This window comes from Tachysurus fulvidraco, chromosome 2, assembly GCF_022655615.1.
Source record: "Tachysurus fulvidraco isolate hzauxx_2018 chromosome 2, HZAU_PFXX_2.0, whole genome shotgun sequence".
In the NCBI taxonomy this organism is placed as follows: Eukaryota; Metazoa; Chordata; class Actinopteri; order Siluriformes; family Bagridae; genus Tachysurus; species Tachysurus fulvidraco.
Genome location: NC_062519.1, coordinates 30,313,941 through 30,386,029, shown reverse-complemented (window position 1 = coordinate 30,386,029; position 72,089 = coordinate 30,313,941). Strand labels below are relative to the sequence as shown.

Sequence of the window (72,089 nt, the reverse complement as noted above, 5' to 3'; positions counted from 1 at the left end):
AACAATTAATTTCTAAATATAATCATCATATTTAGAATAGTAAAGCTCTTTGTTGTTGTTTCTTCTTGTTCATCTTCTTCTTCTTCTCCTCCCTTCTCCTCCTCATCCTCCTTCTCCTCCTTCTCCTTCCCCTTTTATGGTGGATCAAGTGGTTAAGGCTCTGGTAGTTGACTGGAGGATCGAGGTTCAAGCTCCAGTGTTGCCCAAGCTGCCACTGTTGGGCCCCTTAACCCTCTCTGCTCCAGGAGCACTGTAACATAGCTGACCCTGTACTCTGTCCCCCACCTCCAAAGTTGGGAAAGTTGTGCTGTAGGCTTCTATATTCTTCTTCTTAAAATAGGAAATGAATATCAGTCAGGCTTCACTCACTGCTGGTGGGCTTTCAATACAGTAAAAGTCAAGAAGCTTTTTTTATTGAAAAGAGAAGAGGAAAGGAGAATTTTACTTCCTCAATTTTAAAAAAAACTTTAGCATTGCTACATGTTCATTCTTTTAGCTTGATATTTACTTCATTCATGTTCTTTTCCTTGAGAAATGGACACTATATGAAAAGGACATCATATGATTTAACAAATCCTTCCCTGCAGCTCAAACCAATTTGGTCATTTTCCCCTGACCTCTCTCTGTTGAGTGTGTAAAATCCCAGGAGATCAGCAGTTTATGAAATACTCAAAGGCCTGTCTGGCACCAATAACCATGCTGTGATGAAAGGCTTTTTCTTCATTCTGATGTTTGATGTGAATACTAACTGAAGCTCCTGGCCTGTATCTGCATGATTATAGATAACTGCATGAATGTGCAATTCTACAGGTGTAAAGTATTAGTAGAAAATGTTATGAATGGATTTCCAACAAAGACTGTATATTAATTACTGTGCTCAATAAATAAAGAACAAAACATATATCCTGTGTGTGTGTGTGTGTGTGTGTGTGTGTGTGTGTGTGTGTGTGTGTGTGTGTGTGTGTGTGTGTGTGTGTGTGTGTGTGTGTGTGTGTGTGTGTGTGTGTGTTTTGACTGTACAGCAGCTCATCCAATCCTGCTGTGGGAAATGGAGGGAAGGGCATTAAGAGAGGATTAGGTTTGGCTCAGGTTTAATTCCCGCTGCTGGAAAAGCATCCAGTGTGAATCCACTGAGAAGAGATTGCCCACGAGGCAGCCACACAAGACACGTATGAAAATATGTGTGTAAGTGTGTGTACTGCATTAGTGCTTCTTTCACAAAAAGCCATGAAATGTAAAACATTAGATAACTATCAACTTTATTCCTAAGCTCTCAAACTTTAGCTAGCATGTTAATAGAGAAACGAGCTGAACGCTATTAGCTCAAGTGTCATGATAAATCAACGTTTATAGAAGCAGATAGATTAGAAAGATGGAAATTTAGTCAGATCTGCTGAATTTATTAGGAATTCAGAATAAACTCTTTGAAGCTGCCTGATGTTAAAGAATTAAAGAACCTTATGACCAAATGTGTGACTATAGAGGAACGTAGTGATGTTAGTAAATGTAGTGAGGAGAAAGTATCGGCTTAAAGCATGAGCTTTAACATGTGCACATACTTTCTTACAGACTTAAATACAAAGATGCTTTACTTGAGTTTGAGGTTAGGAGAGGAGTTGGCTTTCATACAGTACATTTTCCTGGTTCATAACGTACATTCCTATTGAACTGTATATGTTTTTAACAGAGGGCAGATTCTGATGTACAGTAGAGATTACATTCACAAATATGTACTGTTGGTTGAAGAAGGCGGAGCTCGTGTAAACATAGCCTCAGTCAACACATTACTAGCTCTTGATCATGTAGTGTTAGAAGTAGCAGAGAAGTGATCATTGATAGTGAGGGTCTGATCTAAAATCCACATGTAAACCTGAGCGTCACTGTAGAGGATAAAGAAAAAACACAGAAGATGTAATAATGTTTTCTTTCTATCCTCATCAAACACAAATGACAAAATAGGGTTCTGTATTGCATATAAGTATTTCAAATACATGTTTCTGCCCATTTGAATCTGCTGCCCATCTCTGTATACACACACTCAGATCAGTGTCAGGAATCTGATGTTATATCTGATCTCTGCATTAGAAAGCTCAGAGAGCAGGTCTGCTGGGAGCGACTTATAAGTATGTGCATCTCCTACCCACATGAATCAAGCCAGCCACGCCTGTCCTGTACTAGAACGCTAGAACGGAGCATGACTGCCCTCTCGCGAGAAGTCTGCACAGACTGGGTGTTTATGAGGAGGTCTCTGAGTGCAGAGGGCCAGCAGATGGAAGATAACAGCATTTAGTGACTTTCCATTTAGGGGATTAAAATGCTTCAGTGCCAGCAAGCCTTTCACATTGTGAGCTCGGAGGCTGGGGACAGCAGCTACAGAGCCGCCCGTAAAACCCGCCCTTGAGCAATTAGCCTCTCGCTGACAGACCCTCCACCTCCTGTCCATCCTTCTTCCCTTGCTCTCACTCTTTCTCTTCCATGTTCTTCCATGTGATGAAGAAAAGCCCATTGTGATGTTATGTCTCAATTTAGGCAAACAATCACGGCGTAGCGTGTAGCACAGCGTGAAGAAGAGAGCTGTAAACACCTCAAAGCCAAATGCTTTTCCTATGGGTTGTGCTCGATCTGTCGGAGATGCAGGAGTTTCCCCTGAAAATGAAAAGCTCTTTAGCGTGCTTAATAGTGTGTGTATAGTAATCAGAGTTGTCCAATAAAAATCTGCATGAAAACTGATTCCAGTATTTCTCAGTGGATAGATGCTTCTCTGCCCCAAAACTAATATCACTGGAGTTTCTTCTTCGCTAAATATTCGTGAGGCAATAATGTATTTGGTTAAAGAATTATTTGTTTACTTATTAGCCATGTTACAACTCCATCAAGTTCCAGAGCCACTCGAGAGTTTTGAATCCTCCTCCACCATCGGCACTTGCGATACATGGGGATGGATTAAAAGCATTAGAAGAAATGTCTGAGATTTCGTGCGGAGGTTGGGAAGGAAGGGGGAGGGCTGGTTGGGGAGCATGACGACACTCGGCCAACCCTTAAAAACCTCCATTAATCACATTGTTACAAAGGTCTCAGCTGTTCGTTCCAAGATCACGGTTTCAGTCTTTTATCTTCTTTATCGCATTACAAATTAAGAAGTATGTTGGAGCAGCTCGGCTGTAATTATCTTCATTTATAAAGTGACTGAGTTAGCTGTGATCACAGCCGAACAGAGCCACGGAGAAGTCACAAGCAGAAACTTCTCGAAGCTGAGCTTTTCGAAAAATCAACTTTGATGAGAACACGGAGGGGAAAGAGCTCGGGTGCTTTCAGTTAGCAACACAAACAACACTATAGGCGCGGATTGCGAGGGTGATAACTGGTAGAAGTGTTTGGAGGAAGGATTGAGCTCATGGAATCGTGGAGCAGCTGAAAAACTCCTCCAGAACACAACAAGCATAGCTCTCAGTTTTGTCGACAGATACTGTGAGCCTTTGCGAGCCTACTCAATAAGTTTGGATGAAAAGGAAACTTGTATTAACACTTTCTAAACGGGTGAGAAAACGTTCAGTTTTGGAAATGTGCACAGCAAAACCTGTAAACAACAGAACAGAGGAACAAAATAAAAACATTTTGTTGCAGTCTGAGGCAAAAAGCACCGAAAAATCATCTCCATTTCACAAGCAAGCTAATCAAATTATAACTGCCGCACCCCCGTCACGCTGAAGAAACACGTTTGCTTGTTTTAATTTCTTTTTCATGTAATGTTGACCCTGAGGGTTGCAAATATTTCCCCCTGCTCTCCCTCTCTCTCTCGTTCACTCAACACGCTGATTAAATTCAATTTTATTCAAATGAAATTCCCCTCACCATGCCGGCACGGGAGTGTTAAGACACACACATACACATACACACACAGAGTCTCAGATAATTAAGGAGAGGAAGTGTTTCCTCTCATCTCTGCTTTTTTAATTACGAGTCTTTGGAGTGAGCATGAGAGGGAGCGACACTTAAAGACTGAGGCTTACTCTTAGTGTAAAATAAAGGCGTAGTGCTGATGATACACAAACATAATAACAGTGGATACAGATCAAGGTCACTGCAAGGTCAAATTTCTGAAATATAAATGGCTGTTATACAAATATGTTTATGTTAAGGAAACTGAAATTCGTTAACATCAGTATCTATGATTCGGCCATCCGTACATCTGTCCGTCTGTACATCAGTCTGGTTATCTGCCCGAGGTTCTCAATAGTGTGATACATCATTACAAGAAAGGAGGTCAATTGTCTGATATAGTTTCACTATAGCTTCATTCATGTTTAAAATATATTTTAATGCTTTTCCTGCTATACAAATAAGTAACAAGAAAGTTTAGACTTCATCCCTGTTCACAATAAGTTGACTTGTTTTATTCATTAGAGAACATATCGTCTTTAAAGTTATCATCTTCCTGTTATCACTTATGACATAGCAGCTAAATTATACAGTTACTCATGCATTGTTTTTTGTTTTGTTTTTTATTTCATTTAAAGAGCTAGTTGTGAAGCAGTACAGTGGTCATGAAGAACAAGCAGATAATTAGTGAGTGTCTACACATGTGCATATTAATATGAAGCCTTTTTATAAAGCTGGATTTCTCGCTCCCTTACTCCCCTCTTTAACCTCTCTGACTGATACCCAATTTAATACTCTTAGGAATGAATGAATGAATGAATGAATGAATGAATGAATGAATGAAAATGTTGACAAAATTATTCATTTTCACTTCTAATGAATGCAAAATAAATTGGAAAAAAAAATCACTTTTTATCAAAATATCAATAAACAATCATCTTAGGCAGAAAATGGATTTAACTGCACTGTTAAAAATAAAACCTGCACACTTGGAACATAGGTCGCTGGAATGGCAAGGTGCACTTTAGCCACAGGGGGGGCAATGAGTACAATCAAGGATTTTTTCCCCACCACTTGAGATGATGGCCATTGAAGGGAAAAGGACTTTCTTTTCTGTACATGTCACTTTGTGCCTCAATCCCACTGATGGACTGCGTTCAGCGAAAGTGTCCCAGTGGAGGTTCTCTGGTGCTGTCTGCTTGAGAGAGCATGTTCCTGCTTGGCTTTGTGCACTGTGTGTCAGGGCTGCTGTGTGGTCTGTCCTTGCCACCTGCTCTCCTTTCTTCTGTTTCCTCTGTCTCTGTAAATAGAAAACAGAAAAAATAAGAACCATCCTGAGGCATAGGGTTTCTACCTTCTTTTCACCTAAGCAACACAGGTATGACGTACGGTTGTGACATACATGGAGTGATTAAAAACCTACACATATTCTCTCTATTTCTCTCCAACACACATACACACCTAAATTAACTTTGAAAGCTTAAAATATCTTTTTTTTCACTGTGGTTGCAATGTAAATGCTGAATAATTTCGGAGACGTTTTGTAAGCCTTCGTTTGTATTTTTACATTTTTCTGGTTAGTTGCCTTATGTGACTTATGTAACACACAAGTCAACATATGTGTCTTGTGTGTTACTTGACAGCCCAGGCTCATAGCTGTACAGCTAACTCACACTCACTGAAAACTTTATTAGGAAGACTATACTAACACTGGCTAGGGCCTCCTTTTAGATTGGCATGGATTCTACCGGATGTTGGAAACATTCCTTTAAAATTCTGCTCCATGTTGACATGATTGCATCACGCAATTCCTGCAGATTTTTCAGGTGCACTTTCATGCTGTGAATCTCTAATTCTATCACATCCCAAAGGTGTTCAATTGAATTCAGATCCGGTGACTGGGAAGGCCACTGAAGCATTCACTGTTATGTTTATTAAAAAAAGTTTGAGACAAGGTTTGCTTCATGGCATGGTGCAGGCATGAAGCAAATCATGCTGGAAGTAGCCAGTAGAATGTTGGTAAATTATGGCCATAAATGGATGCACATGATCAGCAACAATACTCAAATAGACTGTGTGTTATTGAAATTTCTTCCCCACATCATTTCCCAGCCTGGACTGGAGACACAAGGCAGGATCGTGCCATGGATTCATGCAATTGCTGTCAAATTCTAAGCCCATCATACAGTATGTGTGCCTCAACAGAAATCAGGATTCATCAGAACCCACTAGGTATTTGTCACTTTTTTCACTTCTTCAGCTGTCCAGTTTTGGTGAATATGTGCCTAACCCTAACCTCAGCTTTCTGATCTTGGAGGACAGAAGTAGAACACAACATTCATTCTGCTATTGTAGCTCAGTCACCTGAAGGTTCAATGTGCTGTGCATTCTGAGCTTCTTTTCTGTTCACCACAAATGTAAACAGTGGTTATCCGAGTCACTGGAGCCTTTCTGTCATTCCAAATCCAGTCTGGTCATTTTCCATTGACCTCTTTCTTCAACCCGGCATTGATTAATTTTTTGTTTTGTTTTTTTGTTTGTTTTTTCTGCACCATTTTGTTTAAACTCTAGAGATCAGCAGTTATTGAAATACCAAAAATACTAGAGTTTTTACAAGTCTTTCAGTCTTTTATCTTCTTTTATCTTCTTTATCGCATTACAAATTAAGAAGTATGTTGGAGCAGCTCGGCTGTAATTATCTTCATTTATAAAGTGACTGAGTTAGCTGTGATCACAGTCAAAATCACTGAGATTACATTTTTTTCCCCCATTGTGATGGTTGATGTGTGAACATTACCTGAAGGCCTGTATCTGTGTCGTATTTATGCACTGGCTGAATAGATATTTGCATAAATGAATAGGTATACAAGTGTTTCTTATTAAATGTTCAGTCAGTTTATGCGCAACACCCTAGTGTATACAACGAATACCAATGCTTTGTACAAAACACACAAAGAATATCAATCTTTTTTCAACTTTCGTATGATTGTTTTTGGAGATCAAATTCTTCTGCACAACATAATTTACCCATGCCCACAACACCAATATGCTGAATAAAATCAAAATTTACTTTACTTTTTAGATTTTTTAAAAACATATTCAGAGTTAGCAAGCAAAGTTGATCTCAGTCTTCAAATGGGGACTTGACAGACATTCTAGATTTTATCCTTCTTTGCTGCTGTCCATTCTTTTGGGAAAACTTGGCTGTGTGCTCATTCAGCCATAAGAGCATTAATGAGGTCAGGCACTCATGTCAGGCGAGAAAGCCTTGGGTACAGTCAGTGTTTCATTTCATCCCAATGTGGGGGTGATGTCAGGGCTCTGACTTCTACTCCAACCATTTTTGTTAGCTGGTAAATATGCTGCGTGACAAACAAATTCACATCCTTTTAGTGATGTAGTAAAAATATTTACTTAAATGACACAAATTCCAAAGTTAATAAAATACTTTTTATGTAAGTGTATCTACATCCCCTTTACTGCATCTTGGGGTTGAACCATTAATTTGTGCTAGCTTCTATGTCATACCTTAATGTGGAATCAGTGTTTTCTAGCAAATCACTGTTACAGTGGCTGCATTAAGAAAATGGGATTCATGTAGTTCCCTTTAATTCCCTTTTAAGCCTTTCTTTAATGTCCTTTTTTACCTGAGAACATTAGACAGCTAGAAAAGTACACATCGTATATAAATAATGCTAACACTGCTCGTCACAGGGATTCGTTTGAGGGACCGACTCTCTGGTCTTATACACAGAAGGCTCTGCTGACTTGCACAGAAAATCCAGATACATTATTCAATTACAGAATAAACCAATTCTCTCACACTGTATATTCAATTTTATTCACGTCTGAAATGAAATTTTTTTCTTACTCAGTCAGATATGACTAAGTTGTGATTCTGATCGGCCTGAATTGACACAGAATTAATAACGTGTATATTTGAGAATGGTTTGAGAAACTATTATCAGCAACCACATCATAAAGGTTTTTTTAGTTTTTGTTTTTTTTTATCTCAGCTGTTTATTACATCCATAAGCCTGCTGAATATTTTATTTTGGTTTAGTTAAATGTATACTGCATTCACTTCATGATAGTCCAAAATTTCAGTGTTTCCTTGCAGCAGTATTTATTAACATGACTGAAATTATACTTATTTTTCTGGTAAACTACATAATTTTTGGACAGCCTAGCCCTAGCAAAAAGAAACTGAAAGTCTCTTAAAAGGAAAGTCTGATTATACTACAGCAATTTACCAACAATAAACATTTTTATTTATCAATAAATGTCCTATTATTTAACCATTTATAATTACAATTAACAAATTCATTCCAGTTACCACTTTTATTATAGCAACTATAAACAGCCTTTTTCTCTGTACTGTATTGAAGATGCAGCATAAAATGAACAAAAAAAAAAACGTTAGAGACAAATTTATAGGAACCGTTTCTTTGTTAACGTTTTATTATGTGTTTATTTATATTTAATTGTGTTATTTCTATAAAGCTGCTTTGAGACAATGTCCATTGTTAAAAGTCCAATATAAATAAGATTAAATTGATTGTATTGAGAAAGAGCTTTGCACAGGTGACACAATGATGTTAATATTCATGTCAAATCCCAAAACTGACTTTTCTCACACCAAGGATTATTTCTAACTGCTGATTGGGGAAAAAATTATAACAAGATATAATAAGGAGTGTATGATTATGTATGAAGAACGCAATGGGGGCCGGTTTTGAATGAGGCTAAAGGCTAATTGGCTATTAAATGAGATTTTAAGCAGCTGAATTAGTGGAGGTCAAAGAACACAGAAGCAAGAGGGCAGAGCAATGGGAGAGACTTTTAGTAAATGAGAGACAGAGGTTATGTAGTTACACAGGGGTTATGTAGGCTGCAGCTAAACTGTGTAAAGTTTGTTGAGCTTCAATCTCCAGTTCTCAGATTTGGAGTCAGTGCACCATATGGATCTTGTTGTATAGCCAAGATACCACTGTAATATTTGTGATTCTGTCAAGAAATTACATCATGACATCATAACGTCATGCAAAAAGGCTGTAAAATCTGCCTATCCTGTAAATCATGGCTCAGCAGAGGCAGAAAACACATTTATCACCAGATTAGTGTGTGTTTGCATGTGTTAGCCTCTGGGGAGAATGACAAATATGTCTCGGTAAAGGATTCAGTAGTCACTGTGAGACTAATAGCCCTGTTAAGAGCCATTTGTTTGGCCTTCTTGGAGAAAGAAGCACTTCATTAATAAGGTACATTAAGGTTGTCGCTACCACTGATTAAACTTTGAAGACAGCATCTCTTTCTTTTTAAGTCAGATGGAAAGAGATAGACATAAGATGCATCATCTTTGGTTTCCTGTATAAATAGACTAAATTGTACTAACATAAAAATATGAATAAGTGATTAGACCTGTCTGAACCAGAAAGACATTGAATATTGCATTAAAAAACACTTGAGGAGGTTGTGAGGATTTAGGCTGGACATTTGTGTGCTACATTGGAAGCCATTTTCTCAGACCATAAAAGTCAGCAAAAGTCTAAATAATGCTTTATTTTTCCTTGGAGGTTTTTGCACTAGTGACTCAATTTGTGAATGGTCCAACACTGACACCCTAAAGATTTAAACTTCCCCAAAACCTCTCATTCTTGCATCGGTGTATCTCAGAAGGATAGAGTAGATTTGTACCCAAGAACTGTCTTGTGCTCACTCCAGGACTTTTATTGCCAATATGCTCATACCAAACATCCTGTAAACACCCTTCTACACCTGTATGGTGTAATCATTTATAATCTCACTATCTGGCAGCACACAGAAAACGACAGGTTCCCTTTTCAATCATTTCTCCCTTATGTAGTCTGAGGAGGTTTTTCCTAACTTCGCCTCTGGACTGCTAATCAAGGACCCGAATCAGTCCTAACAGGGAAAAGGTTGGATTGATTTCTGGATACAGCTCAATTTTTAAGAAGTAGCTTTTTATGTTGGTATTAAATTGGTTCCCAAGTAGTTGTAGTGAAGCAGTGAGGAACTCAGGTTTTTGGGGGATGTTTAAGTAAAGCCTCCTGGGTGAAGCTCCATTAAGAAATTTTCTGGTTTAGAAAATGGCAAGAATGTGCAACGCTGGAAAATTTCATATAGAAAATAATTTAGATTTCCTATTTGGGCACTGTATATTTCCATGTACTAATATATGACAGCTTTATTTGGTTTATCCAGTGTAGAAGCTCAGATAAAAACAGAATAATATGATGTTTATGCTTTGTGACAATTTCTACTGCTGAAGAAAATATATACCTCTGTTAGGTTATCTAGAAGAATATTGATGCTATATTCTGTAACACTCCTTATCTGGTTTTGGAATCAGTACTGAATATTGTTTTTTTTCCATCTATCCATTCATTCTCTACATCACTTATTTTATTGGGTCACAGGGAACATGGAGTCTATCCCAATATATTCAGTGCACAAGGAAGGGTACACCCTGTACAGGATGTCAGTATATCACAGGGCACAATCGCACATATACCCACACACTCTAGACAATTTAGAGATGCCAATCAGCCAACAACGAATTTCTTCAAACTGGTTGAGGACACTGTAGTACCCTGAGGAGACCCCTGACATTTAATTTACGTTAACAGCATTTGGTAGACCTTATTCAGTGCGACATACAAAAGTGCACTAGGTCACAGACTAAGGATACCATCAATCTAAAACTCTGTTCATGTTTTTTTTAATATACACATAAACAAACAGGGAAAGTGTGCACTCATTTAAGTGTTTCAGGATGAGGAAGGTCTTCACCCATCCTTTGATTTAGGTGTTCGGAAATCTAATGGAAGTTCATTCCATCACCTTGGTGCCAGAACAGTAACAAGTCTTGCTGTATAACTACCTCTTACCCTGAGAAATTACAGGACCAGTCGAGCAGTTCTAGTCGATCCACACAAAGGCAGAGGCAGGAATCAAACCTTGGAGGCGTGAGGCAATTACCAATCCACCATGCACTACTGAATATTGTTTTTTTAATCAGATTTTCAATAACTCCGCTGTTTATGTTGTAAATTGAAGCGGCTCCATTTTTTCTTTATCTTTGATTGTTTTTCTGATTACTGATATAACAAAACTTCAAAATAATAAATGAAATTTGATCAAAATTGAATTAAAAAGAGCTCAATGATACACCCTTGTTCAATTTCTTTGACTCAAACTCTGTACCATGTAAAAAAAAAATTCCATTTTAAGTCCAAACATAAGCATGCGAAAGAAGTTCTCACCCTTTCTGCATCTTAATATCTGTAATAGCAGAGCTGGCAGCAGTCCAGTGCTTCGGACAAGCAACAAGCATGTAGCAGGAATAATAATGATGGTCCAATTGCAGCGTATTCAAAGAGAGTCACAAATGTTCTTTGTAACAGAGATAAGTCAGCATCAAACAGCGACAAGATCATTAAGGTCATAAGATCCGGGCACTCGAAACAACACGTTCCAGCCAGAGACTTCAAAACAACTTTCTGCAGTGCAGAGGCCCGACAACCTAAAGATTACCATAAAGGAATTCAAATCACGTTTCTCTCCTCCAGCAACACAGAAAGAGATGGAAGGAAAGCATGCAGGGCAAAATCACAGCTCACGCTTTTCTTCTCTCCTCCTGCCACACTGCCACTAATGCAGGTCTGTTGAATTCAAATTCAAATTTTTTTTTTTTTTTTAGGGGGGGTTGAGAGATCAGTACTCTTTCACAGTATTGCCAAAGCGACCACAGCACTCTCTGTTCTGTGTAAGTGCAGTCAATCATAGTATTTTCGACACTTGCATCATACATACATTTCCTCTGTTGTTGCACTGTGTTTCTGGAAGCTTCTCTGAGTGCCGTGTAATTCTGTTGATGAAAGGTACATGTGAAGAAATCTGGCACTCATAAAACCTGAAATTAAAATTAATGAATTTGCTTTTTGGAAACTTCAAAAAGAAACAGAAAAAGAAATAGAAAGCTAATCAGGAAAACAAATAACTAACCCAATCAGAGGAAACTGTTATCTACCCTCTTAGGCATGCATAAGTTCAGAGATGCCCAGGAATTGTTAGTGTCAACATGATTGACAGGGGAGGGAGTGTTGACAGGGGAGGGAGTGTATGTCATCCTTCCCACCTAGAGACCATGGCCCAGTTTGCAAGCACACCAATATTATCCTTGGGGGAGGGGGGGGGGGGAAGAAAGAAAGAAAGAAGTCTTAAGATGAAAGGTTATAGTGCAGCGTGTAACATCAACATTGCATCAAATCAAATTTCTGATCTATAACCACAGGACTGTGAGTGTCACGATTGAAGCCCATGTGAACCCAGAAGTCATATGAATTGTTGTAGAAGCTGTAGGATGAATGCATAAATGTAGCGCCAAAACTTAAGTTGAACTGAACACATTTTTTCATGTCATGTCCAATGGCAACTGAAATCTTTCAGCTGGATGATGCAACTCTTCTGAGTAAGGCTGCTTGTCAATGCCAGCACTAATCAGGTAGGACGCTAACGTTTAGTGCTGATTAGGGTGGGTTAATGCCATTACATTTATCAAAACGTCTGACTCTCACTGCGTCGTGCATATAAACACAAAAACACACTCAGAAACTGTAAACACCACAGCAGGGGAGTAAATCATCCACCTTCTTAAATGGCACAACTCTGGTCTGCTTTGAATCCCAATCAGTTAGCTAATGAATCTTGTAGCCTGTAGTAGCTAGCATGTTAGGAAAAAACTCTCAGGATGGCTAATAGTTCTAGCTTTCTAAAGAGAAGAACATGAAACTCTGTTTTTTTACATATATTGTCTGTAATGGAAAAAACAGAGAGAAAGAAAGAAGTAGAAAATCCTTCCAATGAATGAACATATCTGTATCTTGAGCAATACTGTGAACACAAGCGTTAGCTGTCAAAATGCAAATCGCTAACAAAATACAGCATCTATTTCTATTTATTCAACTTACATTTTTCTCATTTATACAACTGAGCAGTTGAGGGTTAAGGGCCTTACTCCAGGTCCCAACAATGGTAATTCAGCATTTATGGGATTTGACCCTTAGAACCTTGGGATCAGTAGTTTCATAGCACAACAATTCCTGAAAGAAGACCTTGTACAGTCTCAACAGTAACCAGAAAATACCTGATTATTAACCTGATAATCACGACACTGATTGGGGGAAATTCACCTGGAAATGAGAAAGTATTAACAACACCTGAATGTGTTTGTTATTCTTTTATTTTAAGCAGCAACACACACACACATACACACACACAACATTAAACCCACTGACAGCTGAAGTGACAGATTATTAACACTGTTTAAAATGGCACCAACTAAAGGGTGGATTGATTAGACAGCAAGTGAACAGACAGTTCTCTTAAGTTCAAAAAGTTAATGTGTTAGAAGCAGGTAAAATGGGTAAGCATAATGCGACAAGGTCCAAAGTGTGATGACTGGACAAGGTCATCATCATGTCTTACACAAACACACATTAAACACAAGTCCTTCTCCGGTCCTGCTTTGAATAAAACCATCCAAAGCCGTGTTTTATTACTGACCTTCACTCCTGTAGCCATGTTCTACAGCATGTAATAACAAGGCATATATTAGAGTACAGGTGATGAGTATGAGACTAAGCCAAGGGGAGGGAAGACAGGCACATGCACATAAACACACACACACACACACACACACAGCTGGCTGCTCTCTGCTGTGAACAACACACCGAATTCAGCTGAGCTAATGAAGAATTGCACAGAAGCACAGCAGTTAATGAACACAGGTGTCAGCTCACATTGTTTCACCCCACACACATACACACACACACACACACACTGCTGAGTAGCACACCTCATCTCTCACTCATACTCATACACACATACCCAAAGAGCAGGCAGATAAGCATAATGAACCATCGTATGCATCAGGAGAATGTGATCGACATGCTGTGGTAGTGACTACATATTTGCATTTATTAAAGGAAACACTGCGGCTGTAGCAAGCTGAATGTTATACAGAGGCACTAAAGGGTTTTTTAAGAGATGTGTTTTCATTAACCTCGTATCAAACTTTCCGTATTCTGAGTGTAAATTGTTAATGAAGGATGCAGTTGGGAAGAAAGTAAAACTATACACAGGTGTATACCTCCATCTTACATCCTTTAGATCCAGAAATCAAGATTTTCTCCACAAACAAATGCAGTTCATGGCTGCCTCGCCTCGCCTGAAGTCTGGCGTTACAATGCAGCTCATTTTTAACAAAATCACACAGATCCAAGTCACAGACTTGAAGAGTTATCAAGCAGGTGAAAACCCCACAGTTGGCTGGGTGTGAATATGATTAAAAAAAAAAGGTTGATAAAGACAAGAGTCAGAGATTCACTTCACATTTTAATAGAATTTATCTCATAATTTCTGTAATTTATGAACATCTACAAACAGCAGAACAGCAGAACTTGTGATCTGGGGTCGACTTGCCCTTTTGAGAGGTTACAGAGTTATTGCAAACTGAAGTGATACCGAGAGAACAAAGTTTTCCACAAAAAACGCCTGTGATCTCGGTGAAGCAGTCGACGGCATCGAGTGAGCAAACAGCGCGTTTGATTACAGACGACAGGAGATGAGAGAAGACATGGAGCGACTGTCTCACATCAGAGACCAAGCAAGTCCTACTTGCAGGTTTAAATATGGAGGAATGCAACATGGAGTCTTAGAAAATCCCCACTCTGAGAGCTGAGAGAGACTCGAGAGCGTAGACGCAGCAGACACGACCACTTCTTTGTAGGTTCGGGGAACTAGAAAGTATTTTTTATGACGGTCCACTTCAACATTTTATGAGCCAAATGTAAGAATTTCCAATTTTACTAAATTTGACCCACCTTCTGTGTCTACACCATAAATATACAAATTAGAGACCTAGATTGCCCATGACATCACTCTATCTATATTGGCCGTCATGTAGGAGCTCCAGGTCTGTGCTTTTTTTCTCCAAAACACTACATTTAAGTGCTGTGTTGATTGAAACGTAACTCTTCATTTTGCATATAATGTCTAAAGTTAACAGATCCTCCATGGATGTGAGGAAGTGCAGCTCAGAATGGAATACAGCCATATTTTACCATTTTGATGAATGAAAAATGAGTTATTATATTTAGAAAAAGTAAAAAAAATACATGATACCTAAAAAAGGTGGTGTAAAAAAAAAAAAAGTAAACGAGTCTATGGTGTATTTCTAGAACCATATATTCCCTCAGTAGTGCTTACTCCACTTTGTTGCCTATCTAGGGCTTTATTAATGTAATCCATGGTGCACACAAAGATATAATTCTATACATGTATGGATATAATAGACGTGTATGGTCCAGATAAGGGCTTTTTTTTAATGGCTTTATGGTTCAAAACTGGATGCTTTCTGTTTGTTTCCCACAATAATCTCTCAAATCCACCACAGATGTTGAGATATATTTCAGTGGTGGTCTGTTGCTATGGGGAAGACACAATGACATCACTGCTATCGAGTCCAGTAGCAATCTCCTGCTAGAAGTGATTAGGAAGCGCGAGTGAAAGCGAGCGAGCGAGTGAGTCCGGCATGGCACAACACGCTTCTAGATCTGACACCAGCACCTTGACGGTCATCTCATAAGACAGATTTTCTGGTGCCTAAACCTACTTTTTGTTATATAAACGCCCAAGAAACGGTGAAAAAGGAGGATGAGCAAGCAAAGAAAAGAGAATCTCTCAAACAGCTCAGAGTTTGCTGGGGAAATTCTGACATAACACTGCCTTATTCAGAAACTCTTTGGCTTGCCAGGCTGTCTGTCACCATGTCTGTCGTGTGTGTGTGTGTGTGTGTGTGTGTGTGCATGAGAGAGAAACTCAAACGCACCATCCAAGTGAGAGACAGACAGAAAGAGGTATAAAAAAGATATAGAACATAGTAGGACCTTCCTAATGTATATGACACTATAGGAGTCTATAATGTATCACTTCATAATGAGTCAAGTTTATGGTATGTACACCACGTGTGTGTGTGTGTGTATACAAGAATGTGATACAAGGCCTCTCAGACTTTTTGTAGCACCTTGAGAAAGCCTGATCACAACTTTAATGCTAAACGTATGCAGGGTTTTTTGATCTACACAAGTTTACACAAAAAGGTCACACCTGTGCTGCTATTCTTTTCACCAACCTGGTAAGTACCATCAAAACTAGAGATGCCCTGATGATACAGAGGATCAGAGTCACACTAATATTCTGTCCACCTGAACGGTGTATACGTGAAGATACAATGTTGAACGCCAAAGTTCATCTTAGTATGCACACCAGCTTTTAATTCATGATCATTGGGTTCTATATTAAAGACTCGGCACACAAAAAAAAAGAAAGAAAGCAAATCGAACGTACTTAAAGGTGTTCGGTGTTACCAAGCTGATGTAACTCACAAGTAATGAAGTCTATCTCAAGTTCACCTTATTCCCTCCCAGGAGATCATGAATAGGAATCCCAGCGATGCCGTGTCTGGGAGTCGAAAAGAGCAACATTGGCTGTTCTCTTGATCACAGTGACAATAGCGCACTAGATCATGTATGGAAAAGAGGGTTGTGCTTCTTCAGAATGGGTTATTATGCTGCCCTGTGCTGCAGCATGAGCCGGTATTCTGTTCTTTGTGTCCTAGAAAAAGCATGTGTTTAGCTTTCATGTGATATGTAGCACGAGTCAGAAAACAGTACTTTAAAATGGAAATTGGTTTTACGATAAAGGGTCATGTCTGAAGCTAGTGTGGAAAGATTCAGACATTTTTGGGAAACATAGACGTCTATTTGTCAGACACCAAACGTTTTTGCTAAATGGGTTAAATTTTGTACATTTTTGTTCATCTAGTACACCTGATATCTCGAAGACGGTAACATCATGTGGGGCGTTCTCACCGAGCAAAGGGCTTTTGGGACATCTGAATGAGATGGACATATGAGATTGTTGACTACTAGAAACAACAGCAAAGAGACAGTGATCATAATAAAAGTGAACAGAGTGAACAGGAAATCCCATACAGAATCAAGTCTACAGCTTTTTTTTTTTTTTTTAAACGAAGTCTGCTACAAAACCCAAACACCCGGCACTGAAAATACACCATGACGTATCGAGTATAAGCGTTAACAAGAATTCATAAAGACATCACCTCTACACCGACTCTCAGGCAAAAGAGCGGAGCTAACGGCACCGTATTTGCTTTATACAAATAATAAATCTATGTGTCAAAGACGTTTAAATACTTGAGTTAAACCCCGATTTGTCATCCACCCAAAAAACCCCACCCACGCTACCCCGTCCCACAGACACCTTCAACCTCCCGTCCCTCCAAACATGGAGAAAAAAAATCCTGTACAAGAACAGACTGTCCATTTTTACTGTCCGATGCCGGAGCATGTGTATATGCGCGTGTGTGTGTGTGTGGGTGTTGTGGCTCAACTTAGAAAAATACATCAAACTGCATTGCTTGGATTCAGTATAAAGTGTGTTGCACATTAATCAGTCCAAAAAACATGTCCATTTTTCTCTCCATGAGCGAGAGAATGTACACAAGGAATCAAAGGATTTAATGCATGAGGGACGGTGGTTCAGGACACCCAGAAAGCGCATACACACTCACTTCCTATTGCCCTGACCATATGCAGTGGTCAGGGGTGTGAAAAAAATAATAATAATAATAATAAAATAATTATAATATTAAAAAAAAAAAAAAAAAAAAAGAACAGCAATAGAATAAACAGAAACATGCAGTAGGTTCTCCTCCGAGTGTGTTAGCACTAATACATGGGCCGCTGTGCCTGACTGTTGTCCTCTGGAGGGAAGTCCGAGTTAAGCAGAGACTCCATGTAGGCGATGTAACTTGAGCTGTGTGTGTAGTTCTCGTTAGCGGAGGACACGAGCCCAGGGGTGGAACTGGGTACTGACTGTGTGGAGGGGCGGGGGGTTGCGCTGGTGCTGGGGGTAACACTGTATCCTGAGTAAGGGGTGACACCAGGGCACGCCTGGACCAGAAGAGGGGGATCCAGGGACTCCATAGCTGCTGTGGCGGTAGAAATGGGCAAACGTGGACGCTTTGCAGCCTGAGGCTCATCGCCCAATTTGTCCTGAGAGTCAGCAGTGCTCGCGGTCACCTGTAGTACATGAGAGGGGGGGAACATCCGCAAAAGATTGAGAGAACTTTAGAAATGTATACTGCTCTCTGCAGGCTGCAATGCAATTACAGAACCTCCAAAGAGAAATAATGAAAAGTAAAAATGCAATAAACAGTTAAGAAATAGAATAAAAACACAACAGTACAATTTGGATATAGTACTTCGATGAAAGTCTAATTTCTCTCACAGAAGCCATGAAATATTTCCACACAGCAGTCATTTTTCTCATTTGGCTGGAAAACAATGTGGAAATTTTTGTTGTGTTTTTTGGCAGTTTCTTTCTCGTATCACTCAGTTGAAATATATTTGCCTTGATAATAATAATGAGTCTGGGGAAGGCTTACTTTTGGAAGAATGTTGCTTATGTTTATTAGTTTTATGATTACACTGATCTTAACTTGGCAGTCTGTTAGGAAGCTCATGTTTTCAGCTTGCTGTTTATTTAGATACCGCTCTTGATCTGTGTTCATTCCAGTAGGAGACCTCAGAGCACAAGTGCCAACTAACTTCCAGTGCATTGATATAACATTGTTTTAAGTTAAAGCATATAAGCTTTCAGGTATTTTTTTTTTTGTTGTTGTTGGTTTTGCAACTTTTTGCCCTGAAGCTTTGTTATTTCAGGTTTTTGGTCTTATCTTGCAGCTAAAAGAAACCATTCATACTCCCTCACTTCATGAATAGCAGCACTAGAATTCATTGGAGATTAATGAAAGCTTACCAGACGAGATTGCACTCTCTTAGGAAGCTCCTGATGGAGGGAGTGAATCTCACTCTGCTTCAACAACAGCTGGGTCTCATCCTGAAACTCCACCTGAGAGAGCGAGCGAGAGAGGGAGAAATAAGATTTCCATTCCTGGGTGCAGAGAGTTGGAGCTTGTGTATAAATGTGAGACACTGAGCATGTTGTTGTATGATGAAGTGTGTGATTGACTAATGTTCCCGCAGAATGTGAAGAATGGCAAAAAAGTGTCTCCCCATCTTTACCAATAATCCTCTTCATTGAGCTACTTTATAACGCTGTCAGACACAAACACACCATGCCGCTATGCTGTAAATCATCACATTCAAACACACCGTAAACACATGTATGAACTCCAGCACACCGCTGCACTCAGGGAAACAACCGGAGCTGCAGGCTCCACAAGAAACAGGAATTAAAAATACACCAGAAGGATGGTGTGTGTGGGCACGAAGAGAAAGGGGGGGAGAGAGAGAGGGAGAGAGAGAGGCTTACCTGATAAAATTTGTGCACGTGTTCTTTGACGAAGGAGGCATTAAGTACGCGTCCGTTTAACGTGTTTATAACCATCAGCTCACCAAGTTCAGGAGGGCCGTTACGCAAACAGTCATGACTCTGAGTAAAAAAAAAATGAAGAGGTGGCAAATAAGAGAGAAGAGAAAGAGAGCATAGAGGAAGATAAAAGATTTATGGAAGAATAGAGGGAGAGACAGAAGAGAGAAGAGGAGATAGAATGGAGAAGAAAAGGGAGAAGAGAAGGACAAGACAAAAAGAAAGAAGAAGAGATAGAAGGGAGACAAGAAGATGAAAGAGAGGAGAGAAGGAGAGAAAGCGGAGCAGAGGAGGAGAGAGAGCAAGGGGAGACCGAGAGAGGAAGAGAGAGTAGGGAGAAGAGAAGGAGAAACAAAGACAGAAGAGGAGAAGAAGAGAAAAAAGCTGACGGTGACTTTATGCTACTGAAGGCTGCAAATCTTCTTTAACAGGACAGCTGGATATAAAGCTTCTAGTGAAAATAAAAAGTGCGTTGTGTTTAGAAAAAGCAGCTCGTGTACACACCAGCACGTTCTCGGGGTAGATGTTGTCGCAGTAGGAGCCGTCGTCGAAGTTGACCTCGTAGTAGGTCTGTGAGCCGATGCCGATGATGGTGCAGCGATAAAACCAGCCGTCGCTGTTCCTGCCTATGGCCTGCTGCCCCAGAGCGAGGTCACGTGAGGTCACCTTCACCTGCTGCACGAACACAATACAAACACTGAGTCATGATTCCATAAGCCATATGAACATAACGCACTGACGACATCACCAAAGCATGATGTGTGCGTGAACAGAAGCCTTTAATTAACCATGATACTAAAAGATACAAAATACTTTTACAGGAAGTTTGTAAGAGTTTCCTTCTTACCTTCATGTTGCTCTGTTTGTGCTTGTGACAAGTAACGGACACGACGTACGGCCAGTCAGCGGGCTTCATCACCACGCCGGCCAGGTGCGCACAGGTGACGTGGAAGGAGGTGGAGCAGTTCTCATACGAACACTGAATACACGCCCCACAGATCTGCTTCGTGGTCTTGTGACAGAAGACACACTTCTGTAAATGGACAAAGAGAACGTTTTTTTAAACGTTAATGACACTCTTATACAGATATAGACACATTTCAGTACTAAATCTAATGCATCAGAACTGTGCTAGAAATGGAAAATGATGGCTTGGGTATTTTACTTTACTGCGTCAGACGGCTATACTGTACATGATCTGACCTTCTGACATCAGACTGCAAGCTTTGCACCGGTCCACTAATGGACAATTAATATACATGTTTCCATCTGCACTGAATGTATATGCTTCACTTTTTATGCAGTTAATATTTCTTCTTGCTTACAATTCGTGCACCAAGGCAAATTCCTTGTACATGTAATACCCACAGTACTTATGAGGTTATGAAGTTGATTCTACCAAAAAAAAAAAAAGTTTACTTTTAAAAATATGAAAAAAGCAATTTAAAAAAAAAAAAAAAAAATTGGACTTTTTCTAAATATCACTCATTAGAAAAAAATATGTAAGCACACCATTAGGATAAAACCTTAGAGCTGAAATAATAATAATAATAGTAATTTTTTTTTACACTCCACTAAATTTAAGATTTTGTGTAGGAAGTTTATAAGGAAACAGGAATTTTTTTTTAATTTAGTTACTGTGGTGAAAAACCCTTCGTAACTCGATCAAAGCTACTACACTGTATTCTATTTATTAGGTTTTGTTAGCGGTTTGATCTCCTGGCACAAGTGATCAGGTTTAATCCAAAACTCATGCAGAAATATATCATTCAGCATAAACGCACTGAGCATCAGCACAGTACAGACATTTGTTATGACACTACAGTTTTTTTATTAGTTCACAAAATTTAATGTTGCATATGTGTTAAACCTCAACTAGAAAAAAACAAAAGGAAAAACAAGTTTTAATATGTTCAGTATTGTAGTGTGTGTAGTTGTTTCACATCTCAATAAGATTTTTTATCCTGCTTAAGTAAAGCTTACTTATTTAGCAATTACTTAAAGATACATTTTGTGATTCAAAATGTTTCAACCAACTTTTTATTTTATAATAGCAAGCATTTTTTTTCCCAGGAAATGAGCAGTAGTCTGTTTAAAAGAAAACCTGGAGGCAAAATTCATTTCCATTTTATGGCTTTTTTTATGTGCATAAAATGACTGCAACATCAACACAGCTTCTGTTTGTTTGTGTGTGTGTGTGTGTGTGTGTGTGTGTGTGTGTGTGTGTGTGTGTGTGTGTGTGTGTGTGTGTGTGTGTGTTTCTCAAAGACATTTTTAGTGTTGAGAGTAATAAAAGACCTAAATAAGATATCATGTGTATCAGAAATGTCTAAAGTTTAGACCTCTGTGAGGAGGTGAACGCCGTCATGCCCGTCCACACACAGGTGTGGTTTCTTTAACAAAGTAATGTTACCCTGATATAATCCTCCTTTTTCCTGTTTCACTCACTTCCCCCTGCTGACCTGCACTTATCAATAATCATAAAACTGCTTTATGAATTTATCAATACTCCATTTCAGCTCTCAAACGAGCGGCACACTTTTTCAGCCCAGCGCTGAAGCAGAAACGACGAGGAAGCGATCGACATGGTGATTTATAGACATTGACGTTTCATATCCGTGACATCGAAGAGGTCTTCATCTTAGCTAATGAACAGCTTTATTATATTCACTGACTACAAGCAAATAAACTGAGAGCAAGCTTTAATCTTATGAAACAAGCTCTTCTATGGCAAACAGAAGGACTGGTCCGTTTGTCCTCTAAAGCACATTGTGTCTGCAGATTGTGTCTGCAGTCTACCTCAGAATCCAGAATTAAATATTTACAATCCTAGAGGAATTCATTCGTCGTTTATTTAACTGATGACTAATTTATTAACGCATGACATATATGCCACTAAGCACAACACTGGTGTCTAGACCTGGCGGCGCTTTCCCAAAAGCATCATATTACAGAAAATCAATTACAATTGTTTTAAACCTCAATTTATGTTGATTGTGCTAGTGGGTTTTTTTTTTAGTCTAAATGTTCCCTGATTTAATTACTGTCTACATAAAGGGCATATGCAAGCAAGAAAATTCTCTAAATGATTTATAGAATTATTTTCACTGTTCTTCTATCACGGTCATATTTTTGTTTGTTTATTTATGGAAAAATATCTCACGATAATTTAACTTTTTAGGATAAATATCTTCTTTATGCAGTAATCATCATAAATCATCATCATCATCATCATCATGGTGATCTCTGAGGCAAGTCGAATCCAGTACAATTCTAGATATTTTGTGATAAAGTTGTTTGACATTTGTATTAGGAGTAATTTATCATTAGTAGTAACATTAGTGCAAGGGATGTTCTCCAAATACCACAGTCTCAACATATTGTGTCATGTGGCGGTGGTGTGATGTGGTCTGACATGAAGCCTTGTTACTATCACCATCTCACAGTTTAATAAAAGTTCTATTCCCACAACAGCACAACCCAACACTAATGTAGACCCTAATGTTTTTTTTATGCTTATTAAAGTACAACACACTCCATTTATACACACCACTTACAGTCTGATGTAATGATGCTTTTGTTAGCTGTTTATTTAGCATTTACAAAAGTGTTTGTTTGTTTTTTGTTTTGTTTTTTAGTTTAGTTATAAATGTAGTTTAATCACTCTGGTGTGCTCTTGGCACATAAGACAACCATCTCCAACATTATCCATGTTATATTATTCAAATTTCAAGGTAATACAGCAGTTTTTTGTTGCTTGCCAATGTGTTGAGCTGAACCTGATTTAGAAAGACTGCTGTATAACCATCACAATTTGGAACTTGTCCAACATACACACACACTTACAAGACTTTTCCTGGTGTCAGGTATGGCAGACACGTCGACTGGGCCTCTCTCCACAGCGTTAACGAAGCGAGCCTCGGCCACTGCAATGGCACAGATGACGTGCACCCACCTGTACACAACACATGGGCTTCAGTCTACAGTCAAATATACAACATGTAGACAATCCATCAGGATGGATGTATTACTGTTGTAGCAATAAGCATATCCTATTCAGTGCGAAACTAAAGAAGCAAAATATCTTCATTTCTTTCACCAAACTATTACTTTAATTCATCATATAGATGCAGCAGCTGAACACTGTGGAACCTCTGGTGTAGATTTTATTATAGAGCAGCTTTAATTCAGCATGAAGAGGAGGCAGAGAACTGCACCTGTTGTCCGTGGTCATCTTCAGAGCTCCTCCTCGTAGATTACACAAACAGCAGGCCTGCAAAACCACACACACACTCACTGTCTACAATAGGACACTAAACTAAGCAATGATGTGTCTTTACATTCAGACAATAATACCCCAAATGTTATAAACACTAATGTGACAGGTGTGAGCTCTGTGCGTGTGTGTGTGTGTGCACGTGTCTTACTGCAGTCCAGGCCACTGCAGAACAGCGAGAACACATCCAGCTTTCTTGTGGAGTGTCGGGCGTAACGCCATAGCAACCTATGAAGAGAGAAAGAGAGAGAGAGGAGAGCGAGAGGAGAGAGAGAATTACGCATCACACTTCAGTGCTTTAAACTTTATATCTTATACTTCCAGGGTGTATTTGAGATTTTTATTTCATGACATTTCTCTGTCTCTGCTGTGTGTTAATCAGTTTTAAATAAATCCTCCTGATGTAACCGTGTATCTTATGTAACTGTGTGTGCATGTAACCATGACAGCAACCTTTAACTACAATTTATAGCCAGCCTATATTTACACACTGCTAAAGCAATTAAACTAATAACTTTAATTATGCACAAAGTTAAAAGTTAGAGAATGCAGTGTGTGGAAAAGGTTTAATTAAAGCAACAAAACACCAGATTGAAAGAACCATGACAACATTGCCATGACAACAGCTACAGGGGAGCCTACTGATATGGGTTATGTAATATAAAAATAAAAAAAAAACACAAATAAATAAACATAAAAAATAAATAAATCAATCATGCTCTATCCACCAATTAGTGCACTGTTTGGGACATACAGTAATTAGAAGATGCCCAGTTTCCCCAAAGCAACGTGGAGAATATGTAGTGCACTTGTAAAACTCTACCGTGTTGTATTCTAGCTTGTACAGAATACCCAGAATGCCATTAAAGGGAATATTCAGGAACAGCCTTAGCTTTTGAAACTCTTGTAAGCTTTTTCAGCAGGATTTATTGTTGACTGTTGTCTCTTATTTATTTGATGTCAAGATACAAAATTTTATTTTCACTTTAACAGACAGTGTTTTTTTTGTGTGGGTGTGGCTTAATTTCTACAGATAATTCTAAAATCAGCCACTAAACAAGAGAGGCAGTGAGTTTTTTCTGACAGGGGCTCAACAAACACTAAACAGAAATGTCTGGAAATAAAACACAATACAAATAATCCTTGGGGGAAACGTGTCTATTTTGACACTGTTCATGCCCTTGCTGAAATATCAGAGACCGTGAATGCTGTTTAGTGGAGAGGCTGTACAAGACATACAGCTTATGCTAGAAGACAAACAAAACACAGGATATAGCTGCACTTTCCTCAACTTTATGCAAATTTAGAAAAACCTGCTCACATATTACCTATAATTCTTTAGCCATGCTTGACACTATATGACTGTAGAAGAATAATGATTTATACTCTTTCTTCATGATGTCTCAGGAGGTTTTTCTTGCCAATGTCACCATAGAAATTTAAGGGCTATATAAATAAAATGTACTTGAACTGAAATTCATTTCTATGTAGTTTTGTTTGATTCTGTTCTATACAACCTCTCATTCAAAGTTTGCAGAGAATTTACAATGGAAATTCATTCCTTACTGGTATGTGTGCAGGGTAAGAAACTTGTGTCAGTGGGATTTTCAGTGACATGTTTACAAGAGCAGTGTTAATTTATTACCTCATAAAATTACCATAAATGCTAGAACAGGCAAGTTTCCTATAATTATAGAAATGTGTTATAACTTAAACATCAATTTTCTGATCATGTCTGTCTCAGTGAAGGTACTTCAGTTAAAAAAACAAATTACAATTAGCTATAAGTCATAACGCAGAGGCTAAAAACTGCTGATTTGTTTAGATGCAGTGTTGTACTGTAGAGTGTAGGTTTGTGTAGTAAATATAGTAAATGCTGAACATATATAATACGGAGTTTAAATATTTACAGCCCAAATTGAAGATTTTCATGGTACTAACATGAAGAAAAACAACTGTGTGTGTTTTTTTTTTTTTTTTTTTTTTGGGGGGGGGGGGGGGGGGGGGGGGGGCCTTGTTCAGTTTTCTCAGCAAATTCATGCTGACTGCACCAAAACAGCATTCAGTTAGGACTGTAGAAAGCAATCATACAGCAGCATCACCTCACTGAGCAACCCTCTCTCTCACACATACACACTCTCTAATTGGCTACGCGGCTTACGTTCAGCCCGAGTAGAGGAGAGGAGAGAGGCACTAACTAAACAAACAGCTTTTCCACTTTTTTCACACCACCCACCCCAAAACTTTGCAGAAGCAGAATGTTTTTCAAAGTAAACACCAACTCCCGAGGTTCAGGCCGTGCAGAAGGAAATTGGCTGGAATCATTTGATTGACAGTGTGGTGTTGAGATGAAGAAGAGTACCAGGCAGAAAAGGGAAAAAGATGATTAAGCTGTGGAAGTGGTGGAGGAAGAGCAGGCTCTAGTGGAAGCTCATATCAGGGTTTAGAGTAGAGGCAAATATTAGGTGAGCTGGTAAAAAAAAAAATATTTTTTTTTTAAACATTATCATTATTAAAATCATATATTGCCAAAAAATAAATAAATAAATAAATAAATAAACAAAAATTGAGCAAGGAATCAGTATCCTCACTTCTGCTTCCCATCCCAGTCTGTAGCCTTACTGAATTTCTCTCATTTTTAATGGAAATGTACAAGACCACAATTGTGCTAGAGGAAGTGTTTCACTACAGATGGTTAACACTGCTGTAGAGCTGGACTGAGACTTTCTATGTATTAGAAGTGTGTGTGTGTGTGTGTGCACGCATGTGTGTATACTCACTGGCATGGACCTGCAGATTGCAGCAGGAGCAGGAGAGCAGTGTGCTTGTCTCGGCACTGGAGGGAAGCGGCTCTGTGTTTGCCATGCCAGCACTGAAACACATCTCAGGCACAAGGGGCCGAGTCTGTTCACCACAGCGAGACTCAGAAACATCGGAGCCGAGGGAGCTTTCCTTATGGGGCTACACACACAAAAACAGACGGCCAGGCACAGGCACACAGACAGACAGACAGACAGACAGACAGACAGACAATTACAAATCATGCAAGTAAACTTGGCCCACAATAAATACAATTTTTTATTTATTAATAAATGACATCATACTTTTAATCCTTTTACAGTTATATTCAATGGATTGTGAAACAGTTGGATAATTTCTGGCTAGACACAATATGATCTATAGATTCAATTGTTTATTATTGAATTTTGTTATTTAGATCTTTATAAAAATAAATAAAATCCCTTATGCTTGCCCACTTTCTCCTTTCGTTATAAACTGCCAGCTCAGATTAAAAATCAATAATGTCCTGCTGTTTTGTTGCAGGACTGCAGCTGAGAAGCCAGGGTGTACATGTAACTGGACATGTTACCTGTGTGTATGGACAGAACATGGTACAGACAGCGCAGTGTGGCTCCAGAGTCGCCATGCCAGCATTAAAATGCTTCTCTGCCACAAAGTCAGGTGAAAGGGTTTGCCACAAGTGGCACTGATCTGGCTTCTTCACTTCCTGTTCCACTGAGCTGCCTACTGACAGCCCTGAGTACATCTCTGTAGAGAAACACACACACATTAGAACAAACAGAGCTTCTTTCTGTGCTGCTCCAGGTTTTCTCAATGCAACATTTTCAACGTTTTGCAGGTAAAAGTGGCAGCGTTACACTGGTGAATCCTCTGAGGAGGTTGGGGACTAATGCAGCCTAAACACCAACTACATGTCCAGGGCACTCCACTTATTATAATCCTCAAGAGTTCCTCTCGCTCCTTTTCTCAATGTCTTTCTGTCTGTCTGACAGACACAAAGCTGGATATTGCCCTACTGCAGGCTCTAAGTGACTTTGAAAGCAGGAAATTGTGAGTCGTGATCCTCAGATCGATATGTGTCAGTCTAAGCAAATTGAGAGAAAAGCAGGATAAATAAAGAACGTGAGAAAAAAAAAAAAAAAAAAAAAGACATAAGCTGCGTTGCATCTGAAATGAAAATCTGGCTCTAATCATTTTAGTTCCTTATCATGCCACTGTTCTGACCTTATGCAATGCCCTTGAACCTCTCTGCACCTTACCATGACGGACCCCACACGCTAATCCAAGCTCCTATCAAGCTGGGATATGCAAGGAATCTCACTATACTGTTATTGTATGCTGGTTTGCAAAATGGCCTAATCAGATCATTAATGCCCTGTTGACTTTATTAACACAATTTTTTACAAAGTTAAAAAGCATTCATAATTATATTAAAGAGTAACCTACCCTCATCACTGGAAGCCTCTTGTTTGACAATGAATGTGGGTGTGCGCATGGGTGGTTTGCTGAACGGATGCCTGCGACTCTTCTTCACTTCCACCTTCATCTTCATCTTCGGGTACGAGTTGGTCTGCACGTAAAGAGACAGAATAAAGACGTTCACATCCAAATATGGACAGGGCCCCAAAATGTTTCGAGTTTTGCGTACAGTACCACACAAAATACCAAAAAAACATTTTGACTAATCTGAAAAATAAGATTGCTCCAAAAAGGTTAGAGGAAATGAAGGCGGTCTTTAACAAACCTGAGAAAAGAAGCATGAGGATTTTTTTTTTGGAAGGGCAGTGTCTCCATTGTGTCCATCTATTATTAACACTAAAACTTTATTCCAACTGAGAAGCTTGTTTAAGGGAGCATCATGGGTTTTATCAATCACTGAAATAGCAGTGACTTGCACCATGCCTCTTTACAGGAGAATATGAGGTTGATAATTCATTCCCCGAATCTACATCGGAGTGCAAAAAGAAAATGATCATTTAAACCCACGTAGCATAAATGTGACCCCTTGGAGTGCTTGGTATTCAGGATTAGTTTTTGATAACTGATGGAATGAAATCTTCCAGTAGTGGACATGCCATAGCAAAATGTCTTTTTAACAGAATGCTCCCCCTGGCTAATTTCATCTCTGCTTCTCTTTTTGTCTCACGAGGGAATTTCTATTGTGATCATTAAAGCTGCTGTTGTGAATACCAAGTAAACAATATTGAACCATACAAGCATGAATCCTCCTCGTCTGACTGGCTGGCTAAACACAAAGCAAAGCACTGAAATGAGCAGGTGGACATGCTGTAAGAGTGACATTAGACTTCTGAAACTTGGCAAGCTAACCTGTAAGCTGGGATCAGAGCTGCCAATGGCGGTGCCTCCGTTACTCTGGGCCTCGTAATGCATGAAGCTGCTTTCATCAGGTGGTTGTACCTTTTTCTTTTTCTTCTTCTGCTTTTGCTCTTGTTTGTCTGCCTGCTCTGGCTCCTTTTCAGCTTTTGACAGAAATAAAAAAAAGACAGTCAGCAAATTCATATCAGAAGATTTGAAAACCTGAAAAACAGCAGAAGTTGCTGAGAGGCAGTGGATTCGGATGTACATTCAGGGTTGGTTTTTTAGAAACAATGTCGAGAGACTTTTTTTTTTGAGGGATATATAGTAAACCGCTTACAATAAAATGGGTACATAAAAAAAAACCTATCAAAGTCCTGAATGTAATATCAGTGGCAATTTTCTTGCCTTCTGACATACTCAAGAAGCCTTGTCTCAGCAAAGGGGGAGAATAGAAAAGATAAAATAATCTCTTCTGAAGTTGCACTGCACTAAAACATTAACAATTTCATCAACACCTTATCAGTATATTTGCAACATCATACCCAGAAGATCTTAATGTGGAATAAAACATTGGTTGGTATCCTAAAGAAAATAAGCAATGCTGTAGTGTGAAGCAACATAGGAGTTACTGTTACCCCCAAAAACAGAATGTCCTGTGTTTCATTCCTTATACACCACAAGTATGACAATTACATTTGTATTTATTAAAGAACAACATAGTTACATTTAATGTTGTGTAATTTCTACAAGATCTGCTCTTTCCAAAAAGCTAAACTTGTAGCTTGACTGTTACAAAGCACTGACAATGAAGTCTCTCGATACAAACGTCTCTATACAGAAAACCACAAATTCGCAGCATACAGTTTTTGCTACTAGGAATTTGCAATTACTCAGCCATGCTGCTGCTCACCTTCTTCTCTGAGTGCTGCCTCCTGTTCCTCCCTTTCCAGTGCCTCCAGTGTGAGCATGGCCTCTCTGGTCATCTTCTCCTCCTTCTGCTGCTTCCTCTGGGCCTCCTTCTCCTCCACCTGCTTCTGATAATCAGCCATGTCCAGCTCGATTCCCTCATCGGACAGCAATTTTAGCTCCTCAGGCTTAAGTCTGCGCAACTGCTTTATTTTCTGCTGAGCTCTAAGGGTACCGAGACACACTTTTATTACTGTACAGTTAAAAAGCGCTAGTCTTTCCATTCCCTAAAATAATGGAGATTAATACAAATGCCTAGTTACATATTAAATACTGAGAACCGTAATTATTCACAAACATAACATTTGTAAGAATCTCTCTGACCTGCGGAGCTGTTTTTCCCTAAAGGTCACCCTGTTCTTTCTCCAGTGCTCCAGCTCAGGACTGTTCAGTGTGGTGGGCTTCTGGTGGTCAAGGATGGTGGCGTCTTTGCCCTTCTTCCATAGCTCATAGCGCTCTGGCTGCAAGCAGCGCACAAACACGTCCATGGAGATCTTCACCATGTCCTTCCGGCACGTGCACTACAAACAGAAAAAAAACAGGCATGGAAAAAATACACACACACCCAACAAGTTGTCAACAAGTTGTCTTTAAAATCGAGTGCTAAAACACATCTCGGGCACAAAGGGCAGAGTCTGTTTATCACACTGAGGCACAGAAACAGCTTAGACATACCATGAGCAAGAAAATAAAGATGCATTAATAATACCAAAAATATCCAGTGTCCCTTAGATTATGACTAAAAAGAGACCAAAAGTCTGATGATTTTGGTGTATTTATCATATTACTTATTATCATTATTTACTATTATTATATTAAAATATTTACACAGTATTTGAATATCTTTTGCAATTGTTGCCATTTTATTCTAATGGTTTTAATTTTATAATTGTTATTTTCTAGATAAAAAACAAAATATTCTACACTATAAGCAACCAGAAATAAGATAAATAGGGGGGGAAAAACACAAATAAAAAAACTGATCAGTGTTGATTCTACTTATCAAAATCCATTAATAAGAATATAATATTCATTATAATTTTGCCTGATAAACCTGATAAAATAATTGCCATTAGTGATATTGATTTGCTTGTAAATATCTTTTTTCTGAATTGTATTCAGAAAATACAAGTCAAGTCAACTGAAACTGAAACACTAAGGTGTGAATTAATTGTGGGCAAGGCTTAGTCACTTAAATAGAATGTGAACCAGCCCACTCCTCTGTGTGCTTTAACGCTCTTTATTTGAATATATTGTCTTCTGGTAAGGTAGGTTTCCGACTTTTGTGTACTGTCTGCTTAACTCACTTTGTTCTAGAGTAGTGTGATTTGAATTTTGTTATATTCTATAGCATTGTTGATCTTATAGTGTCGGTCTTTGCTTAGTTGATCTCTCAGCTGATTTATCAGTAGTAGTTTCAGTCTCCCTTAAAGGTGTCAATTGTGAGCAGGACTTACTCATTTAAATCGAATGTTCTAGTGTCTGTAGTGGTTTGTAAGTATCCCTCTAACGCATTGTAAATAAGTGTCTGTTTTATATATTCTACCACACCATATTTTAAATCTCACTCTTGGTTGACTGCAGATATGAGCCTCTTTTACTGTTAGTGCTTTGATAATGTACCTTAAGTATACCAATGTTTAATACACTTTTACGTTACCACAATATGATCAATTATCAGCACACATGATACTAGGTAACTACATGATAAGACTAACTTTTCTTCTGTGTTAATGATAAAATAATGTTATTATATACTTTCCGTTATTCTCGATTGCAACCTGCGTTTATACAAATTACATGGAGCTGCAAGTACACGCTGCGTTCGAATGCCAACGTAGGTTTGCAAAGCCATGAGCATTAACAGTAAAGCAACATCCGCCATTGTTGATGTTGTGTTCGCCGCTGCTGCGCTGACATTGCTGGGAAAGATGAGACGTATACAGTGACGTAAGGCTTGGCTCTGTGGTGGCTCTCTAGCCCATGGAACACAATTAATCCTCTGCAAATGAGCCAAAATGCAGCTGCACTACTTGTTGTCAACTAGCCCAAGTTCTCACGTACCACCCCGCTGTTGCGATGCCTCCACAGGCTTCCGGTAGCTGCGCAAATCAAATTCAAAACACTGATGGTTGCCTACAAAGCCAAAAATGGACCAGCTCCCTCTTACCTCAAAGTCCTCAACACTCCTTGCAATGCACCTCGGACCCTCAGAGCTACCAGCACTGCTCAGACAGTCCCAACATCTCTTAGGGTAATTCAATTCAAGTTTACTTGTATAGCGCTTTTTACAATTGACATTGTCTAAAAGCAGCTTTACAGAACATAAACGTAGAACAAAAGGTTCATATAAAGAATAATATAAAGATTAATAGAATACAAAATTCAAGATTAATATTAGATATACATAGTTCACAATGTGTATGTATTTATCCCCAGTGAGCAAGTCTGAGGTGACTCGGGCAGCAGTGGCAAGGAAAAACTCAGGTGTAAAGGAAGAAACCTTGAGAGGAACCAGACTCAAAGGGGAACCCATCCTCATATGGGGAATACCACAAGACTCTTTTCTGTTCTGGCAACAAAGTGGAGGAATGAACTTCCCCTAGGGGTCCGGACAGCTCACAGAGTCACTGGCTACTTTCAAATGACGGTTGTAGACCTACTTATTCATGAAACACTTCAACTGGCACTTTCTTCCTTGTTTGTTATGTGTGTATTTAAAATAAATAAATAAAAATAGAACAGTGATGATTATATATGCTTCCTCTGTGTTGGGGCATGTGGTAGCCTAGTGGTTAAGGTGTTGGGCTACCAATCGTAAGGTTGTAAGTTTGCGCCCAGGTCCCCCAAGCTGCCACTGTGGGGCCCTGGGGTAAGGCCCTTAACCCTCAACCCTCAATTGCTTAATTGTATTTAAAAAAAAAATGAGAAGTCACTCTGGATAAGGGTCTTTAAAATGCTGTAAATGTAATGGTATCTTAAGTCTTTAGCCTAGTAAACCAGAGTTCATGCATTCAATGGTAGAGACTTAAGCACTTTTTTACGTCACTCTGGATAAGGGCGTCTGTAAAATGCTGTAAATGTAAATGGTAATTTGGTGAATAAAAAAAAAAACACACAGACAGCTAAGCACTCTTTGAGACCATTATTTCCACATCAGTGTTTGAGAAGTGATAAATTAATCAAAAGCTACCAAACAGATACACAACAAAAACAAATAGAACAAATTTTAGTTTAGAACAGCATAAAAATCTAATATACTGTCAATCTGCTTAACATGTCACGCTCCAATTACCAGATGACAATATGATTCATTCTAAAAGAACTTCAATAATTCAAACTAAAACAAGATTGGGGTGGGGGGGAGAGATAGACTGCTTCTGAAATACTCACCACACGGTCATGGTCTTATAATAGGTCAACATCCTAAGTGTATTTATATAAGAAACCGAAAAAAAAATTTAATGTGTATGAAATATGGGGTGGAACAAGATGAGGTGTGCTGAAGCATTACAGCTGCTTTTAAAGATTTTGCAGTTTATTGATGGTCTGTGTATAAGACAGCTTTCCGTGCAGATTTAGCGCCATCCATCAGGACCAACAATGGGAAAGCAACATTCAGGGCTGTTTCATATTCATAACACAAGCCTGCTTATCTATGGTCACCTGGTCACTTCATGCGTTTTCTGTGATCCAATAGCTATCCGACCGTAAAAAGACCAGGTGTAAATGCCCTCCGAAACGTTTGAGACGGATATAAATCCGATCGTTCAACCCAATTCAGGAGGTGGTCTGGGACGCATTTCAGATGAAACTGGACAGGTGTAAATGCATGTGGTTGTTCAAGTCACATACATCAGCGATGTACTCCTCCCAAACGGAAGTACGTCACCCGCAGGTGACTCACGAGGCATGCATCGCGCCAGAAACAAACAGTAAATTCTGTTTTTTGTAGCATAACCATCGTAACAAGTTTTTTCGTCTTCTTTTTGATTGCATTCTGAAAACCACGTACACCAAAGCGAGTTCCATTTCACGGTTCCATTTCAATGAGGTGAAATATATTTGCATTTTGGGCGGGAGTAGAAAGATCAGATTGATACCCAATTCGCCAAGATGCATTTATGTAGCCTAATGTAAATGGAACCGTTCTAACAAATCAGATAGCTATCGGATCAGAGAAAACACATGAAGTGGCCAGGTGTAAAAGGCCCTATAGCAGCAATGGAAGTGAATGCTAAAAGATTTTAGGTCTTTTTGTACTCTCTAATCAACTTTAGGAGGTCATTGTTTTGCACTCTTTAATAAACTCACAAGGTCTATTTAAGAAAGCTTGTTTTCTTAACTTCTGTAAGAGAATTTATACTGTTTTAGTAGCTTAAAAGTGTGTTCTGATCACAGGGCACAAATTTCTCCCTCCTGACAGTGTCACCCATGCAAAAGGTACTCTTTCCTGTTTAAATCCCTGCCTGACTGGACCCTCTGGACAGAGCATCTCTCCTGAAAAGGGTATCTCTCCTGAAAAGGGTATCTCTCCTGACCAGGGTGCCCCTCCTGGCTAGGACTCATATTGACAGTGATTTATTTTGTTAAATCTCTTTACAGTGTCCCATGTTGACAGGGTTCCCTCCTCTTAAGACTCCACCCTGATAGAAACCCATAGAGACATCCTCAAATGCTCAACTTTCATTTTCAATAGTCTTTAGACCGTGGATTTTTCGGAAGCCACTGAAAAGGAAAGTGACCATTTTTCTGAGTCTAGTCACCTCCTACAACCTGAAAATTTCATATCATGTCCATTTTTAAGGCAAAAATCACAAGTCATTTACCAAATGAGTCTACTGTAAAACACCTTTAAAAAATAGTGTTTCTCTGATTTTAAGGCACCCCTACATAACTCCGCATATTCCACACCGACATCAGCGTTCCTCTTGTTACTCTTCCTGCCAAGTGTGCTGGCAACCTTACTGGTGTTTAAAGAAATAAGCCATGTTGGCAGCTTTTTACTGCAGTTTACTGATCATTAGATAATGTCTACACTGACACTTGATACACCAGAATGTAGTAATCTATTACCTAGTAGCGGGTTTGTTGATGTTCTACATCATTTTCAATAGCCAACATACCGAAACAGAACTAAAACTAAAAAGCAGCAAGATAGGGTAAGAGATAATAAATAAATAAATAAATAAATAAATAAATAAATAAATAAATAAATAAATAAAAAAATAAAAAAAATCACAGAAATGTCTATTACATCTAGCCAATATTTTCTTCCCACTATGAGAACCTTGTGTTAAATTACTGGAAGCACTTTATTGTACACTGGAATTCAGCAATACAGACGTGAGCAGCTCTATATACCAGTGTCTGTGCATGGTCTTAATAAGAATAACAATAAGTGCTAGCCACAAAGCAATATCGAATCTACCCCTCCAGCATAGTGCTCACTGGAGTCCTGTATTTTCTGCTGAGCTATTGCCAAAACGAAAGAGGGAGAAATAGGGGGAAGGAGGCTTATGAAGCAATTAGGAACTCCCACCATCAACATGCAAGAACTACCCCCATTAGAGAGACAGGAAGTGTATAAAAATGGGTGGTGCAGAGGCATTTAAAGATGCAACTTGTTTAATGACAGTCTGTGGATAAGGACATTTTTGTGCAGATTTAGCAATCAGCATCAAGAACAGCAGGATGTTTTAGGCCGTCTGGTGCATTTTCTTAACACAGACTTGCTTATCTAAAGAAGCCATGAAAGTTTCTCATAAAAGTGTCCTTAGTAATGCCTACAACATTTAGGACTAATCACTGGGAGATGTGTGGATGGTGTTTATTATTAGTCCAAACAGGAGCTCGCAAACACAGATACTCAGATCAAGCAAAGTTCAAGCCAAATGAACACTAAATGACTTTCCAAAACTGCAATTGATGTAGCACTGCACACACTACTTGAGAGATATTGTGGATAACACACCAGACACTGCACCTGATCTCTGGTCGATTCTGCACTATTTTTAATTATTACAAGCCACAGAACACTAAAACTGTCTGTTCTGCAAAGAGAACTAGAGGTATAGTGTAAAGAAATGCAGCTATTTTTGTGTGTCTTGCTGGCCATAACTGTATGACTTGCTAAACATTTTCTTATTATTCTTCCTTTTATTATTACCATGCTTACATTTTAAAAGAACTGAAAACGCCACTTCTGCTACTGGTTTATCAAAGAGACTTTAAAATATCAGGCCATCACCTATAGCTTGCAGACTCGCCAAAAATCAGGTCACTAAGCAAGTCATACTATAGAAATGGTTGCCATGTGCAGATAAGGCTATCTGGAATTGTTTTTTTTTTTTGTGTGTCAGCCATTACAGGGCTAAAAGTGTGTAGCATGCATTTGGCCCAAGTTACCGGTGTTACTGTGGTAAATATAAACACACTGATAGTCCTATGAACTGTTCAACTTTGAACCTTAGCACACAGTAGCCTCTAATTTGCCTTAGACATTATTACAGAAACTGATCACCCAGTGTGTGCATGACCTTCACTTTGACTCTCTTTACATCTTTACAAAAAGCTGCTTTCCTTCGTATAGAGCAGAAATCGCTTATGGTGGTATTTTCTGTCATTTCCTGTATGTGTGGATGTGCATGTGGCCCTGCAGCCTGACTCTAAAAAGGCCAAACTAATGAGCTCCTCCATTAAGTGCACACAGAGGAAAATCCTGCAAACTGAAATAATGACCGTCTTTCCTTGTCCTGCTCTCTTTAAAAATAAAAGCTGTGTAGCACTATGAGAGAAATAAAAGGAGGAAAGAGATGGATAGATCGCTCTCTGAAAAAGTGCTACAAACTTATTTCTACTCTTCATTCAGATACTGCACATATTATTTTTCCATTCATTCACATACTTGACAATCTACCTATCCAACAATCTGTTTGTCCATCTACTCTTATATCCATCTATCTACCGTTCATCTATCCACCCTCCCATCCAGTCAGCTATTATATTCATCCATTCATCATTCCATACCTCTATTTAGAGCTACTAAAATATATACATCTAAAATAAAGGCTAATCCAACCATTCTTCCATCTAACATCCATATATCAGTCCACCTATTCACCAGTCTCAAATCATCCTCATATCTATTTCACATTTCACCCTTTTATCCATCCATACTTCTATCCAATGATCATGAAACTACATATTCCCCCTACAATCCACCCACCAGTCTGTCTGTCTGTCTAAATATCTATCTACAATCGATCCTTTCCCCATCTATCTAGCCGCTTCCCATTTATTTATTCCTTCATATTTCAACAAACCTGTCAATCTACCCATCTCAATCTACTCATCCATCTATTACCCAACTATTCATCTACCCATCCAACTATCAATCAATCAACACATCCATCCATCATTCCAATAATGAAGCAAATTGCCTAATCATCTAGAAATTTTTCATCAATCTATTCATCCCTTCATCCACTCGTCCTAAGCAGTGCTATAAAAGACATTTTAAAAAATCAGTCCAATGAAGAGTAAAATCATGGTATAAATCAAAAGATGTGGAATTCAAGCACGCAAACATGCCAGCAGCACTGATTATGTATTCGGTCTTATAGAATCTGAAAGTGCTAAAAGTTATATCAAAATTAAAATCATCAAAGCATCTCTGGTAAACAAAATCCCCAAGTAAAGAAAAAATACTGTGGACTCAATTTTTTTTTCCATTCCTGCTTAGACATGTTTGTGTACACCATAAAGTGTTTCCACTTATTAGGAAATTGAAGCTGCCTACCTGCGTGGCCATTTTTCCATAGTCGATCCAGCGCAGCGTAGCGAAGTTTGTTGACTCGGCACAGTTGAAGCCGTGGTTAAACCCTGCGTGGTAGCCGTATGGGAACGTGATCATGAACTCGCCCGCTTCCTGTGTGATCTGAACAAGACACGCAAGATGACATTTAACAAACCTGCAGCTATTAAGCCATTTCAATCAAGCAAGTGTGTGTTGTGAAAGAGAGAGGGTAGTTGTGCACCTGAAGATATTAAATATTATGCTACTTAAAATATTACCTTATATTTTCGGTAAGTCCGAATTAGTAACATTCTAACACAAAACAGCTCCCAGCTGGTAAAAGACCTCTGAAAAGTGGCTCTTACATAACTGCCAATTCCAACTAATTCTACAAATTTCTGCCCCAGTGAACTGAAAGTCATATTATTTGAAATGAAATCAAATCAACAACAGTTCAGCCACAAAGGGGTCGAAATACAGAGTGCTATACATCAATCACTACATAGTTCCAGACTGCCTTGTTAAGCAACATGAGCGCAAGATCTGTGCGTGAGAGCTTTGTGAAATGAGACATACGGGTAGGATCACTATTCCCAATGCCAAGCGTTGGCTGGATAACTGGGTTTGGCTGATGCCTACAGAAAACCTGAGTGAAACAGTGAAGTTTGGCAGAGGAGAGATAATTGTCTAAGTATAATCTTCGTTTAAGGTTTTTGGAGCACTGAGCCCTGACCACAACCCTGCTTTGGTAGGGTTGGCTGTCTTATTCATCATTAGTGCCTGATCTCAAAAATGCTCCCACAAATACCACCGACTCCATATTAATTCCCATATGGAGTTTGTGGTATATTTCCCCCAATCCCCATGTACATTTCTTACATGTATAGTTCCTCAAGTCTGAGAAAAAGCAATTTCTTGATTTCCAGATATATGATTGTGTCTTTATCCAAAAGTCGAAGGGAAAGTACAGAAAGATCTGAAGCAATAATTTCAGGGGCACTTTTAGAAATGAAGTAATTCTGGGTTCAGGGAGGAGGAACCACTTTAAGGATTTAGTGAATGGTGCGTTTGATAAAAGCAGCAATCTGGTGCAAATTAAGTTGAAAAGGCACTTTTGGACACGAAACTGGTTTTCAATGACGTGACCCCAGACAAATCACTGGGACAAACATGTGCACACATGACCGGTGAAGCGAGATCTTCATTCCTCCTCGATCCATCCAGCACAAGAACTCTGCTTTCATCTTCTTGTTCTGACTTCTCTCACTCCATCTATCTCTCTCTCATTATGTCTCCTATATCCAGTTTCTCTCCTCCAAACGTTTTATCCATCCCTTGCTTCCTTTTTTCTTCTCCATCATCCCTTCACCATCTCCATTGATTGCTTACTTGCTCCAAGTGCACCACCTTTCGGTATCCGTCAATCTAAATCCAAATTCCTCTGTCCTTCTCCTCCACTCCATCCAACATTTATTACACCATCTTCCGTTCCTGTCCATCCTTCTGCTTCCAGCTCTTTTCTCTCATTTCCTCTACCCACATCTCACCTTTCTCTCCTCCCTTTCCTACATTCATTCCTCATATCCAGATTACTCCCACTCTTTCTATCCCTCCTTCACCCTCTATTCCTTGATATGCTCATCCCGCACATCTTTCTTGCGCTTTCCTACATGTTGTCTGCTCACATCTTGCTGTATTCTCAGTCTTGACTTCCTTATTGTTCACTCACCCACCTTTTCTACTCATTTATCACACCATACTTCTGTTTCACCTTCACTTCCATTATTGATCACTGCCATTTTTCTTCCTCCTTTTCACCTCCTCCTTCTCTCCCTCTTACTTTCTCACTTGAGAATCTCACTTAAATACAGTATCTCTACCATCATTTCTTGCTTTTCACTTTCTCCTTCTCCCTCTTCTTCTTTTGATTCCAATCCATACTTCAATAACTCCTCCTCTAATTGCCTAATGGCTCAAGTGCCACACTAAGCCTGGAGAGTAAGCCAGCCTTGGCAAATGAGGGCATTTCGCTCTGTTTTTTTTTTTCCTAAAGTCGTGGATGGGAGACCATCAGAAAGGCCACAGCTCAGCACCTTCCATTAGAAATGAAGTTAGATGGATTAGTTGTGACGTCAGCCATTTTTCAATCCTTGGTGCTCACATAGTTCAGCAAGCAGCTTCAATCTATCATCAATAAAATCGAAGCCATCTGATCAAAATTAGCTACACGTCATTGGAGAGCATCATGCTTCACTGAAGTTTGATTACCAAGATGTGTTTGATGGCCAAAATGTGGGCTGGAGATGCAAGACTAATGTCAACTCACATTTTTAATGACCTGTAGGCTCACTTGCATATTTTTTGCAGATCATATACAAACCTGAAGATCTACAAATACAGATCATATAAAATATTTTCATATTCATGCTAATGCATTCTCAAACATTTACAAGAAGTCACCAAATGGCATCACATGTGCATATTCATCAAATCTGTTGTGATCTTTTGCATATTGAAATGTGTTATATGAGAGTAGATGATCATATGAGAGTAGATGATTTTCTGAAGTTTTATTGGAATATAAAATAGTAACTTATAAATTATTATTGCGTCTAGAACTAAGAAGACAAACCAAGAACGCGACATCTCTGCTCTCTCCTCATCCATGCACACTCGCGCACATTCGCTAAACTGAGAACAGCTGAGTGTAACAATCAAAATTACCAGTAAATTTACAAGATAAATTTCATCTCATTAAAAAATGACATACTAATCCACAGCTGAGAGACACTGTACATACTCGATCAAAAGGGATGCTGTACTTCTTCAGAATGGAGGGAGATATAAGCGTCATCTTGTGACGAAGAAATGCATCACATCCCTGAGAGCTGCCAGGGAAAAAGCCTGCAAAGAAGTTTACAAAAATGATTTCATTAAAAAAAAAGAAAAAGAAAGAATTATAAAAAAATTAATTAAAGAAAAATGAAATTTCACATTTAAGACAATATACTTAAATCAAGACAAAAACAAAATAAGTTTTGTTTTAAGTTAAGATGATAAATATATTTGACATTTTCAACATAAACATGTTTTAGGGAAGATAGGGTACACCACCACATGTATAGATGGTCGAAACGTTGCACCATTAAATTTATTGGAGCAGATTTTTCACTGTGCGGGCTTCCTCTGTTGTTTTTTCGTCGATTATTTGTTGCCCAGAACCTGTACCCTAACATTTTGGGGTTTTTTGGATGTGCAGTCCTCCTCACAAGCTTTTGATCTTACACCACCACATGTAAACATAACCTCTGGCAGGTCTGGACTGTGTGGACATTCCTGTACATTTCTGCCACTTTCCCCAAACATACATCTGCTGAGTTCATCTACATGTGACATTCTGCCAAATGCCTTTATCCAGAGTGACGTACATTTAGCTCATTTATACACCTGAGTAGTTGATGGTTAAGGGCCTTACTCAATTACCCAGCAGTGGCAGCACTGGGATTTGAACTCATGCCCATTGTTCCCAGAACTAGCTCTAGTTCCAAATCAGTATTCCAACCACAATATTAATAAACAAACAAGCATAAGGGTGATTTTAAGACCAAGTTGAGGAAACACTGGCATGAGACTTATAGGATTACACCAAACCTAAACCAAGTTATTTTTGTCCAGGTAATCATTCAAAAACACACATTTTATGTGCTTTTTTTTTTTTTAGCCATGAACAGCTCCAAACGATTCTTCTTTGTATTTTAAAACATTTAACTCAGCATATAACATTACTATTATAGCAATGGCTTGTTACTGTTGTAACTAGAGAAGCGATTTAAGACCAAGCTGAGACTTCAATGATTGTTGTAAGCAGAATATTCTTTAATCCCAGATAAAAGTTTAGTACCATGTGCCATCACAGTGTCATGTAAAATTACATCAAGATTATATTGTAGTCATGTCATAAGAAAAAAATAAAAATAAAATAAACACATGATCAGTTATTGCACTAATGCACTATTGCGCTTTAAACTTAAAGATGCCTCCCAAGTTCCACCTGTACGGAACATTAAGACATGCAAGACATTTCAATCCAACATGTTTCTAATGATGTTTGTGCAAACGTTTTTTTTATCTCCAGACTTCCTCAAAATAGATCCTCTAGATAAGGAGAAAGCTCGCCTGAGTAGAACATCGCGCCACATTAAAATGCAGCTGACGTGCCAGAACTTCCCCTGAGGGACATTAACCTGAAGCTTGGTTTAGTCTTCAAAGCGGGATATTAAGCAAAGTAAAAGAGGAGCAAAGCAGACAAATGTGTGGCCCAGACTGGCTAATGTGGGAAAGGTTAGAACCAAGGAGAGCGTCATGCTATAACAGGGAGGACATTTTTAGTGAGATACAGTGGCCTTTGTAATGTGTTGATAAAACTGTGTTTTTATTCAACTTTACTTCTTGCATGACCGATTTCAATTTCAAAATCTAAAATCAGCTAAAAATGTTGGATGACGTCTCCATATAGCTTTGATGGTGCTGGTACAATACACCATTAATCAGCCATTACTGCACACCAAATAAATGCTTTTTTAATTCGATTTAATTTTTTTAATTGCATTGTTTTATTCCTTTTATTTATGCAACTTTAACAAATAAGATTGTTCTTGTTATAGATTAGATTAGATTCAACTTTATTGTCATTGTGCAAGGTGCATGTACAGAGCCAATGAAATGCACTTAGTTACAGCATTACAGTCATTTTCTCACCAGCTTCCCTTTTTAATATTCCTGTGACCAAGTTGCAGCTTTAGCTGCTGACACTGGAGATTCCTTCCCTCAATCCTATATAATGCTATTCTCACAAAAAGACAAGTTACAGTAACCTACTGGAAAAAAAAAAAAAAAAAAATCACATTAATATAAACCTGTTCTCCCTGTGCTTCTGGGTTTTCTCTGGCGACTTCACTTCCCTCCACCAGTCCTAAGACATCAGCCTTGTGGCCTGAACGCTATCTCTAATCTGTCCATATTGTGTGAATGAGTATGTGTGTCCTGTGAAGGATTGGCACCCCACCCAGAGTGTCCACTCCCTTGTGCCCAGAGATCACTCGTATAGACTCCAGGCTCCCCGGATAAGCAGTTCAGTAAATAGATGGACAAATGGATGGATAATGTTATGCAGTTGGAATAAAATCCAAAGCATCTTTTCCATTTTTCTCCCCAACACATTTCAGCAGGAGTTAAACACTCTGCCCTTTCAGTTTAGAGAGAGAAAAAGAAGACATGTAGTGATATATTTACTTTCTGCAGTCGAGTTGATTCAGAATCATATCGCCTCTTTGCTGCAACTGAATCATACTAGAATTCACTCGGAAGCAAAGCGACGATCTCACTCAGATGCACTCGGAGCATGATTGCCTAAAGAACCGCACTGAGGGCGAGAAAAACGCACCAGGGTTTCATTCGAGCGAACTGAAAGCTGCATATGTGAAAGCTCTCTTAAAGCAGGAGAAAATGAGCAGCCATTCCTGAAAATGTACAAACACTCCAGTGACAGTGTGTGAACGTATGCGCAAGGTGCATGAGAAGTTTCTATAATTAGTCATTACAGCCTTGCTACCCAGACACGGTGACTTTCTTGTGTTAAATGATTTTAGACAGATTTTTAAAAGCAAACTCGTTCTGTGCACTTTCCATCAAATTACTGTGGATCTGCACTCTGCCTGTGTGGTTCGTTTACTCCTGGCTGCTTTTCTTTGCGCTGTCAGATCACGGTGACATACAACACAAACTAATCTTCATCGACCAGCAGAGCGAGAAAGAGAGACTAGGAGACTTTCAGAGAGAAGGAGGAAAGGAGGGAGGGTGAGATACAGCTTCTCTCTCTGCTCTTATAAAAACTTTCTTTTGGGTCTGTGTGTGTCAGCAGTGATGAATGGATACACATCACTACACTGATGATCTCATTCAGGTCATGCGGTTGCTGTAATTGTTTCAGAGAGGTCAGGGCTTCATCCAAGTCAGACTCCACACTCTTGTGCGACTTCTCTGCATATCACTCATGAAAACGAAGGAGCGATACAAAGCAACAGGTGAGTGATGCAGCAAAAGGCTGGATTCAAAATTACCTGTGATTGTGTGATCTTCCCAGTATCTACTGCCGATACACTCAGCTTACAACTGAGCTCAGCTTGGAACACAATAAAATCTTATTTGTTCAGTAAAATGGTTACTGGGAAGTATAAAAGTTGCTCTGTTTTCAGCTCTCACTTTCACTACACGCCACTCAATTTATAATCAGCTTTTCTCCCTGAACACATTTCTTTGGATTGTAAATGTTTAATACTAAACCTTTCGCCACATTGCTGCTGCACTCTCTATTCTCAACAAAAACTGTTGATGAATTCTTTATAACAGAGTTTCTGACTGTTGCTCTGGCTGCAAGGCAGCTCACATGTTTATATTAACCTGCTCGTTCCGGTACGTATATTGTTTATAAGGTAACCTTTGACTCACAGAGACCTGTACCAGACATGCTGCATAATCTAAAGCTAATAAACAGACAAGCAGTTATTTAATAAAGGATTATAAAAGTTTATGGATAAAGTTATTTAAGATAACTTTAGAAACTTACAAGTTCTGTTGTACTTTGCATTGGTTTTTAGTCTTTTTAATATCGCCGTGAAGTTCAGCAGATGTCCACTGATAATCAGTCAGTTCCTAGTTATATCTGACTGCCATCCAGTTTGTCCTGAACAGACTTTTCTGACCCTACCTGTAAAAATAAAACCATGTCTTCTTCCCTCTAATTAATGTATCTCCCCCTCACCATTTCACATTATTTTTCCCCTCAAAAGCTACAACTACGGTTTACACAACACACAGGGTTTCTGTGACTTGACAAAGCTTGTGATGTGATTAGTTACTGATCGGCTGTCTGTTGCCAAGCATCTAACTAAAATTCGAACAGCACGTCATTTTGATGCAGGTTAACACTGCAAAAACATTTCCTATCATTTCCATTTCGTAACCCCGGGTAAAAAGTGGTGCTTGAAAATTGCATGAAGCGTTTCTCTAGCGGGGTTGAAAGCACTGTTTAGAACGGTGATAACTCAGGGTTAGGTACAGTGTGTGAAAAGCTATTTTGAGCCTGAGTCTTATATGAAAGTCTCGGTCAGAGGACTGTCAATCAAATATTTCTGTTCTCAAGCTTCTCTGCCAGCAACCACAAACCCCCATTCCTTTAAAAGATACCTGGATTTTTAATAAACAAAGAAATTAGGTATTAAACTATAACTTTTTATACACACTACACACACTAACGTCCCAGGGGTAATACCCTGTGAAATCATTTACCATCTAACCAAACGGTGTGGTAGATTTGGTGAGATTCTTCTATTAGAGACTAAATGAATACCGTCATATATTTCAAAAGAAGACACTGTACATCTTTCTAAGACACTTCGTACTGCTATGGTGTGTAGAATAGTCTTGAGGGGGCTGTCTGCAAGACTGAGAGCATCCGATATTCTCTTATTCATGCTCTCAATGTGGTCTCTGTATGATGATACTGTACATTTCACACCGTTCTCAGACTAATAGAAATTATTTTTTATTACAATACCTACAATGCAAGACAGTAAAAAAAGGCCCACTGATCAAAAAAAAAAAAGTCATTTGTTCAAGTCTCACTCATGATATGAAATATATCGATCTTAGAGCTGAACTGACCCTTAAAAACATCTTAATGATTAGACTTAAGATACAATACAATTGTGATGATCAATTTGTATAATATTATCATCAGTACATTATACACAGAATTTTGCCAGGTAACAGAATTATTGGATAGGCTTTTAGGTGCACAGACAACATGCTTCCCCAGGTCAAGACCCAAGCACCAGTCAGGCCGTTATTGTGTGTCTTGAATGTGATTCTATACCACAGACTTGATTTTTTTAGCACAGCAAGTGTTTCCTAAACATGATTAGGTCTCGCTCAGAGTTAAGCACATGCACTATTTTCTCTTAACACAACAAGAGAATGAGTGATGCATTACCTTTTGCCAGTCTTTCTAGTCGCTTGCCATGTTCAGGGGGAATGGCGTACCTGCAGAGAGAGAGAGAGAGAGAGAGAGAGAGAGAGAGAGAGAGAGAGAGAGAGGCATCAACTGACAAGATCAACAGTAAAATGCCTGAGGTGAGCACGGCATGTCTGCTTCATCACCATTACATCCTTTTCTCCAGTTTGACTAAAAAACAAAACCACCCACTGACACTCAAGTCTGAGGCACACACCTAGACTTGACATGTTGGTTTTCCAAGAAGCCTTGTTTGCTATAAATCTAAGAAGAATACTTCAAACTTTTTCTTCTTTTACCGTCTCTCTTTTTTTTCCCTTTAAATCAAATCCACTTCTCGTTCTCACCCTCTGACCTTGACTGATCTCTTTCTAGAAAAGTCAGCAAACTGTGCAGGAGTAAATCAACTTCCTGTACTTTAAAGGACACTCATTTGCTTCTGAAAATACTCTCTTCTGATTGGCTGACAAGATGGATTTTTCATATAAGAAAATAAAGGCATGGATGCTGTTGAATGTAAAATTTAATTTAACAATTAAATAAAAATAAAATTAAATGCAGTGCCTGTGATTCAGTTCTATCTATCAACTAGCCAGTCATCATTTCAGAGAAAAATAAGGAAAATAAAGCAAAATATACATAACTGAAGGTCTGTGGCCAAACGACCATCACGTGATTCTTTTCAGAACTGCTGCTAAAAAGTTGGAACTAACATCAAGCTTGCATTTGTGCTGAATTCAGCTCAGTGAAGACAGAGACAGATAAAAGCAGCCATTTTCATACAACTAAAAAAAAATCATGATGTGAAAACGAAAAACAACATAATTATAAAACAAATGGATGGTCTAGTACTGTGAACAATTAGTATGTTCGGGGGGGGGGGATAAATAAATAAATAATAAAAAAATTTTTAAAAGAGAGAAATATTTTACTTGCTGGTGCATAACACAATCTGCTACTATAATTTCTGCCATCATATTTATTAGCACAATTATTTTCCAGACTTTGGAGTGGACTCTCTTCTTAAGAGAAGCTTTCGTTGCTGATGATCACACTCGCTCTGGATACAGCTGAGTGACGCACAGGGAATGAAGTGCAGATCGGGGGTGAGCTGGGGATGGGGGGGGTGTGTGTGAAGAGAATGAGGCTGAAGAATTTGTGCAGTTACACACTGCCCTCTAGTGCACGAGTGACAGAATGCAGACATGCTGCAGGTCATGTACTAGTTAGAAATGCTCAGGATGACAAATCTACCGATATGAAAGCGTTACTGGGATTCTAATATAATTTGGGATACAATTACACACATTTGTGGCCATTCAGGGTTTGAGTAGTAAGCATGTGTATAAAGAATTAGAAAGAGAAAAAAATCTCAATTTGCAAAAAACATTTTCAGTATGCACATTGCACGTATTGCAAAAATAAAACTTAGTTGGAACGAGTTTTAAGAAAAGAAAACTATAATAAAAGGTTGTGTAAGAAAAATACATCAAGCTGCATAAAGAATCAGTTTATACTGAATGCATCTTGGAATCCTGAACAGGAACAGAAATTGATTTATGAGCTCCATGCAGATTGCCAGCTCTAATGTATAATGCATGTATCATGCAATAACTCAAAGGCTTTATAGTGAATAGAACCAGACATTAAGAGCAGCTGTGCGTACGTTCTCATTTTCTACACAGCAGCTCTTACAGTGTGTGTGTGTGTGTGTGTGTGTGTGTGTGTGTGTGTGTGTGTGCGTGTGTGTTTATTTAACCCATCAGTCTGAAGAGTTGTGATGAGGTGGTTTTTCATAACCTCATCACCTTTACATCACTGTATTCATCTGCACCCATGAACCTGTATAAAAAAAACAGCTAATGCCTTCTAGATGCGTTTTAAATCTTCCATTGACATAATTAGGCCTTAACCTTAACCTGAGTAGTGAACTGTCCACTAGTGGCTATTTTCCGCATGACTACTAGACAAACATCCTAGCAGGATCAAACAGATCAGATCTGCCCATCCCAAACAGATCAGATCTGCCCATCCCAAACAGATCAGATCTGCCCATCCTTGCTGTTATATGTAATCTTCCTCAAAAGAAATATTTCTTTTATTTATACTTGCTGAACAGCATCAACTATTATTAATGGCACCCCATGATGGGGAATCAGGGCACTTTAGTACTAAGAGTGCATGCAAAAGTGAAATACATTTATATAAATAAAGAAATAAATAATTTCATACAAACACTATTTTTTAACTGTTTTTGTTCATTTAAAACAATATGCGGACACTGATAAAGGGAATTAGAGGATATATAAAAACCCTACACTGTAATGCAATTATATGAAGTGATCATTGGGATATTTCACTATTAATATTTTGCCTTTCGTGATACTTAGTGCTTTGGGTCTAATTCCACAGTCTTATAAGCTCAAAGTTCACCTTTAACTGTAGACATGTGGGGCTTCCATTCGAGAGGACACCGCGTATAAAGCAACTTTCGTATAAAGGCAGTTATTTTGCTCCCGGTCCCATAAAGAGGAGCTGTATACGTATGTGTTCATTTCTATAAAAGACGAAAATGTGATACAATATCAAATCTTTTATGATCATTTCCTAAACCATAAGCAAAAGATTCCACATTATTAGCAAAGTTTCATTATCGACACGTATAAAGCAGTAAAAGTCTCCAAGAGTCGCTCGTGAGAAGGTCACTGCATTCTGCTATTATACGTCATCATCTTCTGGGGTAAACAAAAAAAATACAACCACAGGCCTTCAGTAAGTCAAACACAACATTATTTCCCCCACTCGGTCACTCTACCACACACAAAACCAGACCGAGCAATTATTTTCAGCACTGTTTGTGTGTGTGTGTGTGTGTGTGTGTGTGTGTGTGTGTGTGTGTGTGTGTGCACGCGCACGTGCACATAGGCTACTGCAATTGTGAAATCTTGAAGAATCTGAAGGTAGACGTTGATTGGGAGAATATGACCTTGATGAATGCAGTGTTGGTGAGGAATGAAGTTAATTTCACAGTGGCTGAACAGAAGGGCTCGACAAACAAGAGCCACACACAGCTTAACGTCCTGTAATTACTCGACAAGTGAAAGCGATTAAATTTCAGAGACGAGAACGAGCGCTTGCACTGCACTGAGCTGAGAGGAAACACCACCATGAAAGGAAATTTACTCTGTGACAGAGAGCAGAACTGAGTGCTGGTGCTGCAGAGCATGCTGGGACAGAAAGAGAAGCTAAAAAAATAAAGTCCCACCTTCTTTATTATGACAGAATTGTTCTTTTTAATCTCCTTCAGTATGACAGGCCACACCTCCTCCACTGTAACTGGCAGACACAGAGGCCACACCTCCTCCACTGTAACTGGCAGACACAGAGGCCACACCTCCTCCACTGTAACTGGCAGACACAGAGGCCACACCTCCTCCACTGTAACTGGCAGACACAGAGGCCACACCTCCTCCACTGTAACTGGCAAACACAGAGGCCACACCTCCTCCACTGTAACTGGCAAACACAGAGGCCACACCTCCTCCACACCTTCACTGAGGCTTCTCTTTTACATTTGCACTTAAACAGGAAACAAACAGAAACCATGCGCACTCGTGCACAAAAACACACACACTTAGTTTCTCACACACCTCCTCTATCTCTCCCTTTCGCACACACACTCTCTCTCTAACACACCCTGTCTCTGTCTGTCTCGCTTACACACTCACTGTGTCTCACACACTCTCTCTCTCTCTGTCGCTCTCTAACACACACTCTCTCTCTCTCTGTCGCTCTCTAACACACACTCTCTCTCTCTCTGTCGCTCTCACACACACACTCACTGTGTCGCTCTCTCACACACACTCACTGTGTCGCTCTCTCACACACACTCACTGTGTCGCTCTCTCACACACACTCACTGTGTCGCTCTCTCACACACACTCACTGTGTCGCTCTCTCACACACACTCACTGTGTCGCTCTCTCACACACACTCACTGTGTCGCTCTCTCACACACACTCACTGTGTCGCTCTCTCACACACACTCACTGTGTCGCTCTCTCACACACACTCACTGTGTCGCTCTCTCACACACACTCACTGTGTCGCTCTCTCACACACACTCACTGTGTCGCTCTCTCACACACACTCACTGTGTCGCTCTCTCACACACACTCACTGTGTCGCTCTCTCACACACACTCACTGTGTCGCTCTCTCACACACACTCACTGTGTCGCTCTCTCACACACACTCACTGTGTCGCTCTCTCACACACTCACTGTGTCGCTCTCTCACACACTCACTGTGTCGCTCTCTCTCACACACTCACTGTGTCGCTCTCTCTCACACACTCACTGTGTCGCTCTCTCTCACACACTCACTGTGTCGCTCTCTCACACACTCACTGTGTCGCTCTCTCACACACACTCACTGTGTCGCTCTCTCACACACACTCACTGTGTCGCTCTCTCACACACACTCACTGTGTCGCTCTCTCACACACACTCACTGTGTCGCTCTCTCACACACACTCACTGTGTCGCTCTCTCACACACACTCACTGTGTCGCTCTCACACACACACTCACTGTGTCGCTCTCTCACACACACTCACTGTGTCGCTCTCTCACACACACTCACTGTGTCGCTCTCACACACACACTCACTGTGTCGCTCTCACACACACACTCACTGTGTCGCTCTCACACACACACTCACTGTGTCGCTCTCACACACACACACTCACTGTGTCGCTCTCACACACACACACTCACTGTGTCGCTCTCACACACACACTCACTGTGTCGCTCTCTCACACACACTCACTGTGTCGCTCTCACACACACACACTCACTGTGTCGCTCTCACACACACACTCACTGTGTCGCTCTCTCACACACACTCACTGTGTCGCTCTCTCACACACTCACTGTGTCGCTCTCTCACACACTCACTGTGTCGCTCTCTCACACACTCACTGTGTCGCTCTCTCACACACTCACTGTGTCGCTCTCTCACACACTCACTGTGTCGCTCTCTCACACACTCACTGTGTCGCTCTCTCACACACTCACTGTGTCGCTCTCTCACACACTCACTGTGTCGCTCTCTCACACACTCACTGTGTCGCTCTCTCACACACTCACTGTGTCGCTCTCTCACACACTCACTGTGTCGCTCTCTCACACACTCACTGTGTCGCTCTCTCACACACTCACTGTGTCGCTCTCTCACACACTCACTGTGTCGCTCTCTCACACACTCACTGTGTCGCTCTCTCACACACTCACTGTGTCGCTCTCTCACACACTCACTGTGTCGCTCTCTCACACACTCACTGTGTCGCTCTCTCACACACTCACTGTGTCGCTCTCTCACACACTCACTGTGTCGCTCTCTCACACACACACACACACTCTGTCCATCTCTCTGTCTCACACACACACACAATCACTCTCCGTCCGTCTCTCTCACACACACACTCACGCTCCCGTCTGTCTCTCTCACACACACATACACTCACTCTCCTGTCACTCACTCGGTCTCTCACACACTCACTCAGTCTCAGTCTGTCTCTCACAATCTCTGCCTCAAACAATATAGTTTAAATTCATACAAATGTCTTTAGACATTCTTCTGCGGCTGAATGTTAAGTTACTTTATAGTGGGTGTATTGTGCACTTCTGTTACATTGTATAGACAGTATAAATATCGCTTATGTAAAATTGCTCCTTTTTATCTTAAATGAAATGTAACATTTTAACCATGTGAATGTAACATTTTAACCATTTTCCATTACTCGAGTTTAGAATCATTTGCACACCATTTTTCCTGCAATCCCAGAGGACGATTTAAAACCTCGATGTGAAATGTGCTCCAAGAGTTTAATGAAGAGATTTTAACACGCTGATGTAAAAGTTTAATTAAGATGTTGTGTGCATCGGTGCACAGTTGTGATGCGTAAAGCATCGATTCTTTTTCCTCCTCTCATTTAACCAGCAAGATCTGATCGATCACTTCTCAGCCCATCTAACGTTCTGAACATTACACAACTGTGATAGACTTTTATTTACAAAGTCACCAGATACTTTCTCAGACTACGTTAACTGCACAGTACAGAGATTGAAGCAGTGCACCACCACCACCACCTAGTGACTACAGACAAATTCTTATAGCCAGAGAGTCATCTGCTAGAAATTAATATAAATCAGTATCGCTGGTGTTATTTCTCAACACCAATGTTTCTCGGAATATTTTTCTTCATTGAAATTTAGTTTGGGAAATAAATGGCTTTTTAATTTCTGAATCATAAAGCAAACAAGGTGCATTTTTGCCTCTCTAAAAGAAAATAAATCTAAATTTTCTATGAACAGAGGTTTCAATTTATAAACAAAAATAATGTTTAACACAAAAAGTATATATAAAATATATACATATATAAAATTCAGAGCCTGGTTTTTATCTCAGTCCTTCAGGTTAATCTACAGATGGATGTATGGATGATGGAGTATTTTGTGTTACATTTTATTTTCGTCTTTGTTGAGCAACACTGAACATCTGCCTTAATTTCAGAGAAACTTTCAGAGGAACTGAAAGCTCTTTTTCTAGTCTGATGCTAAAGAATAAAAAATACCTGCTTTCAGTACATTTTACAGTATTTACATTACTATTGGTAGTATACACAGACATGTATTGATCAGTCTGATTTGTCAGAAGGTGTTGATTAATGTTCTACACTAGCAGCTCCAACAGTGTTCCTGATTGTTCTAATAGTTTCTAAACTATCCTTTATTGACAATAACTGCATCTAGGTTCCTGACAGTAAAAAGTATTTGATTTGATGCTGAAAAAGTAAGGGCCTTTTTACACCTGGTCACTTCATGTGTTTTCCCTGATCCGATAGCTATCTGATTTGTTAAAACTGTTCCATTTACATTAGGCTACATAAATGAGTCTTAGCGAATCGGATATCAATCTGATCTTTCTACTCCCGCCCAACATGCAAATATATTTTACATCATTTCCGGGGTAATTGAAATGGAACACGTTTTGCAGCAATTACTGTTTGCTGCATTTTCGCTGACGGCAGCAGTGCATTTTAAGACCCAACGAGACACCTAGGTGAAAGATCGGAGCCAGCACTGGTGGGAAAACATTTTTTTTTTCTGGTGCGATGCACGACTCGTGAGTCACCTGCGGGTGATGTACTTCCGTTTGGGAGGAGTACATTGCTGATGTATGTGGCTTGAACACCCACATGCATTAACACCTGTCCAGTTTCATCTGAAATGCGTCCCAGACCACCTCCTGAAGTGGTTTGAGCGATCGGATTTATATCCGTCTCGAAACCGTTTCAGAGGGCATTTACACCTGGTCTTTTACGAACGGATAGCTATCCGATCACAGAAAAGCATGAAGTGACCAGGTGTAAAAAGCCCCTTAGAGCTGATTATTTCTTTTTTGTTTCAGAAGTGCAAATGACTCACAGATTAATTCTAGCTCATGCTATAAAGTTGTTTTATCATCAAGCTTCTGATTTTATAGATTATCAAATAGCGCTGACTAACCAGGACTTGGGCTGGCCAAAGTGCAGGTAGTTGATGCTGTAGAGGTCCATGTCCTCTGTGTGCCAGGCAAACGTGGTCTTCCACATTCCAAAGTAGAGGTAGGGGGTGTTAACGCCCTCAATCACGATCCCACACTCCTGTTCCACCATGTCCAGCAGCGTGTTCAGATGACCAATGTTCCACTCCGATATGTCCTATCAGGACACACACACAGGCACACAGACACACACACCCTAAGCATTTCCATGTTGAATTATGTGTACTCTACAACACTAGATGGCATCATTACGCAGTCACTTGGTGTCGCCTGAGTGAGCAGTTTATATTTAATTACTGTTTATTTAAACGCCTGTGACAACACATTAATTATAAACTGATAGGAGCAATGCTGTTTTATGAAGCAATTAAAATACCTGTAATAATTCCTGCCTATATTAGAAACCCCGATAATTTGCCACAATAATGCTTACCATAATTAACCAATTACCTGATTGTGCTCTTAATTATAAACAAACAGAATACGTTAATAAGAGCAATGGTTCAGTGGGTCTAAACTCAGAAAGAAGGAAGGAAATGATGGAAGGCGGGGCAGAAAGAAGAGAAGAGAAGAGAAGAGAAGAGAAGAGAAGAGAAGAGAAGAGAAGAGAAGAGAAGAGAAGAGAAGAGAAGAGAAGAGAAGAGAAGAGAAGAAAGAAAGAAAGAAAGAAAGAAAGAAAGAAACTCACAGGATCATATAGTGAGCCGCTGATATCTGCACCATAGATCGGTGACACGAATGTCAGATTCTTCCAGTACTTTCTCTCCAGATCATCAAAGTCTTTATGCTGAGGAGTGCAGTACCTGCAGAGGTCAGAAATACAGATCAGAAATCACAATGGCTTGTTTAAAACATTACAGTAAAAGCAAAATAACATTTTTTTATTTGAAAATAATCACATCTAGGCTTTTTCAGCAGAGAGCGCTGTTAGCAGAAATTCAGGTAGAATGACAGGAAACTGCAGTAGATGAATCTGCATCATCCACCAGTACTGTTAACAAACAAATTTAACTAAGTTAATTCACAGCCCTTCATATTGTGGCACTTTTAACAACACAGTGGAATAAAAAAAAACTATTAAACTTTAAACTGTGGTTACAATTTTACCTCAAACAGGTGAGTGGCTTTTGTTCTTTCATTAACAATGGTTTGAGGTTTAGTCTTTTTGTTTACTTCCCAACCATTATTTTATTGTGAAACCAAGAAGAACCAAGTTTTTTCAACATTTCCTCCTTCTCATGATAATCTACAGCTAAAATGCTAAGCCATGGCTAAACTGCTAAGCAAAATGGGCACTAGGTAACTTATAGTCAGAGTTAAAGGAAACCGATGGAAAGAAGAAAACAGCACACTGTTAAATCCATTTTTACACAGGCACCAAAAAAGCACTGCAGTTTTGCTCCTTCAGAACTGACTTAAATGAAAGATTTTAATGGAAAATGAAGCACCTTTTGCAAACCTTTAAAATTTGTTCCACAGACACTCACTAAGGCAGAGGTCATATGAGAACTCCATCATTTGCCAACCAAATCACAGGCAAACTATTCAGGCCATATTTATGTACACAGCAGCGTCAGTTCCTTTAAACAATCATATAGCAGCTCGCTTTAATGTCTTTAAGGGTCAGGATTTTATTTATCACAGTGGTGAGCTACTACTGAGTAACGATAGCTGTGAGTAGTGTACAGTACTGCACTCAATCGCCCAAATGACCCTTCTGTAAAGGAAATCTTACTGACAAAGCACTGACACTGGAGACTCATTTCATAAATGTAAATTAATAGGCTCCATACAGAAAATGGCAATCTCTCAACATTTATTTTTTATGAGACTAAAATTATGTGACGTTTCCACATTCAAGTCAGTCAGTGAGCTATTACTGCAAAAAAAATATATGTTCATTCATTTATATAAACCTGTAACATAAATAATCAGAACTGAATTGATAACCTAATCTGAACAATCAGATTTGTGGTAAAATAACAATTTCTGCTCATCACCAATATTTACAAAGCTAGCCGATGTCTCTAAATGTTTCTGGTCCTCGCTGGTCATTAATTTTTATAGCAAACTGGGGCAGGCTCAATGGTATAAAGGTATTGAGAATTCTTCTTGTTAGGGGTGAAGAAAATAAAACTGGTGCTTTGGTTAAAAAAAATAATAATGACAAGAATAAGTTACTATCTCTACAGTAACACTAATCTACACGATCAGAATCAGCTACACACAATTTAAAACAGGAAGCAGACTCAGAACCTACTTTTTGCTGTTGGCCAGTTTGCGGTATTCTCCCACAGTCATGCATTTCTTCTGGATGTTGTACTGCGTAAAAAGTCCTGACTGACCCGTGACCACCTGCATGATGGGAGCAGGAATGACCATGTCTTCGATAGTATCATAGGAGCTTCTGGGCTTCCATTCTTTAGGAGGAATGACCTGGATGTTAACCAGAAAGACAAATGAGATGAGGAGATGGAAGCTGGTGCTAGTAAAACAGTTAATATTCAACATTGGGGACCAAATGATGCGAGTTGTGAGAGCACAAAGTCTGAAAAGCATAACAAGCTCTTGCCATGAAAAGGAAATGATCTAACTATGAATCTCGCAAACCTTCAGTTCCAGTATATTTTGACACATTCTAGTTTTATTTTAGATCTCCATTAGCATGAACATTTTATTTATATTTAACTCATTATGTACCAAGCTCGTGTTAAAATGTAGAGGAATCTTAAAATGTTATGATGTTTGATGTTTTTAGTTTATGTTTGGATTCCAGGATGTAAGAGTGTGCTGGTGGTTGATAGTGTGACATTCCTGAACTCCCAGGGACGTGCTAAAAATAGTAAGAATGTATTTTCATTGTGCTTTTTCTGGTTTCTACCACTACAGGCTTCTCCTTTCACATCTTTGGTCCACCCTGTTCCCCTAAAGAAATCCTAACAGCTGCTCATTAGAGCTGCTCCGTGTCTGATGCTGTAAAGCATGTGATAGTACCTTAGCTAAGCCTGCACGATGAGCTCCTTGAGTTTCCATATACACAATGTACTTTGCAAAATCCCGAAACTCCTCCATGGTGGGCCTAAAAGTCATGATCTTGAAGGCTGATACTCCGCCCGGTGGTGGTGCAGGAGCTGTTTCAGGTTCGTCTAAATGCTGCAAATTGGGCTCTGAGAACCCCGAGTGTGGGTTTTGAGGGTCTGAGGCAGGTGAAGGAACCACAGGGGGTTCCACAGTCGGCACTGGACTGGAGTTCATGGCTTCGTCTGGAGCGGATTCCACAGACATGCTCGCAGGTAAGCTAATGCTAGATGCACAAATAAACAGACACAGAGAAATATATGAGAACCTCTGATTACTAGGAACATTTTTATACATCAGAAAACAATAAAAAATAATACAACATGGCAAGTGGAGTTCTAGTAAAGCCACTTATGTGAATTAATGGCTTCCTGTAGATCAGAGAAGAACTTGCTTTAAGATTAGAACCAAGAAATTAATTTACACTCAGCAGACCACTCAGTGCAAGCTGCTTGCTTTACACCAAATGCTAGTTTATTGTTTTGTTTTTTGCATTGCTGGACAAGTCCACAACTAGCCTTCAACAATCGCAGTCACTTACATCAGTGGAAGTCTCCAACATGTACTAAAAATTAATTATCTCCAGTCACTTCTGGTTATTTGTGTGAATAAGGAATCTTTATTTCAGATGAAAATTAAAACACAGCCACGCAGGATCTTATGCATTCAACTCCTCTGAAATGATCATATTATATTTTTAATTCCTTGCTTAAAGATCATTTTGATTAGATCTATTTGAATCATATCGGTCACCAAAAAACTAAAAAAAGGTAATGGATAAATAGATCAACAAAAAACCCAAGTAAAGTTTAGGAGAAAAACAAAACCTTGAGCTTCAGACTACAAAAGGTCACTGACATATTTCACGTATATTATCTGCTCATTTCAAAAGCAGACGTCTGAGTGTTCCAGTCTCATCCATGCATAAACACAGACACACGTCCATGTAGAGAGCCACATTACAAAAGCTGCATAAAGATTTCAGATTCAGAATTAGTTTCAAGTTTATTGCCAGGTACTGTAGGGTTTACATGTACAGGAATTTGTCTTGGTGTGTTGGTGCATAGTACGTGTTTAAACATAAATCTGTACAAAAAAAAAACAAGCAACTGGATGTAAACAAGAATAGAGACATGAACTGTACACTAATGCATGATGTGAAAAGTGGCCAGTACAAATATACAATCAACTTGTGTTTTATACCCTAAAACTATTAGGTAATCACACCATGAACATTTTAATCCCATTACAGCCCTCCATCTCTCACCTGTGAGCAAAAACCTGCCTTCAGCAAGCAAACATGAGAAAGGCTTCTGGGACTATGTTTGTTTTTGTTTTGTTTTTTTGTTTGTTTGTTTGTTTTCTTCATTATTATTAATACTGATCATTAACGAGAAAACTTACTTAGGATTAGATTTTTTTCAAAACATCTACATAGCTTTACCGTTATGATTAATAGAAAAAAAATAAAATTATTATTATTTTTAATACATGCAAAAAATGCAGAAACATAAGCAGAAGCTGGTTGCGTTCAGGCCCTTGTTGGTTCAGTATCTAATCTACATAAACAGACAAACAAAATGCACTCAGAAGGCAGGAGTGTTTTTGCTCACAGAGGAAGAATTCACTCCACCACACACGTGAACGCTGTGCGACGTGTTTGCGCGTGTGAACATCTCTATCTGACGTGTGTATATAACGTAGTACAGTTACAGAGGTAGCTTTAAATGGCCCTTTGTGTACAAATGGTTTCACTGGAAGGCCGTAAAGATGCACAAGTCTACTGACTGGGTGTTATTACTATCGATAGCTTTCGTGCAGATGATCACAGCCGCCTTGCGTTAAATAATCAGCCTGAGAAGAAGAACACTGTTCAAGTCGCTCGGTTTAAACCGCTTCTGACATCCGTTCATTCCACCATAATAATAAAAAGTCAACATGTCCGACCGACGACAGCCTGCAATAATTCCGCCTACGACAACCAACTCAGTTCTAAACGCTACACAGTCCGCAAAGAAGTGATTTAATTAAAAAAAATTACCTCCTGCTTTTGTCTTTATGCTCTTTATCCAAATATCGTTTGTTTTGGCTTTCTGTCTTTATTTCCGTCCAGCTAAACGCTCGATTAGAGCTCCATCGCTAAAACTGGGCCTCTCTCCCTACTGCAGAACGTCCGCGCTTCCTGATTGGTCCGAGCGCACACGAACACAAAAGCGAGCTTCTCGTTGGGCATCGTGTTTAATTGACTGCGCATCAAGCCAATCGTATCGCGGTTACTTGCGACTTCTGAACATCACGGAAGACACGTACACATTTTGGGTCAGTCTTAAATCGACTTCTTAAATCGATCCCAAGTGGGATTGATGATGAGGTTTTTGTGAATGATATTATTGTACACGGCTTTATATGTCACAATTTATCCAAGTCCAGTCACTTCTATGACAACTGTTAATAAAAAAAAAACTGTTGTTTTTATCTTTAAACTTTGAATCTGAATTTCATTAATACATTTATTTACAAAATCTATCTAAATGATCTAAATGTTCCATTACATACATATACTATAGACTATAATATAACATAATCATGTTAGAAACTTCTAAATGTCAGATTTTAACACACTATAGATTAGCTTATAATTTAAAAAAAAAAGTCAGTAATAAAATGCTGGTGTGTTCCTATAAGGAAACAATGATGTGGCCAACAATATTTTTGTTACCATCCCAAAGCTGATTATTTTCAAATCAAATAAAACAAATGTTTTATTCCCGTTTTTAGACATCAATTTGACTAATGAACGTGTTTTTTTTAACTGCCCATACTTACAGTTGATGTCATGGAACGTCTGAGAGACAAATTAGCTTCTGTTGTCATTTATATTATAAACAGCTTTTTCCTTAATAGTCTCTCTTTTCGCTCTTTCTTGAGGTTAATATGGCAAAAAGAAATGCAGCTTGGCATATTATAACTATTATAACCTATCATAACTTTCCCATGACGTAAAACTGTGTGACCACTATAAACTGCAAATTTGAAAATTTATAACAGCTTACATTTTGATATTTAAATTGTTACAAAAATAAATAGCAAGGACAAAAATAAAAGTTTAATATTGGAATACAAGATCAGTGGCAGAAACGTGACGACATGGCTGTATTTTGAATCAAGTGCACGTGTGACATTCTGTGAAAATGTGCAATATATCAGAATTGGAATAAGAATCAGAAAGAGCTGTATTGCCAAGTACACTTTCACATACAAGGAACTTGGTTTAGTGCCAGTGTTTGATAAACAAAAAACTGGAAAAACTAACAAAAACACTAAAACAACTGCAGCACAGTGGCTGCCATGTGAGTGACTGTGATTTAAAAACAAAAAGAAATTCAGAATTCCCTGGTATACAAAAAGTTCTCCCGGATCCTCCTTTCTCAGCGGCAGGTGTCGGTTAGGGTTAGAAATTATGTTTAGGATTGTAAATATCAGGGCTAGAACGATGTGAGGATTGTGTGTACAGCTAATCGAATGTTTCTTAGCACCTTACATAGCAGGCTAAATTATGCTAAATAAGTGTCAAAGGTGGTAAAGATGCTGACAGGACTTCTGACAAACCTCCTTACAGAAAACCTCATAAAGATGATTATATCTTCGTTAAACAACACCAGAAAAATACATTTATTAGCCTTAGATAACAGAATATCTGCCATACATAAGATGACTGTGATAGGAATTACAGATGGCACTACTGTCCTAGCTGTTATATGAAATTTGTCAACACCTTCTAATCGGTCAGTTTCAAATTCAACAGCGTTGTGGTATATAAGGCACATGAAAATAAAGTACTGTTCGCTGACCAGTTTTACAATAAGACACTAGATATCTTCATACGGTCGACTTGAGACACACTCACACTATCTACAGCATGCATGGGGCTTCTTCTGGCCATCTGTTATTGCAGACACTAGATCCTAGATTGCAGTAGTGAGATGATGCAAAGGGAAAGCAAAACTAAGGCTCTCTTCTTAGCCTAGTGGTTTCTTTATTTCATGTTGATTAAATTGGTAGAGCAATTCATTTTTATGCAAATCCAAACATCTGAGCCCAAACTCACACTGCTGGGATTTGAACCTGCAACCTTCTGGCCACCAGCACCTTCCTGTACACTCCATAGATTCTCATTTTTTTAAGCAACATAGGTCAAATTAATTAGGGATTTCAGATAATGTGACAATACTCTGCCTGTGGTTTTAGCACAAGTCCTAGGGGACGTAGACACCAGAGAGATGAATGCTACTAGGGACAGCATTTTAAAAAAACCTCAAGGCAAAAAGAGAAATGGGAAAGGCAATTAAATGTGTTTTCACACCATAGAGATAAATACAACACTCCAATTGGGGAAAAGATAAAACAATTTTAATTTGATAAATATATTTCTAGAATCGGATTTCTGCTTGTAAATAAAACAAATTTAAACTTAAATTAAAGCTGTGGAAATATTTAAAATGTAACTGGGTGAACATACTAGTATGCTTCATATTCACATCTTTAAGTCCCCTCATATGGCAAGTTACAGACTGAAACTAAATTATTTAATTAGGTTATTTCATGGGTTTTGTCAGTCAGAAAAGAAATATTACAAGAAATATTTTTGAGGAGATTAATGTTATATTAGATTTGGTGTTGGAGACAATGTTTAATACTTGTTTTTTAAGAGTTCATTAATTCATTTTCACCTTTATCCTGATATCCTTTAGCCAATCTCAGGGAACCCTGGGCACATGGTGGGGGCGCACATGCTGGCTGGGACACCAGCTCATCACCAGGGCACAAAGGAAGATGGAGCATACAAAAGAAACCCACATGAGAAACAGGGAGAAAAACTGAAATTCCACACAAGCAATACCTTTAGCTCAGAGGGACATGAAGCTGAGAACACTACATTGCTGTTTAAAAAAAACAAACAAACAAAATATAAAATACCCAAACACACCACCACCCAAATAAACCTTGTATCTCCCATTCAAAATAAACAGTCCGTTATGCTTTTCGGTTTTTCTTACAACAGAACACTTAAAAGGTAAAACATGAATCTGATTTTTCCATATAAAAGGAATAAAGTTTATTGAAAAATATCGCACTCAACACAGTGCACGGAAAGAGAAAGCACCTAAAACTACATAAAAATTGCTAAATACAAGTGCTAAAAAATATACAATTTAAATTTTAGAATATACATTTCCAGTCAATGAAATATTAGAAATTATTGAGGTATAGCGAAAATCTCTGGCCTTAGGCAATTATTTAGCAGTATTGTGATAAGAACAAAATGAAGAAAGTAATGACGTGTCATTAAATATCCTGAACAGGAGGTGCACTTGGTGAGTGTTTCTCCGAAGAATTAACAGTCTGACGGTTTCCTTCTGAAGTCCATGGAGGGTAAACGAGGGAAAACCGGATTGCATAACGGGAATAAAACAAAAAGCAAAAATAAAGTGGAATTTCTAAGCACATACAGTAGTTAGAAAGCAAAGCCAAGACAAAGTTAAGGGATTTTATGCATATGAATTTAATACAATAGAACTGATTAGATTTTAGTTAAATCACCCATGAAGGAATATGTTCTATAGGGTGTTAAAAATATACGGCTATTAGACAAAATCTGATCTGTATCAAATGTTGTAAAAGGATCAAAATGCCAGTGCATGTCTACATACCTGCTATGAAAATATGCCCACTTATTCCTGGCCAAAAACTTTAAAAGTATTTTGCTAGAAGCAAATAGTGCAGTTGTGCGTAGCGGAAAGTTTTTCAAAAAAGATGTGCTGGTGCAGAGTAATTCAGGAATTACGTTTGATAACGGGAAGGAAGCTCCTACACCTAAATTTATACAAAGCTATTAGAAGAAGTTTGTTAATACAAGGTGTGTATAGGGAGGGGAAGAGCTACCTGATGAGCTAAATAAAAGAGAGCAGGTTATGAAGCACATCCCTGCTAAAATTGGACCAATGTATCGGGGTATGTGTCAGCCTACACCATGATAAGCTTGTGTCTTGTTCACTATTTTGAAAGGTGGATCAATTCAGTCCTGATGCACAGCACGGCCCTCGCTAGTTCATCGGTATGCAGACAGCCATCATCGACCACTGCTGTACCCGGGGAAAAGCTGGGTGAGAATGGCTTGTAGAGGTTTGTTCACCGTCATCTGGTAGTTCTTGCCTAGATCATGACGGCAGGCAGGACAGGTGTATACCTCGGCTTTGAAGGACCGCTGGAGACATTCCTATAAAAAGGAACACAAATCAAAACAACCGTATGACAAGCAAATCATACTGGGCTTAAAAGCCTTTCAGTTTTGTTGTGAACATCTTAATGGATAATGGTAAAGTATAATTTTGAGCAATACATTGCTGGTTCTTTGGCAAACCTGAATATCATGGCACGTGTTGAACAATTGTTTAGCACATTGTCATTTCCATCTTTACACAGCATGTCTTGAAAATCTCCATTAACAAAAGAACACGTCTTTGGCAGTTTTTTTTTCCTTTAGTGCTCTTAATACCAATTTGAGAAAAATCAGATACAGAGCAGAGATCCCGATCTCACTATCCAAAAATCACACAAGATGCAATATCTGTTTTGGTTCAACATCACATGCTCTCATTACATGCACTAAAGTAAAAGATCAGACAGCTAAAGTAAATAATTGCATCTCTGACACTATATTATAGAAGAATATCCCTCATTTAACTAAACACAATTGTTTAGAAAATCCTATATGATTTGATGCTGTGTCTCACCCTGCAGACATTGTGCTGGCACTCTGTGGTGATGGGCTGGTAAACAACTTCTTGGCAGCAGATACACAGGAAAACTTCCTCTACCTTGTTTATGAATCTCTGCAAGAACAGAATGGTTGCTTTTAGTTAAATTGAGCATCAAGAGGGGTGGGGGGTTTGGGGAGAGAAAGGAAATAAAAAGAACTTTGGAAGATACCAGAAGCAATTGTCTAGTTGGCTAGTGTTTTTTTGCAATTTTGAATTTCATTTTAACTTCAGTGCTACACATTTGATAGACTTTTGCCTACATTTTAGCAAATATTAAAGAATATATATATTTTTTTCTATCTAAGCATCAGGATTTAAACATTGTACATACTGGCCCTAGGTTTAAAGACTGCATGGCCTCATCCCAAAGTTTCTTGTTGAGCTCATCGTCCTTGATCAGAGCCTTCTGCTCCTTAGTCAGCTTGTAGGCCTCCACTTTCACCTTCTTGGGTGTGCTCTTAGTTGGTGACGTTTTCTCCTCATCCTCAACTAAATTAAACACAGGGACAGTAGAAAATTAGTCAATGTTATAGTAACCAGTATCAAATTTTTCTGATCAGTTGTTCATGTTGATGTGATAAGTACTGTACAAAGACACTTTGGACTTTTTGCAATAACTACTTCTAAACCATTACTAAAACAGCAGTGAAAATTTTATATACATGAACGTTACAAAAATACTAAAAATAACTAATAAGGCACCTGTCATTTTCAGTGTTGTACTACTGAAGCGATGTGCCTTCAGAAAAACACTAGCAGACTCTTTACAAATACAGTGAAAGGTCATAGCACCTGTTGTGATCCTGAAGTTCCTTTATTTTAGATCTACAACATTTCCTCGCTGTTCAGAAAGTATCAGTTGCTAAGGAAGTTGAAGGAGTTGCACTTGCCTGCCTGAGCTTTTCGCTTCCTCTTGCCCTTGGTAGGTGTTTCAGCCACCTCATCCTCTTGCTTATTCTCCTTTTCCTTCTCCTTTGCCGCCACTGCTTCCAGATAACCTTCAGGATACTTCAGAAGCAAAACATGCAGTCAATAACATGCAATTGTTCATGCGGTCCCATACATAGGACAGGACATATATAGGACAGTAATGTAGTCCAGCTATTGCTACAGTACCTGCATAGTGAGGCCAAGCTTTTTAATGCGTTCTTTGCCATCTCGGGTCCACGGGGCTGTTTCGTCATCGTTCCTTTTGAGCAGGTATCTCCATACTAAGAAGCCAGACTTGCCCTTTTCTGGCCAGTACTTCACCACCTGGTAAAACCAAGCCATTTATTTTAGTCATTTAAAAAAATTATATTTTACATAAATGGTACCAAAGTAACATTCTGAACCACAGTAAAAAAAAAAGTTAATGAAAATACCCATTTACATGTGTGCAGGCTTTTCCATTCCCCTGCATTTTACCAGCACATGGACTTTTTAATGCTGTTACTAGACATGCCATCATACCTACCTTGTAAATGCCATCATATCTGTTCCCATCTTCTGGGCAGTATTTGCTGTGTTTACGGCCTTTAGAACTGCGCACTACCCTCACAGGCTTCCCGGCCTTCCAGTCTTTTGCCTCAGCACCATCCTTCTCGTTCACCGGTGCGTTGCAGTTTAGAGCCAGTGCCCTGTGGCATGAACACCATTAGCAAGTTCCTCCACTTGATGAAACATGTTGAATTGCTTCTTTTATAAAAGGTAACCACTTTGAAGAACACTATTTTTTTGTGATTGCTAATAAACATGACATGTAATCAGACTGCAAATTTTGAAAATCTTTTTTTTTTTTTTGCAAAAATATTCAGAAATTCAGTAATCTTACAAATCTTCAATGTTCCATTAGCCAATGACTGGATTGTGTTAACTTTGAAAATTTAAAATATATGAAAAAAATATAACACAAACAAGTTTATACACAAACATTATAACCAACACACACTTAGCACACACACACACCTTCTCCATTGTTCGCTGTTAACTTGTTTAAATGCTGACAAGTTTGTGTTGTGAATGTGAACATAAAAGGCAGAGTTAACTGTTAGAAAAACATCTGGTTGTGTTTGAGATTTTATTGCAAATGACAGTTTGCCTCTCTCAGTCCAGTGATGGGCAAATTAACATCACATAACCTGTTTTATATAAGAAGAAAAAAAAGAGACTTTCACGAAAAGTTGTATGAAAGCTCTCCAAGTGGTTTGAAATTCTCGGTTCTCGCTTCATATCAATCAGATCAGAAGTAACTAGTTACTTGAGTAGATTTTTCAAGGGATACTTTTTTTACGCTTACTCGATTAACTTAAGATTGTTACTTTAACTTGTGTAAATATTTCTTCCATTAGTAGCAGAAACAAACCTGTTCATATTGGTAAGTTTCTGATCGCAGGATTGTTCGGCAGTTCGCTTGTTACCAGAGAGATCCCGACCACCAGAGCCTGTGTATGTAAACTCATTGCCATCATCCTGAAAGACAAAAATAAATTCAGCTTATTTATAGAAGTGTGAATGTTTTTTTCTTCTAAAATAAACAATGAACTAAACATTGAAGAGCCTAACTGAATTTAGTGTGTTAACATCATGTTTCTGTTTAAAAACATTAACCACAAAATCTTTCCCTTCATATAGCTGGAAATATTTGGTTGAACAGAACAATAGCAACAACAGCACAATACTAAGCACCATCATACCAAATATGTTTTATTAACAAACAATCTGGTTTATTGAAAACTATCCCAACATACCACGTCATCCTCATAGCCTCCAGCCAGCACTAAAGAATAAGCGCCATCGTTGCTTCGGCCATGGATCCCTGCAACATGAGGCCTGTGGACTCCAGACTCACTCACCTGGGGTGTAAAAAGCATTTTTTTTTTTTTTTAGAAGATTATAAGATGATGAATTACAGTGGTAGATTGTTTGTATGATGCCAGCTTACCTGAACTCTAAACTTCCAAAGGGTACCCACAGGAACTCCTGGCACGGGCCCATAATGGTTGGAGGGAACAATGGTACACTGTTTTGTGCGGCCCACACATGCCATACCCTGAACACAAATACCAGATTGCAGTTGAAACTGACATAATTCAAGAAACCTAGCACAGCATCTACAATGGTGAAAATGTTCAAAATACCCCTGCACTAAACAGCCTTTTTTTAACCACAAAAGACATTCTGCCACAAAACAAGCTTCAAATAGCATCTTCCCATAAGTAAATTATTACCAAAAAATAAAACCCACAGTAGAATGAATGAATATGAAGTAGTATGAATATACAGTCATTTCAGAAACCAGGTGGGAGGGGGGGCATAAAGACATAAGACGTTTCCTGCTTCAATAACATTTACAGCATTTGGCAGAAGCTTTTATCCAGAGCGACATTTAAATCACTTTCATACAACAGAGGGTTTCTGGCCTTGCCCAGGAGCCCAGCAGTGGCAGCTTTGCAGGCCTAGGATTCAAACTCAACCTTCTGAGTTTGAATACCAGCTTAATTAACAATTAAGAGAGTATTTAACAGCCAGGTTTACTAAAGAAATGCACAAGATACTGAAATCAAGAAACATGACTGCCTCCATAAAAGCAGACTTTTTGCAGATTAGTGTTTTACAGCTCTCCAATGTGTGTCTACTACATCATGCCAATACAAAAAGGCTATTAGAAATAAAATCAGAGAAGTAGCTCATAAATCGGAGGATTATAAAGCTATCGCCAAAGAAAACTTGAAAGCTATTGAAAATTCTTCTGACAGTAAATTTCAGGACCGTAACAGTAGGTGTCCAACCAGCAGATTCAGCACAGGGCCAGAACCAGCCCATGCCACCACTAGCACATTAAATGCTTATGTTATTGAAAGCACACCCAGAAAAAGATTGAACAGAAATGTCTTACATGGAAGTGATGCTAGCGCAAATTAAAATTACAAAATTGTATATCTTACCACGCCACAAAGGTTCTGTAACTATATTCTGGTGACTAATGTGACCAAAGTGGAAAATGAATGATTTAGCTTCTTATTCTTTATACCAGAATATTCTTGGGGAAAAAGACACCTGCCATGCAATAAGGACAATAATCACAAGCACACCATCTGGCTAAAGACACATCTGGCTAAAGACGGTGGGGGTCCTGACCTTAACCTGTCAAGATGCTATAACTGAAAAGAGTTGTGTATAAACAAATGCCCTCAAAGGTCAATTAATTGAAGCAACATCGTCAAGAGTAGGCCAAAATGTATCCTAAATGATGCAAGCGACTGAAACGATTTCAAAGAACTTTTACTTCGTTATTGTTGCTACAGGTTATTTGTTACTGAGTAATTGGGCATACTTATTTTTCTCCCACCAGGTTCCTGAATGTTGGTTTTGGAGGAAAAGTAACACAAACATTTGTGAAAATATTAATGGGTACTTTCATTCTACAAAAAGGATGCTTACACTAGGGCTGAAAGTAGTAAAGCAAGAACACATACTTTGCCCCAGTCTCTCTGGCTGGACGAGCTAGCGGAGGCCATCTTTGCTTTCTTCTTGCTTTCTTTCAGCTTCTCTCCAGCCAGGACGACCTCACTTGCATCATTACGACACTCTGGGCAGTACCTGTACACGAGAGCAAGAGTACAAGAATACTAATAAATAACTTCCTTAGTTCTGACCTACATCACAGATACTCTTACGCTATTCATAAAGCTGAAGCTTCATTGAGCTTAGCGTATTTCATTTTGAGTTACTGTTTTGAAGCTCCTCACCAGTCTTCGTCGGTCGGGATAGAGGCGAGTGGCGGGTTGAGGCAGTATATGTGGAAGGCCATATCACACTCATCACACAGCAGCTGCTTGTCTGGGTCCTGCTTCACCCCACATATATGACAGTTACACCAGCGGCAGTTTTTCTTGAGGTCATCCTTACAGTGTTTACACTCTGGCCCGTTGGATCCTGAACACACACACAGACAAATAAATCATGTTTACATTCACTTCCTATAAAACTAGCCACAAATCTAAAATGTATGAACAGATCATACAATTTAATACCATGTAAATGCACTCTTGGCGATGCATAAGGTGAGTGGAGAGAGAAATGGAAAAAAAAAACCTTAATGAGCAACTTACTCTTTAAAGGGCTGTCAGAAGTGGCTGCAGGTCCCTCAGAACTTCCAGCCTCTTCGATTTTGTAGATTTCATTCACAAACAAAATTCGGCAGTCATTCAGAGAGTCACCAGCATCCCTGTGATACAATCATCATCAGTATGCAACATTCAACATTCAAACAAACTTCACGCATGCATGCACACTCATACATGCCCCATACATGTTACCACTGCAAGGTTTTAAATCCTTCACAAGCTGACAATGGAAGTTTGGGTTACATATCCACCTACCCAAGCAGTATTTTGCCAAAAATCTCTCGCTGGGTGCGCGTCTCCCTCTTCCTCTGAATCTGAGCATCATACCAGTAGCCACGCTCTTTGGGCTCATCGGGGTTAAAGTTCACCATGACCACCATGCCCTCTTCCAGCTGGTGCCACTGGTAAACAGTGCGGGCCCGTGGGCGCACATCCTTCCCCAGCAGCTGTACCACTCCGTTCTCCGGGTAACTGCAGGACATGCAAATGCGGTCAATCCTCATTTAATCTTTTACCTTATAATGTCAGAATATCTTGTGGCACTAATTATGACTTATTATGATCCAAATGGTTTAAATTTGCAGTTTTTTTTCCCTCTGCAAAATAGCAAAGCATTCCCGTCAGAATTTTTATTACAATGCAATCCTCAAGCATAAAACTTCTAATGTCATTTTATTTGTGAATTCTACAAATCAGCGAGCAAATATTTCCGCATGTGTACATTTTCCACCTTGGCACAGTAATCATACAGTGAAGTGGAAATGTGCAAAGAATAAGCTCACTCTTCATATTTGATGTGATAGCGGATCTCATCCTCTCCATCAGTTTCCATGCCTTCACCTTCTGCAGGTTTAAGAGTCTTTGTCACATTTAAGATCTGAGCCTCAAACCAAGCGCCCATATTCAGGTCTCTGGCATCCACAAACTCATTTATCTATAAGACAATTAATAAAACACAATGAAAGAATTGTGGAAAGAACACCAACAGCAGAACTGACAGGTTTAATGCTTCAAAAAGCAGCACAAAGAGAGATTCAAGAACTCTACCTTATAGAAACCAAAACCTGGGTCGATGAGGTCACACTGGGCTGAGGTTCCACTACTCTGGCCCTCACACTCTCCATGAGTAGAGCTCTTATCTGACTCGCTCTGACCTGAACCGCAGCCTGAGTCAGAGTCTGATAACTCAGCCTCCTTGTCTTTGGGCAAAGAGACTGTAGGAGGCGCCTGTCTGACCAATAACTGAACAATGTCATTCAGGCCCACACTGTAGTCAAAAATAGTATGGCCATCCTCCATCTGTAACACGAAGTGTTAGAAATTCTGTTTTAATGGCTAAAAGAATGAAAGAAAAGAAAAAAAACACCAACCAAATGGTTTAAAATGGTTAAGCAAATAAAAGGCACACACATACATACACATACACATCTATTTAAATCCTAGGGGATGTGGTAGCCTAGTGTTTAAGGTGTTGGGCTACCAATCGGAAGGTTGTGAGTTCGAATCCTATGTCCACCAAGCTGCCACTGCTGGGCCCCTGGGCCCTCAATTGCATAAAAATTAGATAAAAAAATGTAAGTTGCTAAATGCTGTAAATGTAAGTCCAACCTGTTTGCCTCTGTAGAACAGCCTCTGCCTCTCAGGCTCAATGTTGAAGAGCTCCATGATTCGCAGCCTCAGCTCATCCACCTTAGTGAGTTTGGACAGGGAGTCAACCCGGTGGGTCTCCTTACCATCCATTGTGCGCACCTGGATCCACATTGCAGCAGCCCTACACCAACACCACAGTTAGTCTAATCTTTGTGTGTGACCTTAAGCAGCATCCGAGATCTAAAGCAAACATCGATCTGCAAAGTTCCACTCTGGCTATGGCAATCTACAGTACCCACAATTCTATCTGACTACCTACATGGGACTACATTTAGCTCTTCCTTTATATCTACCTGAAGAGAGTGATGCAGCTGTGCTTTAGTCCTTAAATCTGTCCAGCTCTCTCTCTTCCTCATCTGTAAACTATGCTCAACAGATTAGCTTGCAACTCTTCAACTTCCACTCTAATACCACAGTCCACAATATTGCACTCGTTATAGATTGCTAGAACTAGATTCGGTATGACTTCAAAATTGTTAGAAAATGGCAAGTGAGAAAGAAGCACTTGCTCTTTTGTTTCTTTGGTTGTTTTTAAAAGAGATTAAATAGGATTCATCATGTCTGTAACTGATCATATTTTGTCCTTCTATTGAAAAACATTGTAACTGCACCAGCAATAACAATGTCCCCATATGACGTCAGAGAAATACACTGGCAAGTTTCTTACAGAATAAATGAAAATACAGCCGAATTATCACAAGAATCGATAAGCACATCAAAGTTAATGAATGCAAAGATATTTAATATGTTTCAAGGTGCAGTTTCTGTTTACAACGTAATTGTAGTTAGACATTTTACCACAGTGACAGTGAAGGCGGAAATGCACTCAGTCGCCCCCTGCTGTCCAGCTAGAGTACGACAGATATAAACACTCCCGGTTTGGCACAGCCTACAGCACTAAAGCCTGCTATTATAATGTAAGTTATCAGTAATAGTATAAACAATGTGTTTCGGAAATGAGAAACGACGATATTTATATTAATAACGGTTATGAAGCAGTTAGAGAAATATTTTTCTCATTTAGACAAGTTGGATTAAAGTCGCCTTTGTTGTTTTAGTCATTGTTCAACCATAATGCTGTAGCCATGCTAAGTTAGCAGTATGCGGAAATATGACTTACAATAACATTATAAATAAAACATTTTATTTTTGGTTGAAATACAACACTGGCACAAATAGAATTTTAGTTAATTGCCAAAGCTGCAGAATTGTTATTAGTCGAGGTAACCAACATTTAACGCTGTTTACTGAAACTAAACGTGTTTACAGTTTAACATGAATTCAAACAAAATTAAAAAAAATAAAATAAAACCGTTATTTTAAATTACTAACGGAATCTCTCTCTTACTCTAGTTCACTTTGAAGTTTTAAATTTAGCTTAGCACAAAATCCTACTTGTAAACCAAAGGCTTGTAAAAGAAACTCAACTTAATTCATTAAAATTAAACTACTGCACCAAGTTATTTCATTTTCGAATGTAGTTAAACGTGTAGATTTACTGTAAATTACATTTCCAACAATAAAACCAGGAGAGAAAGTTACACCGCGAGTCTAAGTATAAAATGCCCAAAATAAGATGTTCACATTTACCTCTGTCTTTACGTCCTCTCGAAAACAAGAAAGCAACAGTTTATAATTCAGTAAACACACGTCACACTAAAATATAGACACTTTTCACTCTTAAAACTGCACTGCATAAAACCTCGTACGGCGATTCAATAAAAAAAATTGGTTCAACAACGTGTTTTCCCCTCCTGCGGCAGGCGATGTCGCTTTTCTATTGGTTCCCGTAGGTCAAAATCCAGTCGCAGATTGGATTTCATACCTGTCAATCACTTCTCTGACCGGAGCTATCGGCTCAGCGCGCGAAATCGAGCTCTCGCAGCAGCACGTGCCGACGCAGGGTTAAGTATCGCGAGATTATGCTAATTTAACGACTTTTTTATGGACACAAACAGTTATGGTTTTTACACTTTCAGCGTCTGTAATGGTATCAGGCAAAAAAGACTCTGTATGTCATTGTCGAAGAAAACATTCAAGGGAAAGCCTTAAACTAATCTTGAACTAAAATTAAAAACACGATTAAATCCCTGAAATAATGACAAGCGCGTCTCTCACCCCCCCCCCCCCAAATTACTCCACTAAGCCCCGCCTCCTGCGCTAGGATTGGACTATAGGACATACTTACGGCTTCTACGCACCAATCGAGGCACT

The 72,089-nt window shown here is 39.1% G+C and overlaps 2 protein-coding genes across 7 annotated transcripts; both read right to left on the bottom strand.

Annotated features, from left to right (window-relative positions):
• Positions 1-16,992: 16,992 nt before the first annotated feature.
• On the bottom strand, positions 16,993-58,537 carry kdm4b (lysine (K)-specific demethylase 4B). Of its 4 annotated transcripts, XM_027159590.2 has the most exons (22): positions 58,338-58,523; positions 56,213-56,522; positions 55,479-55,654; positions 53,907-54,021; positions 53,182-53,375; positions 45,592-45,641; positions 40,342-40,445; positions 37,545-37,682; positions 30,068-30,264; positions 29,688-29,908; positions 28,787-28,938; positions 27,905-28,028; positions 27,027-27,205; positions 26,437-26,617; positions 23,808-23,884; positions 23,598-23,653; positions 23,227-23,335; positions 20,228-20,413; positions 19,885-20,055; positions 19,324-19,443; positions 18,808-18,900; positions 16,993-18,068 (listed from the first exon to the last, which is right to left on the bottom strand). In XM_027159590.2, the coding sequence occupies exons 2-22, from the start codon at positions 56,501-56,503 to the stop codon at positions 17,715-17,717; spliced, it is 3,288 nt and encodes a 1,095-aa protein (XP_027015391.1). In that variant the 5' UTR covers positions 56,504-56,522; positions 58,338-58,523; the 3' UTR covers positions 16,993-17,714. The 4 variants fall into 4 exon arrangements, with proteins under 4 accessions (XP_027015391.1, XP_047664858.1, XP_047664859.1 ...); XM_047808902.1 differs by lacking the exon at positions 19,324-19,443 and having other exon boundaries at positions 58,338-58,527; XM_047808903.1 differs by lacking the exons at positions 16,993-18,068; positions 18,808-18,900; positions 19,324-19,443; positions 19,885-20,055; positions 20,228-20,413 and having other exon boundaries at positions 23,234-23,335; positions 23,491-23,653; positions 58,338-58,537.
• A 2,860-nt stretch (positions 58,538-61,397) lies between these two features.
• uhrf1 (ubiquitin-like with PHD and ring finger domains 1) lies at positions 61,398-71,724 on the bottom strand. 3 transcript variants are annotated; one of them, XM_027159611.2, is made up of 18 exons: positions 71,466-71,622; positions 70,169-70,238; positions 69,834-69,996; positions 69,273-69,524; positions 69,008-69,159; positions 68,481-68,696; positions 68,211-68,326; positions 67,848-68,034; positions 67,575-67,698; positions 66,041-66,148; positions 65,847-65,951; positions 65,462-65,568; positions 64,574-64,736; positions 64,234-64,371; positions 64,008-64,125; positions 63,449-63,606; positions 63,091-63,189; positions 61,398-62,573 (listed from the first exon to the last, which is right to left on the bottom strand). In XM_027159611.2, exons 3-18 carry the CDS (start codon positions 69,984-69,986, stop codon positions 62,427-62,429), a joined length of 2,343 nt encoding a protein of 780 aa, XP_027015412.2. In that variant the 5' UTR covers positions 69,987-69,996; positions 70,169-70,238; positions 71,466-71,622; the 3' UTR covers positions 61,398-62,426. The 3 variants fall into 3 exon arrangements, with proteins under 3 accessions (XP_027015412.2, XP_027015420.2, XP_027015403.2); XM_027159619.2 differs by lacking the exons at positions 70,169-70,238; positions 71,466-71,622 and adding an exon at positions 71,701-71,724; XM_027159602.2 differs by lacking the exon at positions 70,169-70,238 and having other exon boundaries at positions 71,466-71,623.
• Between the last annotated feature and the right edge of the window lie 365 nt (positions 71,725-72,089).

Coding starts and splice junctions, on each gene's coding strand:
- kdm4b (XM_027159590.2), bottom strand. CDS start 56,503: ATGTCTGTGGAATCCGCTCCAGACGAAGCCATGAACTCCAGTCCAGTG. Junction 55,655..56,212: donor ATCGTGCAGGCTTAGCTAAG/GTACTATCACAT, acceptor GTTAACATCCAG/GTCATTCCTCCTAAAGAATG. Junction 37,683..40,341: donor ACAGCATCCCTTTTGATCGA/GTATGTACAGTG, acceptor TGTCTTGTTCAG/ATCACACAGGAAGCGGGCGA.
- uhrf1 (XM_027159619.2), bottom strand. CDS start 69,986: ATGTGGATCCAGGTGCGCACAATGGATGGTAAGGAGACCCACCGGGTT. Junction 68,035..68,210: donor TTCTGACAGCCCTTTAAAGA/GTAAGTTGCTCA, acceptor GTGTGTGTTCAG/GATCCAACGGGCCAGAGTGT. Junction 64,737..65,461: donor AAACTTACCAATATGAACAG/GTTTGTTTCTGC, acceptor TTCATGCCACAG/GGCACTGGCTCTAAACTGCA.